The following is a 57,475-nucleotide window of genomic DNA, read 5'->3' as shown; positions in this document are numbered from 1 at the left end:
CCCATTTTACAGATGAGGGAACTGAGGCAGATGGGGTGAAGTGATTTATCCAGGGTCACACAGCTAATAAGTATCTGAGTCTGACTCCAGGTCCAATATGCTAGTACTACCTAACTGCCTCAACATACAAAGGGCTTTGCAAACTTTAAGGTGCTATATAAATTCTGGTTCTGGTTATCATTATTACAAATTGTGACACACAAATGTAATGAAATATTTCTGTGCTCTAAGAAGCAATGAATATGATGAGTTCTAAAAAAAAATTAAAAGAATTTTATTAACTAAAACAGAAAGAACTAAGCAGAACCAGGAAAACAATATACACAATAATGACTATGCAAATATAAGAAACAACAACACAAATTGAACCACTTTGTAATGATAATATCATCATCTACTCCAAAGAAGAGTTGAAAATGCAACCTCTTTCACCTCTTTACTGGGGGTTAGGAGGCAGGGAACGAGGATAGTGGAATATTGTATGTACTGTCAAATACAGTTGATTTCTGCTTGGTTTTGTCTAACTGCTTTTCTTCTGTTTCTTTTAAAATCTTTGATACAAGGGAAGGTTGGCTGGGGAGGGGGAGGGTAAGGAAGAGGAGAGCTATATTTATGAATGAAGCTGATGGAAAAAATAAAAGATCTCAATAAATGTAAGATTGAAAAAGAATAATTTTCATTTTAAAGCCAATTATTTCTAGCTAAATTAGTGAAGCCTTGCTGGCCTTGGAAGTGGGACTCTGTCTTCTTAGAGTCAAAGAAAGAAGCATATCTCCTAGCAAAATTATTTTATAGGAATATAGCTATAGCCTTCTAATTGACCTCCCTGCCTTAAGTCTCTCTCTAATGTATTCTCCATTTAGCTGCTCAAGCGATATTGCTGGGGCAGCTAGGTGGCACAGTAGATAGAGCACAGGCCCTGGAGTCAGGAGGACCTGAGTTCAAATCAGACCTCAGACTCTTACTAGCCCTTGTGACCCTAGGCAAGTCACTTAACCCTCATTGCCTCCAAAAAGTACATAAAATGATATTGCTGAAGTGCAGGTCCAGCCATGTCACAATCTCAATAAGTTCCAGTGTTTCCCTGCTGTCTCTAGAATCAAATGCAAATGTCTCTGTTGGTATTTAAAGCCATTCATAGCATGGTTCTGAGCTGCCTTTCCAGGCATATATATTATTGTCCTTCTCACACTCACAGTTCCAGCCAAACTGACCTTCTTTCTGTCCCCCACATATCATACTTCATCTCTTGTCTTCATGCTTTTGTGCAGACTGTCCTCTCAAGCCCAAAATGCACATTTTCCTTATCTCAACTTCTTAAAATCTCTAGTTTTCCTCAAAGTCTAGTTCAAGGCCACTCTTCCAGGACACCTTTATTTATTCCCTACTCCCCCCTGCCAACTGCTAAAACACTCCAGGACCCCATCACCCTCTACAGAGCTTCTGTTTATCTTTTATTCACTTTGTCTGTATTTCATTTCTATTTACATCTATACTTTCTGTTTTCCCAGATAGAATTTAAGTTCCTGGACTTCAGGCACTAATTTTGTTTTTTACTTTTTATTCCCAGTGCCTAGCACATGGTGAGCATTTAATGCATGTTTGTAGATAGACTGATTTTAGAAGGAAGGCAGCAGGGGCAGCTAGGTGACAAAGTGGATAGAGCACTGGCCCTGGACTCTTAATAACTGTGTGACTCTGGGCAAGTCACTTAACCCCAATTTCCTCTAAAGGAAGGAAGGAAGGAAGGGAGAGAGAAGGGGGGAGGGAGGGAGAGGGAAAGAGAGAGAGAGAGAGAGAGAGAGAGAGAGAGAGAGAGAGAGAGAGAGAGAGGAAGGAAGGAAGGAAGGAAGGAAGGAAGGAAGGAAGGAAGGAAGGAAGGAAGGAGGGAGGGAAGGAAGGAAAGAAGGAAGGAGGGAAGGAAGGAAGCAAGCAAGAAAGAAGAAAGGTGGCCCATGGAGTCGTGGAGTCAGTCAGGCGACCCTGGTTCTAATTCCAACTCTTGACACTTACTGCGTGACCTTTGGAAAACTAAGTTCTCTGGGCTTGTTCCCTCCTCTGTAAAATTAGGTTGTTCAATCCAGAAGACTTGTGAGATTCTTCTCATTTCATCATCCAATGAGCTCCTATGAACAATATGGGCCGGCTTAGCCCATATGTGTTTGTATTCCATACTTGTATTCTTTATCTCAGAGGGATGCTGGAGGAAAAGTACTCTAGAAAAATTTGAAGTAATATAGAATGCATGAGAGACAGCATGGCACAGTGGAAAGCATGATAATATTCATAATAGCAATAATAGTAGCATTTATATAGCAATTTAAGTTTTATGAAGCAATTTACATATATTGTTTTGTTTGATCTTCACAATAACCCTATGGTGTAGGTGCTATTATTAGTCAGATTTTATAGATGAGTAAACCGTGATGGAGAAAAGATTAAATGAATTGGCCAAGATCATACATCTGGTAAGTGCCTGAGGCTAAATGTTTGTTCTTTCTGACCCCTAAGATCAGTATTTTATCCACTGCAACATCTAGCCATAGAACCCGGAATTAGGGGAGACCAAAGGCTGCCTCAGGTATTCTTGTGGTTCTGGGCAATTCACTCAACCTCTAAGACCTCAGTTTCCCTATCTATAAAATGAAGGATTTGGATTTGATGGTTTCTAAATTTATCATTCTCATTAACTTCATGGGAAGCATGGGCTTATTGTGTGGAAAGAAGGGGACATGCCAAGCTAGCTTGAGGGGAAGAAAGCCTGCTCAGATAGAAACCTGAGAATCCTTGAGTTGGCAAAATTACCTCCTATGAAAGAAGCAAAGTTTAAAGCACAACTGATAACAAGTCAATTAATGCCCGTTTCCAAAGACATTTCTTATATTTGCTATACAAGACGTTCCATTCTATCTCTTGCCTCTTACTTCATACATACCTCAATATCTAGCAGGTTCTGCCTCTTGGAAACCCTTGTTTTCCTGTAAGAGTAACTCAAGGGCTGCCTGTTCTACAAAAGGGCTTTCCTGATTCACCTAGTTGTTATTACTACTTTCTTACCATTACTTCAAAATGGCTTTGTCTTTATTTTTTGTATAGTACTCTCTCCAGGCTACTTCTCCAACTTGTATCTGTGTTCAAAAGTTGGGTCTCCTCTGGGCATCTTGCTACTACTACTACTACTAACCTCTAGGGGTTGCCCTGTGGGTCCCTGCTCCTCTTACTATAGCCCACAAGCCCACACCCACAGTGTTTCCTATTAACAATCATTCAGTAGACACAATAGCTTTTATTTTTATAATACAATTATAAGATTTTATTTTTTCCAATTTCACATAAAGACAATTTTTAACATTCATTTTTTTTAAAGCAATTGGGGTTAAGTAACTTGCAAGGTTACATGGACAGTTATTTCTGGGTGTGGTGCTGAGTATCTGAGCCTGGATTTGATCCAGGTCATCCCAACACTGGAGCCAGTGCTCTTACTCCCTAAGCCACCTGGCCGCCCCTAAGCAATTGGGTTAAGTAACTTGCTCAAGGTTACACAGCCAGCTATTTCTGGGTGTGGTGCTGAGTATCTGAGCCCGGATTTGATCCAGGTCATCCCGACACTGGAGCCGGTACTCTTACTTGCTGTGCTACCTGGCTGCCCCCTAACATTCATTTTAAAAAATTTTTGAGTTCTAAATTCTCTCCTCCCCTTTTCACTCCCTGAGACAGTAAGCAGTTTGATATAGGTTATAGTTGTGCAATCATGCAAAATACATTTCAATATTAAAGATATTTATTAAAATGGCATATTAAGAACAGTAGCTATCAAAGCACTATAAAACTGTGCATACCATTTGACACAGCAATACCACTACTAGGTCTGTATCCCAAAGGGATCAAAGGAAAAGGGAAAAGGACCTACATGTTACAAAAATATTTACAGCGGCTCTTTCTGTAGTGGCAAAGAATTGGATATTAAGGGAATGTCCATCAATTGAGGAATGGCCAAAGAAGTTCTGGTATACGATTGTAATGGAATACTACTGTGCTTTAAGAAATTTCAAGCAGGCTGATTTCAAAAAAACCTGAAAAGGCTTACATGAACTGATACAAAGTGAAATGAGCAGAACCAGAACATTGTATACAGTAATAGTAATATTGTACAATAATCAACTGTGCATTACTTAGTTATTCTCAGCAATACAATGATCCAAGACAATCCCAAAGAACTCATGATGAAAAATGCTATTCACCTCCAGAGAAAGAATAGATTCTGAATGCAAATTGAAGCATATTATTTTTCACTTTCTTTTCTCTTTTTTTTTTGGAGGGGGGAAGGCAGGGCAGTTGGGGTTAAGTGACTTGCCCAAGGTCACACAGCTAGTAAGTGTTAAGTGTCTGAGGCCAGATTTGAACTCCAGTCCTCCTGACTCCAAGACCAGTGCTCTATTCACTGTGCCACTTAGCTGCCCCTATTTTTCACTTCCTTTATTTTTCTCTTGATCTGTGGCTTTTTTTTCATATGACTAATATAGAAATGTATTTTACATGATTGCACATGTATAACCTATATAAAATTGCTTACTAACTCAGGGAAGGGATAAAAAAGAGGGAAGGAGGTAGAGAATTTGGAAAAAAATTCTAATGAATATTTAAAATTAATTTTACATGCAATTGATAATAAAAATATTAATTAAAAAAAGAATAGTGGCTATAAAGCATTCCCCTATAAATTCAGAGTCCAATTTCCCAATAATACATATACTATTCATAGGAAGAGCAGTCACAGTCTTAGAGTACAGTAATAATGAGACACCTATGTAAGGAGCATGTGGTCAAAGCTACCCATACTCTAGACAGGGATGGGAAACCTGTATCTTTGAGGCCACATGTAGCCCTATGGTAGGTGCTCAATTGCAGCCCTTTGACTGAATCCAAACTTCACGGAACAAATCCCCTTAATTAAAGGATTTGTTCTGTAAAACTTGAACTCGGTCAAAACACCTCACCCAAGGACCTAGAAGATCACAAAGTGTGGCCTCAAAGACACAAGCTCCCCACCCCTGCTCCTATCTCTTCAGAGCTGGAAAGTTTCTCTCCTAGTGAAGTCCTCACAAGCCTTCCACGTAGGTGTGGGATCTCTGTTGGACAGGTTGATTAGCTATCTTAAGTTGAACCTCCAGCTACTGGATGAGGTGTTGTTTCTTTTTTTTTTTTTTTTCTTGCCTTTTGGAGGGCAATTGGGGTTAAGTAACTTGCCCAAGGGTACACGCCAGTATTTTTGTGTGGGTGTTAATTGTCTCAGGAACCGAACTTGGGTCCTCCCTACTCCAGGGCCTGCGCTTTACTCACTGCGCCACCTAGCCAACCCGAGGTGTCGTTTCTTTCTGGGTGAGTAGCTTTGCTGTTATAGAATGACCAATGGCAGGTTCTGATTCCTTTAGGAAAGATGTTCATACTTCATAAAGAGAGTACTGAATGTGAACACATGATTAATCTCCTAACAACTCATTACTTCTTTTTTAAATAATATTTTATTGCTTCCTTTTGTCTCTGATCTTTGCGAATGGCGCCATGGGTCACCAGCAGCTCTACTGGAGCCACCCTCGCAAATTCAGCCAGGAGTCTCGGTCATGCCGCGTCTGTGTTCCAACCGGCACGGCTTGATGCGGAAGTACTGCCTGAACATGTGCCTCCAGTGCTTCCGGCAGTATGCAAAAGACATTGGCTTCATCAAGTTGGACTAAGTTGTATTTATGGATCTTGCTTCAGTGATTACACTGATCATCAGTACTACCATTTTATTGGATTCTGGACAACTATTTGATCTACCCACCTAAAGATCTGATCCTGTTGTACATGCTATGTTAATTTGCAAATATAATTTTTAAAAAGGTCATCCTCAGTTATTAAAAAATAAATAAATAAATTATATTTTATTTTTCCCCTAATTACATGTCAAAACAATTTTAACATTAATTTTTGAAAATTTTGAGTTCCAAATTATCTCCCTCCCTTCCCTACCTCCTTTTCAAGATGGTAAGCAAATAAATATAAGTTATACATGTGCAATCATGAAAAATATATTTCCCTATTGGACATGCCATGAAAAAAAACACAGACTCAACACACACACACACACATGCACAAATACACAAAGTGAAAAATAGTGTGCTTTAATCTGCATTTTCATCATAGGTTTAGGATTGTCTTGGATCATTGTATTTCTGGGAATAGCTAAGTTATTCACAGATTATCATTGTACAATATTGCTCTTACTCTGTACAATGTTCTCCTGGTTCTTCTCACTCTACTCTGCATCAGTCCATATAAATCTTTCCAGGTTTTTCTGAAATCATTCTGCTCATCATTTTTTATAACACAACAGTATTCCATTACAACCACATACCACAACTTATTTAGCCATTTCCCAACTGCCACACATCCCCTCAAATTCCAATTCTTTGCCACCACAAAAGAAGCTGCCATAAATATATTTTTTTATAAATAGATCCTTTTCCTTTTTAAAAAAATCTCTTTTGGACACATAGTGTTAATGGTATTGCTGGGTCAACATGTATGCACTTTTATAGCCCTTTGGGCATAGTTCCACATTGCTCTCCAAAATTGTTGGATCAGTTCACAAATCCACCAACAATGCATTCATGTTTCAATTTTCCCACATCTTCTCCACTATTTATCATTTTCTGTCATATCAGTAAATCTGATAGGTGTGAGGTGGTACCCACATCTCATTACTTCTGTTATCTCCTCTTTGCTTTCTATGACCACATCAGTTATGAAGGGGAAGGTAGAATCAAATTCCCACTCCAATATGTAAAAACTTTTTATCTACTTATTTATATACATGTTGATTCTTCCCAGGAGAATATTTTTTTTTCATCTTTCTGAATCCCCAATGTCTAGCACAGTGCCTGGCACATATTTAAATCTGGCTTGGACTTTCCATTCCAGATAGTGAAACTAGGTCCCATTCCTCCCCCATGGATGCTGGTGCCTGTTAAGCCTCATGCTCTAACAGCCTGAAGGCTCTCTGAGGGCTATCGGACTCCTAGAACAATGGAGTCACCTTCGGTGAAAGTGTGCTTCAATTTTTGTCTGAGTTTTCTATAAGCTTCTTAACTTGTCCCTCATAGTCTGTCTTGACAACTGTCATATCCATGCTAGATAAAGTATGAAATTGGGGCAGCAAAATTTAGATCATATTTGAAAAGCACTTTGCAAACCTTAAAGTGCTAGACATATGCTAGCTCTTATTCTTTTTTTTTTAGCTATTATTATCTTCAAAAATATTTTCAACTTTAGTTTTGCAAGCTGCAGGGTTGAGAAAGATAGTTGCCCTCTTCACTTGTGCATTGGAAGGAAGGAGCTGATTTCCAAATGCCTGAGCTTCTTGGAAGACTGTTTTCCTAAGCAGGTGATCACTGTTTCCCACGGCTGTGGAGTCAAAAGATCAAAGTTCAATTCTTGCTTCTCACACTATCTATGTTCTATGTGGTAAGCTACTTATCCTGCCTGGCCTCAGTTTTCTCATCTGTAGAATGAAGGAGTCATCTAGATCAAATGAGACAATATATGTAAAGGGTTTCTTTTTGCACATTTTAAGGTACTCTATTTGTCTGGTCATTTCAGTTTTGTCCAACTCTTTGTGACTTCAGTTAGGGCTTTCATGGCAAAGACATTGGAATGGTCTTCCATTTCCTTCTCCAGCTCATTTTACAGATGAGGAAACTGAGGCAAACAGGGCTAAGTGACTCGCCTAAGGTTACACAGCTGGTAAGTGTCTAAGGCCAGATGAACTCAGAAAGTGGAATCTTCTTGACTCCAGGTCTGGCATTCTATCCACTTTGCCACCTAGTTGTCCTCAAGGAACTCTATACATATTGGCTATTTATTGTATTGCTTCTGTTCAGCTGCAGTTCTAGATATAAGATCCTATGGCTAGGAAAATGTTTCTGCAAAACAAAGACTTTCCTGGGTGAGAAATTCCAGCTTCCTATTTCTTCAACTCCCTGTGCATCAGAGATTCTTATTTTTTTATGCATCATGGACCCCTTTGGTCGTCTGGACCTCTTCTCAGAATAATGCTTTTAAATGCAGAAAATACATAGGATTGAAAAGAAAACCAATGGTTATTGAACATAGAGATGTAATTTTTTCACATCCAAGTTCATAGACCCTTCTGAAATCTATCCAGGAACTCCTAGCACTGAGCTGTTGCCCCTAGGGAACAGGGTGATCACTTGTACCTTCTAGGAGCAACCCCTAGAGGGCAGTATCACACAACAATTAGCTTCCCTTGTCCATTTTCTGAATTCAATTTCTTTTCTCTGCCCAATGATCTTCTTTAGTCAAATCTGGGACTCTGACCTGCTACTGGCGAAAGAGACAGGGCAATGCATGAGTGTCAGCAGGAGTCAGGGTGTATCTGCAAACCAACATCTGCTTAGCTAAATGGGATCCATCAGTGTCTGTCTCTGCTGGTTAGTTCAGCTGAATAAAACTCATGAGACCACAGTTGTAGGTTCAATACCTGTGTAGAGTCCCTTGCATATAGTAGGTGCTTAATAAATGTCCTTTATTAGATTGGATTGGGTTGCCCTAATAAATCACTCCCTGATTGGCATCTTGCTTGGTGAGATGAGAATGTATGGCTTAGTACAACCCATTGTAGATAATGAGAAGACAGGTCCAATTCAATGCCCCCTCCTCCAGGGAGCATTCCCTGATCGATAATGACATTTCCCCTCCTCAGATCTTACTTTAATTTGTCTCTCTCTAGTGCATGCATCATGCAATTCTTCAAACTATATATTATACATCAACATTGTACATGTTAGCATCTTATCTCCCTGTTGATTGATAAATCAATAAGCCTGGGATTGGACTAGATGATAAGGATACAAAGAGAAAAAAAATGAAACAATCTCTACTCAATAAGTTTGTCTATTAAGGGGAAATAATACAGAATACAAATATTCAGAGTATAAATAATATAGCAGAAATATGCAAAATAAATACCAAACATAAATATTCAGAATAGAAATATACAGAATATAGAATTACAGAATATGAACAGAGTATAAATAATATAATAGAAATTTAGATGATTTATGCAAAATAAATACAAGATAGTTGAAAAATAGGGAATGGGGTGGGGCATTGCAGTTGGGGAGGGTCAGAAAAGGCTTCCTATAGAAGGAAGTACTTGAGCTTTGTAATAGTAATGGAATTTAAAGATCCCCCTGTATTGGTTTGGTTTTGGGGTTGAGTGTTAAAACCCAGAGCTTATGAATCCCACTTGTGGGATAGACTTGTTGACATGAAAAGAGAGGGCTGAACTGGGACAAGCTTGTGCTGTGGATTTGGAGAGGCACCAGCAGAGGAAAAGAGGCAGAAGAATTTTTGGAAGCAGCATTGTGGAGGCAGAGAGAGAGAGAAGATTGCTGAGGGCCAGTTCAAGCTGCCCAGGACTTTTGAGAGCTGCCAAGGACTGAGGAGACATGACTGTGATGCTGGTACTTTGTCTGTCTGTTTTGATGTTTTGCCAGATTCGTCTGCTGGTGAATGACAGTGCTGTTGTTGCAGAGGTCCTGGAACCTTGCTATTGGTTCAGAAGCCCTAAAGAAGGACTTTCTTGTATATTTACAGAAATCCTGGAAGAGGGTGCTGATGTGTTCAGGGGTCCTCGGACTGTTCTGCAGGCAGAGAATGAATTAATGAGGACACTGGCAATGTATCTTGTGGTCTTGTTAAGCTTTGTCTCCACAGGAACAGAGATTGCTGAGAACTTGCCTCAGGTCAAGATGAAGAAAAGACCTTTCTTTGGATATTAAATTCTATGATGATATCTTAACCTTGTAACTCAGGGATAGATGGCCTTCGTGCTCTCTACTGCCCCTTTTGAGAAGGTGCTTGGCATTAACTGATGATAATTGTAATTCAGTTGTGATCCAGGTGTGGGAAACTTTTGACTTTTTTGTTCTCTATGACTGCCCAAATGAATGTACTTTGTTTATGATTGGGAACTAATCTCCATTTGGAAGAGGGACTTTGTGATTGACTAAATGGATGTACTTTCCAAGGGGTGGAGTAGTACTTGGAAATTATTGAATTATACTTGGTGAATGCTGTATTTTGAATTATGCTGTATTTTCATTTTCTCTGTTCTTAATTTGTCACTGAATAAAATGGAGAGTGGCTATGCTGGTATTTTGAACCTTGGGAAGTTGTCTTTGCTTGGCATTACAAGCTTTGTCTTGAAGGAAGAGATATACTCTCTGAGGAGGAACTGAGGAGTCCAATTCAGGTAGGGAAAATAGCACAGAGGGGAGGGATGGAGTGTAACATGAAAGGAAGAATACCATTTTGACTGGGAGTGTTGGAGGGGGGATTATATAATGAAGTTGAAAAGATAAGTTGAGACCTGGTAGGGAAGGACTTTAAATGCTTAAGTTTTATCCTTACCAAGTAGGGTAGAGACATGGTCACATCTTCATTTGGGGCATATCTGTATCATCAGCAATGCCATATTCACAATGCCTATAGAGATTACAAATATGCTGATATAATTATCCATTAGAAAATACGTCATGTTTGCCATATGAGGAAATAAACTAGAAAATTTATTAAGATACCAAAAGACTGAGTCCCAAAACCAGAAAGTGAAAGCCATCAGAGTAGTTATGACATTGGCACAGGTAGATAAAGTAGAAAGCACCCACATTTTCAAGCCTTTAAAACAGAACAGGCTACCTCAGGCAAAGGTCCTCCTCTCCCCACGCACAGCAACCACCCAGCGTCCTGGAAGCGCGCTCCCAGCAGCTCCGGCCCCTGGCAGTCCTCAGCAGGAGTCCTTAGCAGAAAGTCCTTAGCAGTTCTAACTCAAAAAGGGCTTCGCGCTGCCACTGCCTCTGCTGCTGCCGCCGTCACCACCACCGCCAGCCACCGCAGGAACGCTAGCTTGGCTTCCGCTTCCTCTTGCTCCGCCCCTTCCTGCTACGTCAGCAAGTCCAACGGGGCATGGAAGATCTTTAAATCCCATAACCCTTACAATATCCCATTAGTAGTTTATGGAAGATGGAGTGGAGTGGGAAGAGACTTGAGAAAAGAATATTACTGCAATAGGTGAAAGATGATAAGGTGACTGTGACATTTAAAAAGTTTGAGACAGTTTCTGGGTAATCAATCATTTTATAATAATGCTAGTATTTTATTAGTAAAAAACAATGGTCATCTTCTGGCAGTCTCTCTAGGACCAAAGAGAGTCATGGCAGTGGACTTGTGGCTTATATACTCTTCGAAAAGTGGGTGCTCCAGAGGGTGGCAATCAACTCTGATTGGTTATCAATTAATGATAGGTGGACTTCATAAAGAGAAATGGGCTCACTCCAATGAGGGGCTGGGAGAGTGACATCTTGTCATTCTTGGACAAAGAGACTAGCTCTACACCCAGACTACCCACAGCCTTGGGCAACCTACACAGAGGATCTACCTCCCCCAAATGAGGTTGGGTGAAACACAGTGGGCAGGAATTCATTTCAGTTTAGAAGTCTGATCTAGTTGGGTGGAGTAGCAATACCCAGAATGAGGAGAATATTAATCCTATCTTCCATCAGCCCTACCTTCCTTGAAAGACTGGACTTTGGACAAGGAAATAAGACAGGGAGAAAAAGCTTGGGTCTCCCCAATTTTAATAACTGGCTATTAATATGAGAGAGAAGAGCCTAACTTAAGATGGAAATGGATGTTGTACCAGTAAAGAAGGGGTCATACTTAAGAGATATTATGGGGAGCGGTTAGGTGGCACAATGAATAGAGTACCAGCCCTGGAGTCAGGAGGACCTGAGTTCAAATCCAGACTCAGACACTTAACTAGCCGTGTGACCTTGGGCAAGTCACTTAACCCCAATTGCCCTTGCCCTCCCCCTCCAAAAAAAAAAAAGCAAAACAGATATTGTGGAAGTAGAAGCATCAATATTTGGCAACTGATTAGGTATGTGGGGTGAAGTTAGAATGCGGTATTGGGGAGAATACCAAGCTTATGGATGTGATAAATTAGAAGAATGCTACTTGACTGATTGACAGAAATGGGTATGTTGGGAAAGGAGTAGGTTTTGGGGGAAAGATGCGTTCTGTTTTGGGCAGATTGATTTTGAGATGTCTCTGGGACATTGTTTGATATGTTGAATAGACAACTTGGTCATGCCGGACTGAAGCTAGGGAGTTGTGGAAATCATCAGTACAGAGATGATAATGAAGTCCATGAAAGCCAAGAGTAAATGGGGAGAGAGAAGATGGTCCAGGACAGGCCCTTGTGTACACCTGAAGTTAGAGGGCTGCTATGGATGATGAGTCAGCAACAGACACTAAGAAGACAGTCAGGTAGAAGATAACCAGTAGAGCGGTGTCATACAAAAGCAGGAGAAGACACTTTCCAGGAGGATTGATTGAGTTATTGAGTCATTTCACTCTTGTCTGAGTCTTTCTGGCCCCATTTGGGGTTTTTGAAGATGCTGGAGTGGTTTGCCATTTCCTTCTCCAGATCATTTTACAGATGAGGAAACTGAGGCAAACAGGGTTAAGTGACTTACTCAGGATCAAACAGCTAGTAAGTGAGTGGGTCACATTTGAACTCAGGTCTTCCTGACTCCAGGCCACTGTGACAACTAGATGGAGGATGGAGATAACATCAAAATTCAGCAGAGGGGTCAAAAGGGATGAGCACTGGGAAAACATGATCAGATTTATCAAATAAGAGACAACTAGAAACTTTGAAAAGAGAAGTTTCATTTGAGAAATGGGGTCAGGACCCAGGTTGCACTGGGTGAGGGAGGAGGTAGAGCTAATGAGGACTTTGGTTTGGGAAGGAGAGATAAGGACAATAGCTAATTGCTTCTGGACAGTAAATGCCCTGAGGGCAGGAATCATCTTATATAAACATCTCCAGTTCCTAGTCCTGTGATCTGCCTGCTGAAGACTCTTAATAAATATCTTTTGTATCAATTTGTATTGTACCTACTTCACTGGGCAGAGAGGAAGGCACCATGGAACTGTGAATTGTTGGTTTTGCTATGATTATTATTATTATTAAATTATTACTACTTACCTTAGAGGCCTGTTGTAAATCTCCTAGAAGACAATGTGCATAGTGTTTTCAGTGTGGTGTAGTGTAAAGAGAACTGGATTTAGAAACAAAGTAACTGACTTTAGCTGGTTTTGCTACTTGTTACCCTGGGTAAGGCTTTTCCCTTCTCTGGGCCTTTATGTGCTCTTCTGTAAAACAGATGGGTCCAATTAAATGATATCTAATCATCTTCCACCTCTGACATTCTGTGATCCTATAAAAACCACCATTATTATTATTATTATAAGTTTCATATATGTTATGATGTTCGGGACAGATGATGGGAGACTAATAGGTGTGCACTCAGGACAAGGGAGAATGTTCAAAGCTCACAGAAGTCTTCATTTTGAAAGTTCAATCAAGATCATCTTAGCTCTCCTCAGAAATAAAATGATCCAAGACAATTCCAAAAGACTTGTGATGGAAAATGCTATCCCTATCCAGAGAAAGAACTATGGAGTCTGAATGCAGATCAAAGCATACCATCTTCACTCTTTTTTTTTCCTTTCTCATGATTTTTCCCTTTTATTCTAATTCTTCTTTCACAAGATGAGTAATATGGAAATATATTTAACATGATTATATATGTTATATATTATATATATTATACATGTTATACATTATACATGTTAATGGCAGATTACTTGCTGTCTTGGGGAGCGGGGGGGGAGAAGAATTTGGAACTCAAAATCTTACAGAAATGAATGTTGAAAACTATCTTTACATGTAATTGGAAAAAAAAATACTATTAAGAAATGTTCATTCAAAAAGGGACATACAGAATATTCAACTGGTGTGACCTTGGTCAAAAGTTGACTTAAGAGTTGGCTAGGGGGGGCAGAGCCAAGCCAAGATGGCGGCTCCAGCTTCCACCTTACCCAATCCATGTAAAAAGGGGATTCTGAACCAAACTTTGGAGCTGCAGAACCCACAAAAGGACGCAGAGAAGCTAACCTCCTGCTGAGGACAGTCCAGCAGGCTGGAAGGAATCAGCCAGTGCAGCACTCTCTGAGCCCAGCACAGCCTCAGGCTGAGGCTTTAGCCCCAGGGTGGGCCAGACCAGCCACTGGCCAGAGGGACTCCAGATCAGCAGCAGCTGTGGCTATTTCCAGATTTATCAACATACAGATGTGAAGGACAAAGTGAGATGTCAATGCAGTCTGGACTTTGGGACCAGTAAGTGGGAGTACTTGGCTTTTACCCCCGGGGAGAGAAGCCGCTGAGATGCCGGCACAGCCAGCCAGTGTGCCACATGGCAGCTTCAGCTCCTGGCCTGCAGAGTGTAGGGGGACCAAGTACCAGTCTGAGGGGTAATCGCTCTTGCTTTAACCTGCTTGGATCTGGATTGCAGTCTAGGGTGGAGGTCCTGAGGTGTGTGTCCAGCTTGGCAGCACGTGTGCAGAACTCAGAGAGGGAACCCATCTAATACCTCCGGCAGCTGAGAAAACCCCAGCATTTGGGACGAAAGCTTCCCTGTCTGGTGGCACAGTCTTACTGTGGCAAAAAGCCCAAAAGTCAAGTAATTGAGTGGCAAAATGAGCAGGCAAAGGAAACAAAGCAGACAGAAGATTCCAACATTACACTCCTATTTTGTGGACAAAAAGGAGCAAAGCATAGAACAGGAAGAAAACAGTGAAGTCAGAATTCCTGCACCAAAAGCTTCAAAGGAAAATACAAGCTGGTTACAGGCCTTAGAGGACCTTAAGAAGCAGATAAGAGAAGTGGAGGAAAAATTGAGAAGAGAAATGAGAACAATGCAAGAAAATTATGAAATGAGAGTCAACAGCCTGACTGAGGAAAATAATACCTTAAAAAACAGACTGACTCAAATGGCAAAGGAGAATCAAAAAGGCAATGAGGAGAAGAATGCCTTAAAAAGTCAAATTTGCCAGATGGAAAAAGAATCACAAAAGCTCAATGAGGAGAATCATTGCTTCAGAATTAGATTGGAGCAAATGAAAGCTAATGACTTTATGAGAAATCAAGATGCTGTTAAACAGATCCAAACAAATGAAAGAATAGAAGGCAATGTGAAATACCTCATGGGAAAAACCACTGACCTGGAAAATAGATCCAGGAGAGATAATTTAAAAAGTATTGGAATACCTGAAAGCCATGACCAAAGTAAGAACCTAGAAATCATCCTCCAGGAAGTTCTCAAAGAAAACTGCCCTGATGTTTTAATACCAGAGGGCAAAATAGTGGTTGAAAGAATCTACTGATCACCTCCTGAAAAAGATCCCCAAAAGAAAACTCCTAGGAATATTATAGCCAGGTTCCGGAATTCCCAGATTAAGGAGAGAATATTACAAGCAGCCAGGAAGAAACAATTTGAATATTGTGGAAACACAATCAGGATAACCCAGGATCTGGCAGCTTCTACACTGAGGGATCGAAGGGCTTGGAATATGATATTCCGGAGGTCAAAGGAGCTGGGATTAAAACCAAGAGTCACCTACCCAGCAAAACTGAGTATCCTGTTTCAGGGGAAAATATGGTCATTCAGTGGAATAGAGGACTTTCAAGCATTCTTGCTGAAAAAACCAGAGTTGAATAGAAAAATTGACATTCAGATACAAGAAGCAAGAGAAGCATGAGAAGGTACACAGGGAAAAGAAATCATAAGGAACTTATCAAAGTTGAACTATTAACATTCCTACATGGTAAAACAATAATTGGGGATGACCAGGTGGCTCAGCGAGTAAGAGCACCAGCCCCAGTGCCGGGATGACCTGGGGATCATATCCAGACTAAGATACTTAGCACCACACCCAGAAATAACTGGCCGTGTAACCTTGAGCAAGTTACTTAACCCTGATTGCTTAAAAAAAAACAAACCCAATAACTGTAATTTATGAAACTTTTCTCAGTAGTTGAAGGGATTAGAAATATATATATATATATACATACATACATATATATATATATATGAGGGCATATGGGTATATGAATACATATGTGAATGTGTGTATATATGTTTATAGGTATACATAGATAGAGGGCCCAGGACCAATTTAACAGGAAGGGATGATACTTAAAAGGTGAAATTAAGAGGTGAGAGGAATATAATGAGAGGAGATGTGGAGAGACAGATTGGAGTAAACTATCTCATACAGAAGAGGCAAGGGAAAATGGTTACAATGGAGGGGAAGAATAGGAAGGCAAAAGGGAATGGGTCAACCTTATTCCCATTGAATCTGGCTTGAGGAGGGAGTGAAATACACACTAAATAGGGTATCTCACCCTCCAGGAGAGTAGGGGGGGTAGGGGATGAGAGGGGGGATGATGGAAGGGAGGGCAGGCTGGAGGGGAGGGAAGTTGGAAGCACCCACTTTTGAAAAGGGATGGGATCAAAGTAGAGAATAGAACAAGTGGGAGGTAGGATAGGAGGGAGGGAAATATAGTCAGCCTTTTACAATATATCTACTATGTTATTGTTTTGCCTTAGCCACACATGTACAACCTATACTGAACTGCTTATCTTCCCAGTAAGGGTGGGTGACAAGGAAGGAAGGGAATGAATCTGGAATTGAAAGTTTTAAAATCAAATATTCAAATATACATATGCATATATGTGTGTGTGTATGTATATATATATACTATGTATATATATACTATTATTAATACCATCTTATATGTAATTGGGAAATAAGATATACAGGCATTGAGGCATAGAGAGCCACTGGAAAAGTCAAAAGGGCTATGGGAGAAAATATGGGAGAGAGCAGATTGGAGGAGGGGATATCCTGTGGGTCTGCTATTTTGGGGCGGTGGGTAGGGGAAAAATGGGGAGAAAATTTGTAACTCAAAATCTGGCAGAAACGAATGATGTAAATCAGAAGTTAATAAAGCATTAAAATAAAGAAAAAAAAAGAGTTGGCTAGGGAGGCCTCTTGAGTTAGACAATGGTCAGAATCCTTGAGATCAGTTCCAATACTGATATCAAAACAAGAAGAAATGGGGGAAGGGAAGAATGTAGTAGGAGAATTGTAAGGAGAGACTTTGAAAAGGGAAAGTCTAGAGAGCAATGTGGAAAAGATTAAAGAGAAGCCATGTGACCAAAAAGATGGATGTCAGATTCTCTAAACCTCTATTCCCAAAACTGCCCCCCAGAGTCATTATGGGGCACATGTAGAGTAATTCAAACTAAATCTATAGAAAAATAACACATATAACATGAAGGAAAGTGATTCCATCATTATGAAAATGAAAATGATGAAAAAATCCTATGCACTGAGCACATGGAATAATAAGAGTAAACCCTAAAATGACTAAAAAGAGAAATAAAATCCACAACAGAAATTAGAAATAAATTTAGGTAAGAAATTAGAGTTCACAACATAGAATTGAAAAACAGAATTAGCAGCTTAGAAAAAATAAAATCTATGACACATAATCTCTCTAAAGAAGTAATAGAGAGGGGCGGCTAGGTGGCACAGTAAGAGTGCTGGTCCAGGAGTCAGGAGGACCCAGGATCAGTTCCAGCCTCAGATACTTAACACCCACACAAAATAACTGGCTGTGTAACCGTGGGCAAGTTACTTAACCCCAATTACTTAAAAAAAAAAAAGAAGTAATAGAGAGTTAAACATATTTGGAACACAAAAACACTTAAGTGGGGGATAATTTGTCAGAAAAGAAGTAAAAATCAACAATGTTAGAAAACACATGAATTCTATACAAACCAAAGCAATTGATCTTGAAGATACGACTACACAAAAATAACTGTGGATCAGAGATCTTCTAAAAGAAAATGACAAATCAAAAAACCTGAATACCATAATGCAAGAAATAACACAAGAAAATTGTCCAAGACTTCTAAATACACAGACAAGAAAGCATTAATTAAGAAAATCCATAATGACTGCCAGAAAAACAAGAATCAAAAGTCCTTGTATTTCAAACTTCAAGATATATAGTGATTAAATTTATTGATTTCAATGACAAACAACAATTTTGCAAGCAGTTAGGAATAAGAGCTTCAAATATGAAGGAAAGGAAATTTGAATAACACAGAATTATTTTTTAGACACAAGATATCACAGAAGGGAATGGAATTGTGTACCACCCCCTTCCCCCAAAAAGAGGTCAAGCCGCAACCCCAAATGACATATCCCATAGACTTGAGTGTAATTATCAATGATAAAAGGTGCAGTACAACAAAAGAGAGGAATTTAGAGCATAAGGTCATAAGATCATAGGTCTAAAACTGGAAGGAACATTAGAAGACTAGATAGTGCAACCTCTTTATTTGAAGTATGCCTCTCCTCTTAAACCCTAATAAAAAGTGAGAACTGAATATTCAACTTGTAAACATCCCAAACAGAAACATAAAAAAAGTAAATAAGTACAACTATAAAGAAAAAAAATTAAGAAACTAGGTTATTCTGCCTGGAAAAGGAAAGACTTAAGGAATATTATATAATATGTATTTGATCAGAAACTGGGTTTAACATGCATTGAAAGCATTGCAAAAACGTAAACAAAAACACCACTGTGATGCTGCCAAATTCTGATAAATTTCGACAATTTTGGTTCCAGAAAAGAGAGAAGACATACTTCCCTCCTCTCAGTAAGAGAGGTGGGGAATGTAGGGATAGGATAAGGTAGTACTGTCAGATGTGGCCACTTTGTCAGTTGGGATTTGGTACAAAATTTTCTTCATTACAAGTGTAGCCCCATCCCAAAGCCCATTGTTTTGATATTCCCTCCTTATGGGAGATGAACCAATGGACTTTAGCACAGGGAGGATCAAATGAGACATTGGGAAATAATTTGACATAAAAAAAGTGTATTGAGGGAAAAAAAAGATGAAGTGATTTCCCAATGGCAAAGAATGTGGGATCTTGGGACAAAATGTGGCATCTTTTGTGTCTCCAAAGAAGAAAGGTTTTCATCTATCTCAGAGGATGGGCCAGCTCTGCCCGGAGGGAGGAGGCTATATAGTTTGACCTTAAGAGATTTTCCTGGTGATTCTCTCTAAGTGAAGAGGTTCTGGACAGCATCCAGAACTCAGAGTTGATCTTAAACCATGGCTGCTTAAGATCCTGTCAGGTCTTGCCTGGACTTTATTGTGAGGAAATGGTGCACCATCACTTTCAAAGGTTTCTATTTATAACCCTCCTTGGGCCAGGGTAAGCGTCCCTATTTATAGGCAGGAACTGCCTAGCAATAACTGTTTCCCTTTCTTAGTCTGTAGAGAATATTGCTGAAGCTGTTACATGAAGGGAGAAGAAGATGAAAAGAGAGAAAGGGGACAAGGGAGGGAAGAAATAATAATTTCATTAATCCCTCTTCTATATTATACCCCAAATTTCATAGTGCCATTGTAAACTTTAATAGCTTAAAACTGGGACTTTTGGGACATATTGTATGATGTAATTAAAAAAGCATTTTCATCTATAGTATTTCCTCTAATTCACAAAGCAACCCTTTGAGGTAGGAAGTAAAAATATTAGTTTCTATTTTAGAGATAAAACTGACAAAAGGAACAGGTAATAGTAGCTAGGATTTATATAGTGCCTTGAGATTTGTGAAGTGTTTTATAAATATTATTGTATTCTAGTCTCATAATAATCCTGGAAGGGAGTTGCTATTATTATCCCCATTTTTCAGATGGAAAAACTAAGGCAGGAGGAAGTTAAGCAACTTGCCCAGGGTAACACAGCTAGTAAGTGTCTGAGGCTAGATTTGAACTCGGGTTCTCTGGATTCTAGGTTCAGAGTGTTTTCCCCTGTCACTTAGTTGCCAATCTAAGAAGCTTGCTCAGAAATAAGTGACTTGCTCCAAACCAACTTGAACCTGGGTATAGGAATCCTGGGCACAGGGAAGCTAGATGACACAGTGTATAGAGCACCAGGCTTGGAATTAAGAAGAGTCATCTCTCGGAGTTCAAATATGACCTCAGACATTTACTAGCTGTTTGACCCTAGGCCAGTCACTTTACCCTGTTTGCCTCAGTTTCCTCATCTGTAAAATGAGCTGGAGAAGGAAATGGAAAGCCAAGAGAAGCCTAAAAATGGGGTCATGAAGAGTTGGACATGACTGAACAATGTAGGAATCCAAAACAATTTTACCATGCCATTAACAGGTGTTTGAGGGAGATTGTGGGATATTTTTTCCCCTGAGGGTCTGTTGGTGTGGTTCAGCTGGGGGTTACAAAGACAGATGGCAGAAGAGACAAGCTTTTCCAGATTCTACCCTGTGCTGAATCTTCAAGGTTCTTATCATTACTTGGATCTCAGAATCAAGTCTATCCTGGACTGGATTCTAGAACTCAAAGACCAATTTTTGGGTGGAGTAAGAAAGTCCCAGATTTCCAGTAACTGCCAATTGGGTGGGAGAGGCAAAGTTGCTGTCCCTGGGGAGATTTCAAGTCTGCTGAGAGATTATATGAGGAAGCTCCCAGTCTTACTGGGAAAACTGTCTCTGCCCTCAACGAACCTTCAGTGTGATATGATAGCAGAGACATACATGAAATTAACAAAAATAGTCAGCTTAACTAATGCTAATGATGAGAGCTGGGGCCCAGATAACTTTAAAAAATTATTTTGGTTATGAGGTGTACTACATATTTTTTTTCTTTTTGCAATTTTGCTTAATTGTGCTTTGCTAATGATATTCAGATGATGTATATGCTCTTAGCATAACTAGTTTACGAGAAGGGTTTGAAAAAAAAGCCTTGAAGCATTTCCTGGCTAGTAGAAGAAAGTATTCCAGCGGTAAAGATCTGCCCCAAGTTAAGTAATCCACAAGCAAGTAATTACAGGACTGACTGTATAATTATAAAAGTGCATTGAGGAGAAAGGGAGAGGAGGATCTTTGATCATGCCAGCTGGTTGGAGATACTTTAATTCAACATGTATTTGAATGGCTACTATAAGCTCAGCATTGGGCTAGGAAGTGTGAATGAAGATTTCCCGGAAGTGGTGGCACCACAAGAAGGATGAATTGGAGTGATTAGTGGATGCCATCTAAGGAATAGCCTGGGGACAAAGGTTTGGGGATAGAAAAGGGAAAATGGCTGAGGGGAAGTCAAGGAGACATACTGGGGCATATTGATGAACTGGGCTGTGGAGCAGCAGGATTCAGGATATGAGGGTATGCTCATCTCCTCTAAGTAGACGTAGAGGACCCAGGAAGCAGGTGTTTAGCCTACCCCAGATTAGTTGGGTACACAATATTGACCCTGTAAAAAGGCGTCACTTGTTTGCATAAGCAGAATTAGTTGCTACAGCTTAGACTAGAGGGAGGAGCCAGAGTGCATGGGACTGATTCAACTCCTCCCTAAGCACCAGTTGGTTAAAATCTTTATTCTTAAACCATAGAGAACCCATTTAAAATCCTATTCTTGAACACTTGTTTTGCTGTGTCAGGACTGAAGGCAAATTAGGAATCAGGCAGAATTTAGGAGAAGTCCCAGGGACTTGAACTCCTTAAAAGGAGCATGAGAAAGGCAATTTTTTCTACCTAGGAAATCCTCACCCTTCCCTGTCAAAGTCTTCCTATGTACCTTTCCAAATAGTAACTTAAAATTCACTTTCACTAGGTTTTTATTTCCTGATTTGTGCTTAAATTTCTCAGCCAGGCTTCATTCTCTCAAGTGCCTATTGACTCCTTGCAATTTTTCCCAGTTTTGTCAATATTCTTAATTTCAGCGGTGTGTGATCTCCCTCTCTCTGTCCTGGATGGAACATTACCAGGGATGAAGACTCTGCCTCCCAAAGACTGGAACCTCTCTGACAGCAAGAGCTCCCAGGCAGTAGACAATGGATTACATCCCTGAGAACTGACTCTCCATCTGACTGAGAGGCTCTTTGAAGAATAAACCTATGTCTTTTTCCTTAGTTGCACAGGATTATAGATTTCACAGAAAAGGGTCCTTAGAGATCATGGTCAGAAACTCCAACTCCCTCATCGTATGGATGAAATTGAGGCTGAGTTTACATGGCTTGCCCATGGTCACACAATGTTAGAGGTGGGGTTTCCATTCAGGTCTTCCAGACTCGTAGTCTGCCTCATAGCCTATCTCCCAGGGCAGAGACCAAGCTATAAAACACTAAAAAAAAAAAAAAAAAATTCCCAATGCTCCTGCACACAGTGGGCATTCAATAAATGTGACAGTGTAGGCAAGAAGCCTTGCTCCCTCCTGGAGTCACATTTAGTTTCATTCTGCTGGGAGAAGGCAATAACATTAAGCACAGAAGGTCAGACTCCTTAAAATGATTATTTGAGATTTGTGGACCAGTGGGGGACCATCCCTCCAGCTTTATAAGTTACATCTATCTCCATGATGAGAGAAGAGAATGTTATAGAGACCACAGATACAGATGACCAAATGATCAGTAACTAGCTCTGGGATGGGCAGAGAATGATCTCCCCCCACCCCCAGAAGTAGCTGTGGGGTTCCCCTGCTCCCCAGTCTTGCCTCAGCTGTAGTAGTATGAGATGACCTAATGATGGAATTGGGGCGGGGGGTGGAGGCAGTGACGGCAATGTACTTTACAGGGCTAGACTGGCTAAGGGGGTTAGCATATAAGGATAGGATTATTAGATGTGAAGGACTTTGATTAATTTTAGGGTAGGTTGTCATCTTTGTTCATTTCTTTAAATGGACAAGCCACCCTTGCTCCTTCAGATCTCATGCCTGCTTTTAACAATGCTAGAGAAAGCTGTGACCCTAGATACTCTTAGGGCCTTCAGGTGAGAAACAAAAGTACAATTTAGCTCTCAACTTCCTACATGCTAATCATGTGCACCCTAATTTTAATTCCAGGCTTTCTCACTTGCACAACATATTTTAGGGTGGACCTCGTCCACTGTCCAGGTGACATACTCAGAAAATTAGCCTGAACAAAACTGAATTAGCAAGGTAAAGATTTTTTTTTAATCTTGTTTTTAGTTTTCAAGATTCATTTCTCTAGTTTTCAAGATTCATTTCTACATTAGTCATGTCATGAAAGAATTGGAACCACAGGAAAAATGAAACAAAAAAAGTGCTTCGATCTGCATTCGGACTCCACATAGTTCTTTCTCTGCATGTAGAAAGCATTTTCCATCATGAGCCTTTTGGAATTGTCTTAGATGCTGAGAAGTAAGTCTATCAATGCTGGTCATTACTCAATGTTGCTGTTACTGTATACAATGTTCCCTTGGTTCTGCTCACTTCACTCAACATCAGTTCATGTAAGTCTTTCTGGGTTTTTCAAGGTAAATGTTACGTCCAATCAAAGGGTCCAACTCTAGCCACTCTGTATGTTTATCTTGCACACGTCCAATTATTTAGGTTGCTTTGGTCATTACAATATAAGCTCTTTGAGAAATGTTTCTGCCATTCTTTTTATTCACGGTCCTTAGTATAGTGCCTGGCATGTAATAAGACTTAATGTGGGAGGTAGAAAACACTGGTAAATATAGAACACTGTGTTGACTAGCAAAAACCAATGAGTGGCAGTCTTTACTGAATGCAGACACGGAGAAGTGCAGGGACTAAACCAATTGCTAACTTGGATGACAGAACAAACCTTCCTTGTATAAGGGCTTCCTCTGAAGGAATACCACTGAATGCCCACCCTCTCTATTCTAGGTTTCCCTTTGAGAATGTCACCACCAAGTCTGGCTCCTTAATGAGATCAGAGGCTCATGTGAGTCCAACTAGCCTCTTCCTCAGTCTCTGGAGCAGGGGAAGTGCTGTGTTCAACTTCTTACCAAGGTATAAAATGAAAGGGAGTGTGGTAAACTGGCTGGACTCAGTCTGGAAGTCCTAAGTTTGAATCCTGCCTCTGACATGAATGGTAAGTTACAACCTGTTTCTGCATCTCTAAAACAGGAACCTGCAGTTCCTACTTTATGGTGATGCTGTAAAGCTCAAATGAGATTCAGTACTACCCCCTCCAAAAAGAAAAAAAAATAGGCAAGCATCCTGCTACAGCTCTTCTCCAAATACCCCTCAATGTGAACACTGTAGTCTCACTTGGAGAAGGGTCATCTAGATTACAGAGTATCTATCCAAGCTACTTGCAAGCTGCTTGTCTGCATTTAGACAACCCAAGTGGACCCATGTATTTTCAGTTGGGAACTCACATATCTTATAATTATATAAGAGTAAGAATGGTGTTTGGACAAGGGGACTTTGCAATGAGCTCACAAAACAAAGAGTACTCAAATTCTTAATTATGTTTCTGAAAATTGGAATATGACGTTATGAACAAGACTCGGGATTTCTTAAGCTATGCTTGATGCACTTCCCACTCCTATGGCATGTATCCCTTAAGCCCTCATTTGCCTCATAGTAGAATGAGGATAGGGGTAGAGTGGGGGTAGTTAAAAGGTTTCTCCCTCCCAGCCTCCTCTGGGGTCATCTTTCCATATCTGCCAGAGCAAAAGTCACAACTCAGTGTTCTTAAATCACCAAAGTCACAGAAACAGATGCAAATTTTATTAGTCTTCAGCAATCAAGAGATTAAAAGAATAAAGTATCCATTATTTTTGCTTATTCAAAATAATTTAAACCCACCTGCTGCTCAGGAAAATAATTCTAAACCACTGGTTTCTAATTAACTCACCATGAAAGGCCATTATAAGCAAGGACTGTATATTTGCATAGAAAAAGGCTGAAATCAGAAGTGACAGCCAGAAACTGGAGGTATCTCAAGAGAAAATTTCCTGTGCTTAATATCACAGTACTCCCCCTACCTGCTTCAAAAAGTTATTTCTATGAGCAAGGGGGAGGCTGGGGCAAGCTACTTCACATGGCTAGACTAAAGCCTGGATGTATCAGTTCTCTGCTTTGCTAAATGTGGCCCAGCAAAGCAAGTGGTGAATAGGAGGAAACTTTCAGTCATTCCCTTCATTGACTTCTAGATGCAGGGCTATATCAGGGAACAGTACAAATTCATTTGTACCAGCTGCATCTTGGTTTAACCAATTCAGCAGCTGTGAGGCAACAGAGAGGGCTAATCACTTCAGTGCCCAAGTCAGGCTCTGGTCTGCAAAGCCAGGACAGCCTCATTCTGGGGCAAACTCACTGAGTCTCTTTGTAGAAAAGTGAGGCCATAGGCTAGTAAAGCCTGAGCTGTTATCTGAGCTAACAGAGTGATCCAAAAGGATGAAGGTTAACAAGTATCTCAAAGATGGGTCATCAGGATGCCATCCCCAGAGAGAAGAAAGACTGAGTAGACTTAGTAGTTTCAGCTTTAGAACCAATCTTGATTCATTACTCTTAAGAGGAGCTTTCTGGCCGACTGTACCGGCAGCCAAGAGGTTGTGGTACTTTTTAAAAAGAGTGGCAGAACACATGGTCATCATACACCTGCCGCTCAATCTCTGAGAAGACCTTATGACAATATGGACAGTCCAGGAAATGGGTCTGCAGATGCTGCTCGAAGACGGTTTCCTCCACATCACCTGGGAAGACACCATTGCAGATGGGACACTTTCTGATTGAGGGCTATGAAGAGGGAGAGACAGAGATCAACAACCATTCAGCCATTCAAGGGGTGGAAGGTTTCTCGCTCAGAGGTGGAGTTACCCAAACAGAAGCATAGTTACAGGGTTTCAGACATGGAAGAAAGTATAAAAACTAAACCTATCTCCTGTCCCAGACCTCACTGCGCACTCCTTCCCTTTTAATAAACCATTCTGTCTCTCAATCAAGAGATGTTTAGGATTAGTGATTCATTGAAATGGCTTCCAGTTCAGAAGGCGCACTCTTTATTTCGATCTGAGCCACATATGCACAACTGCTCTGCTGTTCAGTCATGCCTGACTCTGTGACCCATTGGGGGTTTTTTGGGCAAAGATAATGTAGTGGTTGCTCATTTCCTTCTCCATTTTTTTTTTAAAGCAATTGGGGTTAAGTAACTTGCTCAAGGTTACATGGCCGGTTACTTTGTGTGGGTGTCAAGTATCCGAGGAACCGATCTCTGGTCTCCCAACTCTGGGGCCGGCGCTCTTACTGCGCCCCTCCATCTCATTTTTCAGATGAAAAAACCTGAGGCATACAGGGTTAAGTGACTTGCCCAGGGTCACATGGCTACTTAGTGTCTGAGGTCAGATCTAAACTCAGGAAGAGGAGCTTTTGTACCATCTAGTTGCCCTAACAACAATAAAGAGCAGAGCAGTTGTGCAAATGTGGCTCATTGAAATAAAGAGTGTGCCTTCCAAATTGGAAGCCATTTCAATGAATCACTCACCCCACCTCTAATTGTAACAAATTAATTCCCAGAGGTGAAGTGAAGCAGAAGAGAGAGTAGATTAGCTTTTGCAGAGGAGAGGGCTCAATTCTGGCCATAGACCAGATTGACCACTGACCCCTATAGGAATAATAACTATTTAATCAGTCCCTCCCTGGTCCTCAGGATCAGAATACTGGATTTAAGCAGGAAGGGATAATCTCTTTAAGATTTAATATAAGAAAGCCCAAAGATTAGATACTTACCAGCATGGGGACATGGATGTCTTGGGTAACTGGAAAAAAACGAAAAGGTTTCATTCATAGAAATTGTTTTTTCTTCTCTTCTCCATCTGTGACCTGCAGATGTTGTGTCCATGTTTTCCTTCCACCACCCCCACTCACATTCTACTTGTCTCCAGCTCCCTATGAACACTTTTATATATGACTAACTCTGAGGTGGGAGACCCTGAGTCAGTCATAAAGAGAAAGAAACAGAATGGGAGGAAACAAGAAGAATCAAAGAGACCCTAACAGTAACAAAAACACTTTAAACTGACATCAGACTATATAAGCTCTACAGATGTAAATATTTTATGCAAATCAGATGCAATTTTAAAAAATGAAAAACAGGCTTGTAATTGCCCCCATTTCACACATTTGAATGTGGCTAGAAAATAATCCCAATGGCATAGTCTCAGACTGCCCTTTGGGGCACTAAAGAAAGCTGAGCCAATAAACCAAAACCAAACTCCTTCCTCCCTTCAAGCATGTTTACCAAGGAATCCTGAAAGGCAGCTAAAATTTGACTCTACTCCCCCTCAGTTCTTCTATCTTCTCTGCATAGATAATGAACCCCATACCTCCCATTCCTTACCAAGATCTGTTTTGAGTGATTCTCCCCCCACTCCCAGGCCCACCCTTCCCCAGGTGCCTGTTACTGGACAGTACATCTCGTCTCTCCTTTTCACATTTCCCAACCTTAATTAGCTTCCCCAGCTTTGGTGCTTAGTGTATATCTTCTACCTAAAGACTTTTCTCTGATTTATACATTGGGTCTATAGCCATGGGACTCAATTTGTGTCTGCTGCCTCTGGGCGAAATGATCTGATTTGCGTCTCCCAGGTCCAGATTTATTCCTCAATTAACACCTTCTGCTATGCAATCTTTCTATTGGGTCCTCAGCTTCTGCCCAACAAGCAAATCCTCCCCATGTCTGTCCTGACATCAGGGATGCTATCTTAATGAACAGAAGGGAGAGGATTTAATGGGGAGCAGGGATGAAGGCAGAACATTTCTAACTAGAATGATGTGGCAGGGGGCTTTACCAGAATAAGGATTTCCAAAAATGAGTCCAGTGTTTTCTTCTAAGGCTCCTTGAACAGGAGTAGGGTTAGAGAGATTAGGATCAGGAACCTGACAAACATAATGCAGCAGCCTCTCATTTTCCTTCTGCAAGAGCTACAAAGAGAATATTTGGATGAAGTGACAGGTCAAAGTAATGAACTGATCAATGTTATCAGGAAGGGGTTATGCTAGTATTGGCTCTCAATTATCCATTGGCACAGGGGAATCCACAGGAATAAAGTCTTTAGGTAATCAACAATTCCCTAGGCTAGGCAATTGAAAAAAAAAACCCAGTTATATCTTGCTTATTCTATTCGGCTCATGAAAATGGAACAGTTTGCATATTAAATCTGCTAACAGTGGGAGAAAGTAGCCTAGGAACTTACTGGGACATGAATACTGAACTAGGCTAGGACTGAAAATGTGGGGTAGAGATTCCAGGATTGCATCAAACCTCTCCAATGCCTAACATTATCAATTTTGTGTACTTTGTACACACTGTAAACTGATTTCAATTCCCTTTTTCGCTTTTTTCCTCATCTTTAATTTAGCAATCACAGGAACAGGGATAGACCCAAGTGAAAAACAAGAAGAACTTGAGACATATCATCACCTCTTATTTATCACTTTTAACTATCAAATAATTAACTCAATTGCTATTATTTCTTAGGTTTCTATGTATATCATAGTTCCCCAAATGGTATATCCCATTAAGATTCACTTTGAATACAGCTTGATCTACTTGTGAGCAAACTCTTGGTACCTCTGTGCAACAGTGAAGACTGATGACCCCCAAGGTCAGGGGATCTGGGTTCAGGTCCCTCCTTTCAACTCTGATACCTCTTGTAACCTTGGGAAAGCTGCCTAACTTTCCTGGGCTTCAGTTTCACTATCTATAAAATGGGGAGGCTGGAATAGATAGATGACCTTTGATGTCCTTTCCAATCTAAGATCCACATGTCCTGCTTTTATCACTAGCTCCCTCAGCCAAGAAGCATCCATTCTAAACTACTCAGGAGCAGTTGTGGCAGACCAGTCAGTCTAAGCTAACAGAGAACAGAATAAAAGTTTTTTTCCTAAGTACTAGGGATGTGCTAGACCCAGATTTTCTGTGGGAGCACTTGTACTTCAAAATTTGCAATCTACCAATCAGGAGCTGGTTGTTTTTTTTTGTTGTTGTTGCTAGTCTAGACTTAAAAAGTTAATAATAGAGGTTAAACTGTATGTGCATACATTTTTCTTTTTGTTAAACACTGACCAGCTCTCTGCTGCATTGCTCTAGAAATTGCAGTAGAAAGCTCAGGAAACGAAGTCATCCCCAGACTGGAGACCTGGTGACTACAGGCCAGGGGAAGGGAATTGGTGACCTTTAGGACACATGTGGCCTTCTAGATCAAGTGCTGCCCTTTGACTTAATAAAAGGATTTTTTCTATAAAACTTTCAACTCAGTCAAAAAGCTGTACCCACCCAAGGACCTAGAGGGCCACATGTGGTCTTGAGGCTGCAGGTTCCCCACCCGTTACAGACCAATAATCCTAACAGGCATTTATATAGCATTTTAAGGCTTACAAAGTGCTTTCCCCCCTTTATCTCATCTGTGCCTCACAAAGCCCCTAACAACCACTGAAGCACAATGGTGTATCTGTGATTCAGGGGTCAACATGTTCCTACTCTCCTGGTACAGCCGAGAATCACAGCCTGTTACAACTGGAGAGAATCTCTGAGAGTATCTTACCCACTTATGGGGCCCAGAGAAATCAAGGGTTACAGAAACACTGGGTGCCCAGCTGTAAGGAGGAAGGTTCTAGAATAGCTCTTCAGGAGCCAGAACAGGAACACAGTGTTCACATGGACACATCCTATATTCCCTGGCCATGGACTGGCAGACGATAGCTGCCGACTTCTCTGTGCATAGCTTGGCAATGGAAACATTGAGCCAGGGGATTAGCTGTTGCTCACATGAAATTAGTGCCTGGGGACCAAACCCAACCCTTCATCCAACCTCCTCCCCTGCCATATAATGACAATGAACGGGATGAGAAGAAACCAGCAAAGCGTAAGTCTAAATATGACCAATGGTTTCAAATGAAACCACTTCTCTGCAATGTGCTGATCCATACGCTACAGGAAGCTACAGGTGTCACAAAGAACCAGAATGACCGCAGCCAGAAAGCCGCTCTGCTGCCCTCCCATTGTGAGCATCTAGTCTTTCATCCTTTTACATCCTTACATCTTTTTCTCCTTCTAATGTGGTCTTCTCCCTCTGTAGCTCCTGATAGAAAAACTTGCTGTCATGTAGCCTCTTCATCAGGCCACTGATTTGGTCCTGCCAAGAGAAATGAGATCATATTAAAAACACAGATTTCAGCTTGGAAGCTGGGCCCATGTGCAACATGAAGCAGCAACACAGCAAAAAACTCTAGCTCTCGTGAGGCGGGGGCATGGGAAAGAGTGAGTTGGCACCCAATACTGATCCTTTGGTCTGGCCAGGGATAAGAAGGAAAGGGCAAAGCGAGTGGTTGGGCAGAACCCCAAAACTGACCAAAGGGAAATCTGGGAGAGCTGTGAGTACAATAATCCTTGTGGTCAAAAGCAACCTCATTCCAAGGTTTCCACATTCTATAGTGAATCCTATCTTAGCCTACCCTACCACACAAAGTGATTCTAAGAAACTAGGGAGCATTGGAGGGGCCTTGTCTAAGGTCACAGATGAAAAGTCTTCTGCTTTTCAGCCTACAAGTGTCCCCTTCCTGGCTGAGGGCATAACAGACGAACTCAATAGTCACCAGTGTCTTAAGGGTTTCTCATTTATGCTTTCCCCACCTCCTCCTACATACACACACATGCACACACCTCAGAAAACACTAAAGTTAATTCTCCTTTTTATTACGGATTTTATTAGAATGCTGGTGCCCAAGCTGCTGTGTGATTTTGGCTGGCCCTGAGGTAGGAAGGGGAAGGGTCTACCCGATGGCAGGGGTGACTGCAGGCTCCTTGCTCCCCAGCCCCACAGGCTCCTGTTGGCTTTTCTTGTCCTTCTGTCTGTCCCCGTTCGCTTCCTCAAAAGGCAGAAATGAAAAAGTACCATCTAAGCCTGTGGAGGAACTTGCCCAATGATGACAGGAACCCTTTCTGAGATCGTTAGTGGGGATGGGGCCAGTAGGTCTCAGAGGACCTCAAGGCCACAAGTACATGCAGATTGTGTTCCTTTCTCCACCACCCCCCCAGCCCTTAAATTCCCTTCCACTCTGCACTTAAGAGGCCAGCCCCCAGGGCTCAGCTGTCTAAAGACCCCATGGCTTACTCCCCCTGCCTTCCCACCCCTGCCTTGGTCACCTACCAGTAGAGCAGCCTTCAGCTGCCTGATCTGTTTGTGGAGGCGCTGACACTCTTTGTACTTCTCTATGAAACAGGCTCTCCCAGCCTCTACCTTCGCCTTCAGCCGCTCCACCTCCTGCACTAACTGCTTCTCCACTGGCGCTTTCTTGTCCCTAGGTCTCTGAAGTACAAGATACATTGCCCCCAGGGTTAGCTGCCCCTTGGAGGGAGGGATATGGAGCTGAGAGGTGGGGGAGCTTGTGGGCCCCAAAATATATACTACAACAATGAAACCCAGGCCCTGTGAAGCATGCCATCATAAGACCTACCCCTCACAAAACAGTAGGCTCCAAATAATCTAACTCAATTTATTGTGCCATACACAGTAGAATCTTCCCTTATGGTCACGTTATTCTAATGTCTCACTGTGGCTGGGAGGTGCCTGGGTATACTCAAAGACTATTTCTGTAAAGCATAAGGTCTGGCAGGTCTTCACCAAGGTGATAAAGGTGATAAGGCTTAATTAAGAGGCTGTGAACGGTGTACCTGCCCACCTAGCTAAGCATGAAATGGCCCACTGCCTCAATGGTTAGGGCTCCTTATCACAGAGAAGATGCCATCTGGGTCAGCTGAAGGAGTAAATCAAATAAATGAAATCATACATCTTTCCAGATATAAGACATAGCATCACATCAGAGAAAATTACAGCTACCTCCACTCTTGATTTTACAAATCCAAGAAAAAGAGATCAGAGCTCAGGATCTCTCCAACACTTGCCAAACAATTTTGAAGAGTTCCTTTTTGACACTCATTGTATCTCCCATGACAGATAATGGTAATGTGATAAGAGTTCACATTTTTTTAAAGTGTTTTAATCTTAACAAAGCAATGCCTTCACAACTAACCTAGGTAGGTAGTACAAATGGATGCCAAATAAATGTTATACTACCATGCCAATTTAAGGCCAGGGAAAGCTGGAACATACAGCATTGTAGGATAATATGTATATACACAGAGACATGCAGGCACATATACATACACATTTGCATAGTTTTAGCCCAGACTTATGATTTCATTAGCATGGGGAATATGAGAAGAATTTCCCCCTAAACAATGCAGACTAGCAGTTGACTCATTCTTAGAGAGTTGCCTGGGATACTAAGAGATTAAGTGACTTATTCAGAGTCATAATGTCAAGTATATACAGAACTAAGACTTGAACCTACGTAGGGAATTTCTAGGAAGTGAGTCTAACTTCCTCTAACTATACAAATCAGAAACTCACAAGTTACTGTTGTCAGTTGCCCAGGGCACAGAGTGGTTCACTGCCTTGTCCAGGGTCACATGGCAGTATGAAACTTGCCTTTCCTAATTCCAAGGCTGGTTCTTTAGCCACTACATTATGTGGGCTCTCATTCATTCATACATATGTATACAGATACACACTTGTTATTATAAATCTCACGACCTGGAATACTACAACTCCATTCTCCTGAAGAGTAAAAGTTTCATATACAGTAATATTAAATGTGTCTGTCCTGATACCATCTCTGGGAGGAAGAAGTAAAGGATTATCATCAGCTTTTTCCTGGTAGAGCAGCTGAGGCCCTCAGAACTTAGGCGAGCTCACACAGTGCATGAACAAGGACCTGGAGAGCACTGGAACCCAGGATTCCTAACTCTTTGTTCAAGATGCACCAGGAGGTGACAACCAGCTTTCTAAATGTCTTCATCACTTACTTCCTACAGAAAAACTCTCACCCCCTTGATCATCTTCAACAGCCTCTCCTTCCCTACTTGCACAGAAACAGGATGCTCAGAAAGACACTGCTGTCCTCTACATGTCCCTAACACAATCTCCATCTTCTCTTCTCTCAGGCCCCTTCCCTCAGAACCACTCAGACGTGCCGTGAGCTCCTGCTGCGTCCGGATAAATGTGGTTTCCTTCTGCTTCATCTCCTCCACAATCCGTTCAAGCTTCTTCTTCTGCTCCCTCTGTACAAAAAAACAGACTTAAGCCAAGCATCATCGCTGGGGCAGGGGGAGGGGCTATGGGTGAACAGAACCCAAGGGGATCCCTCTTCCTAAGGTTCCAGGAGAAAAAAACCCCACTGAGACACCAACATTCCAGATGGGCTCCCTTTGCACCCCCCAGAATCACATCGAGGTAAAGAGGCTGATAATAGAGGGGCAACGTGCACAACGGCATTATCATTTAGAAAGGTCTAGACAGACTGCAGATTTCTATTCTTCCCCATGGCTCTACCTGGTTAGTCAGATTGAGAAGTAGCTCTTCATTTTCCTTTTTCAAATGCTCCAACTGCTCCATTTTATCCTGGTCTCCCTGAGTCAGTTTCTCCATTTCTTTCTCTTGAACTGAAATCTGTGCCTAGAACAAAAAGAAGCCAACAGGACAAAAACATAGAGGGACTAGCTTGAATGAGGACTGCTGTTTTGTAAAGCACATAAAGACAAAAGATATGTATTCTAAAAGCAGTTCCCAAACTTTCAAATAAAATACCCCTAGACAGTATTCCTTCTTATACATGACTTTATCTCCACACATTTATATGCTAAGTTGATGGCTCCCAAATGGATAGGATTGATTCCATAAGCCACCTTCAATGATAGCTCTTAAGGGACAGAGTCTAGCACAGCTACTGAACAAGGGATTCTGGCTGCAGTGCTTGGCCCTCCCTTCTGTGTAGGAATTGCCCTCAAGGTTAGATCACATTGAAAAGGTTGGGGGAGTGGGAGGGGGGGGTGGCTAGGTGGCACAGTGAATGGAGCACCAGTCCTGGAGTCTGGAGGACCTAAGTTCAAATCCAGCCTCAGACACTTAACACTTACTAGTCATGTGACCTTGGGCAAGTCACTTAACCCCAATTGCCCCTCCAAAAAAAGGGCAAAAAAAATTTGGGGTGGTTAGGTGGCACAGTGAATAGACCACTGGCCCTGGGGTTAGGAGGACATGAGTTCAAATGCAGGCTCAGACACTTGACACAAAAACTAGCTGTGTGACCTTGGGCAAGTCACTTAACCTCAAATGCCCTCTAAAAAGCAAAGAAAAGGTTGGAGGGGAGGGTTTGAAGCTATAGTCAATATCATGCATCTTAAATAGGAACTGAAATGAGCAAATATATAAATTACTTGTAGACTCTAGGATGGAAAGTTATGAGGTCAAGCTTTAAAAGAAATGAAGCAGGAGCAAATCAAAATTGTAATAAATGGAAAACAGAGGGGCGGCTAGGTGGCGCAGTGAAGAGAGCACCAGCCCTGGAGTCAGGAGGACTTGAGTTCAAATCTGGCCACAGACACTTAACACAAAACCTAGCCATGTGACCTTGGGCAAGTCACTTAACCCCAATTGCCCTCCAAAAAGCAAAAAAAAAAAAAAAAAAAAAGGAAAACACAAACCCAGGTTCTGGTCTAGTGCTTCTTAAGCCTAACAGTGTTTATTGTCCTGAGCTACATCATAATTAAGTCCCTAGGGAGGAGCAGAGAGGTTGGTGAGGAAGATATGCAAGATGATAGGGGCAACTGCCTCACTGCCTACCTGAAGCTGATCAAGGTGGTCAAGAGTGGTCTTCAGCCTGACACCTATTTTCTCATTTTCCGAGGCCACATTTTGGTTCTTTACTTTAAGTCTAGGAAATGAAGAGGTTGATTTTGGCATCTGCACCAGGCTTCATCCACTGAGTTTAGGGAAGTGAAATCAGTTCTATCCTCTTGATGTCTTGAATAGTTTAAACATGGGCAGCTTTGCCTTAGCACCATCTAGCACCATCCCCCAATCCCTTCTATAGCTCTGTTCTGACTGCCTGACACTAGCAAACTCTGTCATGCTGGTATCCCTGAAGCATATTCTCAAACTCCTAAGCTGTGATCCAGAATCCTGGAGCACCTCATTTGAAAGGAGACAAACATGCTCTTAAGAGAGGCAGTGTGGTAGAGTGGAAGGAGTTATGAAGTTGGGATAGGGTTTGAATCCAACCTCTCATATTTACTGGCTGTGTGACACTTCTTAGCATGTAAGACTCAGTTTACTCTTTTATAAAATAGGGATAAAACCTATAGCTCCTAGTTTACAGAGCTGTTGTAAGGACCAAATGAAACTGGGCATATTAAATGTTCTGTAAACCTCAAATAAATAAATGTCAGCTGTTCTGATTACTAAAAAGAGCATCAGCTCCCAGGATCCCATTCAGAATCACCAGGGAATTGTTAATATCTCAGAGACCCACAGAAGCAGACTCACTGAAGCAGTTCTGTCTCCCAACAGCCCTTCTCTACTTTCAAACCCTCATTCTCTTCCTTCAGGACAGTGACTCTCTGCTCCAATGTCTTATTGGCCTCTGTCAGAGACTCCAGTCTTTCCTGCAGATCCTGAGGGAGAAGACACACAAAAGCTTTGAGTAGAGCCACCTAATCCCAGGAATCTTTGCAGTGTTTAACATTCAGTCAGAGAACCCAGTACATCTCCTCATTCCTGCCCCCTTTCAGTCTCTCATCTTCAAAATGCATCAGACCTGAAATTTTCCCAAAATTCCACTTTGAGGAATGTAGCAATGGGGAACTTGGTGGTTCTGGGGAAGAGATGAGACCACAAGATGTGATCAGCTTTTCTCAAGTGTGTCCAAAGGGAACTTTGTTGAAGGTGGAACAATGAAAACGGAAGGAAAAAAGACAAAGAACCTCCAGTGAGGAAGGAGTGAAAAGGAATTCATGAAAGGAGGCACACAATTGAGAAATATGAAGAAGAAATCTTTTTAGCCCTTCAAATATAGCAACAGAGACAATTACAGGACCTCAATGGGGAAAATGAAATCAAAGACCACTATTTTTTTATTTCTTTCAGGAATTATATGGAATGGAAAAGGCCTAGAAAGATGAAGCAAAAATTGACAATAACCTGTTATAATTGTTCTACAAGAGGATGTGAACTGGGGGGTTTATGAAAAGGCCTGGAGACAGAAGATGGTTGAGGGGTGTAGCAGCAAGCACCCCAGCGTCAGCAGGGTGGCTGCTCACACAGGTTCTTGGATCTGCTTTGATAAAGGAAAGCAACTCAAAAGGGGTTAACAAGCTTACTTTAATCAGTCAGACATATATAGTTTACCTTGTTCAGGGGAAAAAGGTCAGCACCCCGAACTTCAAAGTATACAGGCAGAATTATCAAGACAGAAACAGATCAAGTAGACAGATTTCCAAACTGTCCAACCATTACATCCATACCCAGTCAACATCTGGGTTTCCACATCTGGGTTTTTCAAAGCCGGGGGGGCCCTGGACAATGGCTTCCCAGAATACAGATCAAATCACAGAACATTTCTCAAAGTGAGCCCCCCAAACAAGGCTACACATCAGGGCTTATATAGCCTTCTCCTGGCTCAGAGAATGTAACAACCTTATTGACTCACTGGCCAATCAAGAAGTATCTACTGAAAAACAAGCCTCCCACCCCAGGCTTCAGGTGCACTTCAGCCTAGGGGCAGGGAAGATCTTCCAAATTTTCATTCCCATTACAAGGGGTCAGTAGCAACAAAGCTCAATGAAGTAAAGATGTATAAAATTGGAAGAGAGGAAGACCCAGTGATACTAGGGTTTATCTTCTGTTTTATATCCTTCATTTCTTCCTCAGAGTTCCAACTTCCTACTCCTTGTCTTTTTTCTCTATATTTCCTCCCCTCCCAATTTCATAATTTTGTTCAGAAATTATCAATGTCTTATAGAATCTAAGCTAAATTTGTTATACACTCTTTATATAATGCAGTCTAGATTTCCACACTGATTTATATTCTATACCAATCCCTAAATTCCAATCAACCTGTCTACTCAGACTATCTGGGCCTTCAGCTGCCTGCCATACTCCATTCACTGTAAAATGATGGAGTTCAGCTAGATCTTCTGATGCAATACAAGTTGTTTTAGACATAGACCATGAAGAAAGGATAAATTCACAAGCCTGCAAGAAATGGAACTCAAAGTTGCTCTCATAGGAGCCACCATACCTGAGTTTTTTGGAGTTCAGCGTGCATGTCTGAGTTCTCTTTCTGGAGACTAACACAGTTTTCTTTCAACTCCTGGTTCTGTTGGCGAAGTTCCTTGTTGAGTTGCTCAATCTCTTCCACCTCTCCCTAGGAAAGAACAACTGCTCAGATCCAAAATGGAAAGTAACAGAACTCTAATTAGCAAGAGATGATGTGGATTACTCCTGGCTGAGATTCACTCTTCCTTCTCCACTACTGATCATACCTCAATGAAATGGAGAATTAAATCCAACAAAGCATTCTTATTTTCTGAGTATCATTCATACTCCAGGGGCTAGAAGATATTCTGGGTTGATAATTATTAACAGTCTTAGAGAGTATTATGTTCCCAGGCAGAGATATTTGCCAAAGCTATTTCCTATATACTTAAGTGCCCTTCCTTACTTTATCCACCAATCTGCCTCTCATCTTTCTCAAAATTCATCTCCCCTAAATAGCCTTCTAGAATTAATCTCACTTAATTCTGAATAATTTTATTTATCTCCTTAGTATTTATACTGTTTGTATAAAATATTTTGCACCAAGCAATATGCTAACAGCTAAGAGTTATATATGTAAATAGAATTAACCATTTCAGTCCTCAAAAGGACTCACAATCTAGTTGGGAACGTGAAGTGTACACATAGAGACATGAGCATTAGGCAGTAAATTAATTTCAGAGAAGGCAAGGATCAGTTATTATACATGTTGGTACCATTCTTAAAGTTATTTAAATTTGGGCTCCACAACTAGACTAGAAAGTCTCTGAGGTCTTTTGCATTTCCTCAGAATTATCTACTGAATACTCAAAAAATACATATGGACTCTGCCCCAGGATTTGGTAATAAATTAGATGTGAATGTCTATAGCCCAGAAAGATAATTTTTCCATCTCCTAATTCCACATTATAAGTGTTTTTCTTAACCTGAGCAGGAAAATCAGGGTGGGAGGGAGGGGGAAGGAGGGAAGCATGGAGAAAAGACAAACCTACACACCTGGGTGGTAACCACCAAGATATCCTCCTCACTTTCTGGACGGAACTGGAAAGGGACACTGGCCCCCCGTACAACACCATCCTGATCCACATAGCAGAACTGATAATACTCATCATCTTTGGGTAGGTAGTAAGCTGAAAAGACAAGCCATATATCTTAATTCAAAAGGGGAGCACTCTGCAGCCAGGAAATCCTGAACCCGGGAGAATTTTGTGTCCTCCATGGAAAATTAACATAGAAACTAGAATTAGAGGAAACAAAGTTAGCTATGGTTATAGCGTGGCTGACCTAGATGTCATCATGGTAAGAAAAGTACTTTCTAGGGCCACTCTGTAGGCCAGAACAGGGTAAGGGTCTCTCAAAAGGGGCAAGGCTGCTGACTCTTGGCACTCCTTCTTACCTTTAAAATGCACTTGTTGCTGCAAGGATGATTTACTGTTGAGCTCGGAGGGCAAAGAAGCCCACATAAAGGTGTAATATTCTCGGGTTGTCTTCCATCCTACCTGGAGTGACGAAGGAATGAAAAACAATTTAGCCAACATCTGCTTGCTAGGAACAGCACTGTGACAGAGGTTGAGAGGGTGACAAAGTTTAGATAAGACACAATACCTATCCTTATGGTAAAAGAAATAAGATAGGTGCATGGATAACTATAATAAAAATGTTGCATGATGACTTGATAAAACTCAGGATTATAAAACACTCAAGAAGGAACAATGATGATTCACTAACAATTACTGGGAAAATCAGAGATGGTGAAAAATAGGATTAGATCTGTTTCTCCTACTATATATGAACATAAATTCTAAGTAGATTCATGGTCTAAATAAAAAAATACATCACAAAGTGAACAGAACCAGGAGAACACTGTACACAGCAACAGCCACCTTATTCTATGACTAACTTTGTTAGACTTAGCTCTCTTCAGCAATGCAATGATCTAAGACAACTCCAAAAGACTCATGATGGAAAATGCTATCCACATCCAGAGAAAGAACTACAGGGTCTGTATGTAGATCAGTGCATATGATTCTCTTTTTCCTTTAGTACTAATTTTTCTTTCACAACATGATTAATGTGAAAATAAATTTAATATGATTATACCTGCATAGCCTAATTGCTTGCTGTCTTGGGGAGGAGGGAAGGGAGGGAGAAAAAAATGTGAAATTCCAAATCTTATAATAGTGAATGTTATAAACTAAAAAAAAATTTAAAAAGAAAATAATAAATATATATTGCTTTTTGGAGGGCAATCGGGGTTAAGTGACTTGCCCAAGGTCACAGGACTAGTTTTGTGGTAAGTGTCAAGGTAAGGGCCGGTGCTCTATTCACTGCGCCACCTAGCCGCTCCAAGAAAATAAATTTTTAAAAAAAAAGTATACCACTATAAAAAGTGAGAAGAAAAAAGAATGATACCTTTATCTCAACTCTAGAAAGACCAGAAATTCTAATTTATCACACAAATGTTAGAAATTACTGGCAAAGGGGCGGCTAGGTGGCGTGATGAACAGAGCACCAGCACTGGAGTCAGGAGGACCTGAGTTCAAATCCAGCCTCAGACACTTACCACAAAAACTAGTCGTGTGACCTTGGGCAAGTCACTTAACCCCAATTGCCCTCCCAAAAAAAAGAACTAAAAAAGATATGAACAAGCAGTTCATGAAGCTATATAAATGACTAATAATCACTTAAAATTAATCAAACTCTCTAAAGTAAGAGAACTCAAAATTAAATACCTCTGAGGTACCATTTTGCATTACAAATAGGTAAAAAGTTTAAAAATGAAAAAATTCACTATTGGTGGGATTGTGGGGAAAAAAAACACATATTACTGCATTATTAGTAAAACTGAACTGGTGCAATCATTTTAGAAATCAAGCAACCTAGTGATACAAAATAAAAGATATAAAACTGATCACTTTGACCCACAGAGACATCCTAATCATGTTAGAAAAGGGTAGAAGGTTAAACAAGCAACTTTATGTGTAACGGTAAAAAGCTGGAAAGAATATATGTCAAATAACAGAAGTTGTAGCAATATGATGTGCTTATATAAAAATAACAAATTAAAGAAGAGATATGAAATACCAGGGGTCCATGTGTATTGAAGACCCTAACACCACCAGAATTTTTTAGAGGATGTAATTACACATGGATAGAACACTGGGCCTAGAGGCAGGAAGATGTGGGTACTAATCTGACCTCAGACATTCACTAGCTTTGTAACCATTCAAGAAAACCTTCCAGGGCAGCTAGGTGGCACAGTGAATAGAGCAATGGCCCTGAAGTCAGGAGGACCCGAGTTCAAATCTGGCCTCAGACACTTGATACAAAAACTAACCATGTGACCTTGGGCAAGTCACTTCAACCCCAATTGCCCTCCAAATAGAAAATAAAAGAAAACCTTCCTCTTCCTTTTTCAAATGTTTATTAGAGATGCCCTTGGTATACACATTAACTCTTATTCTCCTAAAGATTTTGTGGCAATGAGAAAGTATGATTTGGTAGTTACTGATATTCTCTCAATTTCCCCTTTTTAGGAGTCTTGAGTGTGATTTTTCCCAATCACTCATTCTCTCCCCCTTTCAAAAATAAATTCAACTTCAGAATCAATTCCTCAGTGCTACCCAAACTGTGTTGCCGCCAGCAAAGCTGCCCTCCACATGGCTGTTCTCTTCTGTTCTTCTTGGCTTTGTTCTCTTTTAGTAACAGGTTTACTTTCTCATGTAAGTACACAGAAAACTGTGATGGGAGTTCCAATGTAGTGGTTCCACTGTCATGATTCTAATCTGTTCCCTGAAACAAAACTCCAATATTCTGCTGGTAAGACTTTCTGGCTTCACATTCTGGAATACCACAATCTCCAGGCAATGAAAATTACATATCATCCTAAAAGTAATGGCTAAAGACATTGTACCTGTAGGTAGATTACAGCATATTACAATAAAATGATGAACTAGTCTCAAAAAATAAAATAAAATAAAAAATTATCAGAGATATGTCTATAAAAGGATTGTAGATTTAGAGCTAGAAGGAACCTCAGAAATTATTTGGTCCAATTCCTTCATTTTACAGATGAGGAAACAGGCCCAAGAAGATAAAAGTGTCTTTTCCAAAGTGATGCATGTACTAAGTGTCAGAGTTGGGATTTGGCTGACTTTGTATTGAGCACTCTTTGGGCCAGGCAAGTATGAAGAACAAGGGATAACAGATGAACAACCATGGGCACTACAATGGTACCTTATGAATACCATGGGATCAAAAGGAAGGCTTTCCTGTACATTTGGTGGAATATCAAGAGGACAGAAATAATTTCCTGGGAAGAAGCTATGGTAGGGCCATAAGGGATGATAAGGCTGGCAAAAGTTAGAGGTCAATGTAATGGGAATGCAAATTTGGAAGATCTTCCCTGCCCCTAGGCTAAAGTGCACCTGAAGCCTGGGGTGGGAGGCTTGTTTTTCAGTAGATACTTCTTGATTGGCCAGTGAGTCAATAAGGTTGTTACATTCTCTGAGCCAGGAGAAGGCTATATAAGCCCTGATGTGTAGCCTTGTTTGGGGGGCTCACTTTGAGAAATGTTCTGTGATTTGATCTGTATTCTGGGAAGCCGTTGTCCAGGGCCCTCCCGGCTTTGAAAAACCCAGATGTGGAAACCCAGATGTTGACTGGGTATGGATGTAATGGTTGGACAGTTTGGAAATCTGTCTACTTGATCTGTTTCTGTCTTGATAATTCTGCCTGTATACTTTGAAGTTCGGGGTGCTGACCTTTTTCCCCTGAACAAGGTAAACTATATATGTCTGACTGATTAAAGTAAGCTTGTTAACCCCTTTTGAGTTGCTTTCCTTTATCAAAGCAGATCCAAGAACCTGTGTGAGCAGGCACCCTGGGGTGCTTGTCGCTACAGTCATGAATGGGTTTTAGCCTACTGTGATAGTAATGGCAATTAAAGATTCCCCTGTATTGGCTTGGTTTTCAAATTGATTGTGTTAAAACCCAGAGCTTGTTAATCCCACCTGTGGGATGGACTTGTTGATGTGAAAAGAAAGTCCTAAACTGGGAGGAGCTGGTAGATTTGGAGAGACAAGAGAGAGGCAGAAGAACTTTCTGGAAGCAGCACCTCCTGGAGGCAGAGAGAGAGACTGAGAAGGATTGCTGGGGGCCACTTTGAATTGCCCTGGACTTTTGAGACCTGCCCCCTGAGCTGCCAAGGACTGAGGAGACATGGCTGTTTTGCTGGTACTTTGTCTGTTTTGATGTTGTTTTGCCAGATTTGTCCACTGGTGAAAGACAGTCCTGTTGTTGAAGAAGTCCTGGAACCTGGCTTTTGGTTAAGAAGCCCGGAGACTGTCCTGTAGACAGAGAGTAAATACTGTCCACTGGTGAAGGACAGTGCTGTTGTTGCAGGGGTCTGGGAACCTTTCTGTTGGTTCAGAGCTACTGAGACTGTCCTGCAGACAGAGAGTGAATACTATCCACTGGTGAAGGACAGTGCTGTTGTTGCAGGGATTTGGGAACCTTTCTGTTGGTTCAGAAGCCCTGAAGAAGGATTTTCTTGTTGTATGTTTACAGAAATCCTGGGAGAGGGTTTTGCTAATGTTTTCAGGGGTTCTAGGACTGTTCTACAGACAGAGGATGAATTAATGGAGTGGCAATGTAATGTATCTTGTGGCCTTGCTAAACCTTGTCTCCTCAGGAACTAAGATTGCTGAGAACTTGCCTTGTGTCAAGATGAAGAAAAGACCTCCATTTGGGTATTAAGTGCTGTGCTTAAACTTGATGTAGCTCTGGGGTAGATTTAATTGTGATCCAGGGGTGGGGAACTTTTGACCTTTTTGTGCTCTGTGATTGAACAAATGAAGGTACTTTACTTATGTTTGGAAACTAATCTCCATTTGAGAAGAGGGGTTTTGTGGTGGACTAAATGAAGGTACAGCCTAGGGGTGGAGTAGTATTTAGAACAGGGACTTTGTAATTGATTGAATGATTGGAAGGTCCTGGGGTGGGGTAGTACTTGGAGATTATTTAATCACACTTAGTAAATGCTGTATTTTGGAATGATGTCATGTTGTGACCTTCTCTGTTCTTGGTTTGTCACTGAATAAAATGGAGAGCACCTATGCTGGTATTTTGAACCTTGGGAAGTTGCCTTTCCTTGGCATTACATTACACCTACACAACTGGAGAATAGAACACTCACCCTGAGGAGCGCATGGATCCATCATCATAAAAGTTTACCTTGTTTATTTCTGTCCATGCCAGTGTTTGTTGTGTGCCTTAGCCTGGGAGCTGCCAGACATCTAGATTTGCTTATTTTTCTTTGTATAGAGCCACATGTAATATACAGTTAATGAAGGTTTTTCTGGTGATAATCACTGATTCAATGACGATAAAGGGCCTTCCAAGACACTGATGGAATAAAATATCTCATGGCAGAAGACTCATTGGGTGGAAAAAGGAGAACTGAACAGGTGCTCAAAAGGTAAAAGACCTACCCACATCAGCTATGGAAGAAGAGCATGTCAGAGGATGAGGATTAACAGCACCTTCTGAGAATAGGAAAATAAAATCGGCCCATTTGCTATATTTTGAAACTGCCTGGGCCCAGTGAGGGGAAGAAGGACTAAAAATAAATTCAACTTTAGTTTATTAAAAAGTGAAAGTAGAGTTGAAAAGGCCACATTGAAAACTTAACAGAACACACTAGGGTATGTTTTAGTGTCTAATTAGCATACACCCCAGTTATTATAAGCAAGTAGAAGACATCACAACCTGAGGAGGTCCACAAAACCTGGGATTTTATAGAGTCTTCATTCATGTCCTGCAGCTTTTTAATGCCCTGTGTCCAAAATATCGTGTTGGGAGGCCTCGAAATTATAGCTGCCGCCAAACAGAAGGAATACTTTTATTTGTGTATGATTCCTATTCTTTGGTTTGTCAATGGGGCAGAGCTAGGAGGATCTCTGGCCTCTATGCTACCACTCTGTGACTCTTGGGGCCTTAGCCATTATCAAGTGGCTAAAAAAGGAGAACCCTAGTGGAATGAACATGGATTTCAAATGGGGAGATATGAGATCTAGGATCAGTTCAATTGCTGGCTTGTGGGGTTCTCTATTTGTAAAATGGCTCCTACAATAACAATTCTCACATCTTGCTTCAAAGAATGAAATGAATTCATACAGAGAAATACTTGGAAGCCAGAAATGAAGGAAAGAATTTTAAGGTACTCAAGTCTCAATTATCTATTTTGATTCCTATGATGCCCAACACATACAAGCTTCACCCACATGGATTAACATAAACAACACACTGCTTCAAACCAAAAATCCAACTGAGTCACATTTCTGTCTCTCACAGTGGCTCAGAGGAAAAATTTATGGTTAAGTGAGGCAAGAGCAGGAGATGAATCTATTATAAATTAAGTCATCTATCTGAATCAAACATTTTCACATTTTCATCTCTAGCAACTTTTAGGATAAAAAGTCCAACATCATGGAATCACAAAGCTAAAATGGACATGATAGATCATATGAACTTTCTTTGTAAAAACAGCTGAGAAAACTGAGGTGACAGAAATTATCTGACTTGTCCAAGTCAGTAAATTAGTCACTTGTCCTAGTCAGCTGATTAGCGATAAAGCTATAATTCAGCCTTCTCGATTCCAGTCTAAATATCATTTTTAATAATACCAATCTGTCACATAATTACTACTTTCTACATCAAGAATTTTCCTTCAGACTTTGAGAGCCCCAGTAATATTTTGTGAATATAGTGGATAAATCCATGTTTACCAAAGAGGAACATTCATAATTTAATACACTACAACTTCTCACATTTGTATAGTGCTTTATGGTGTGCCAAGCATATTTTTTATAACAATCCTGTGAGGTAATCACTGGAAATATTACTAACAGCCATTGGCCATTTTACAGATAAGGAAATTGAATCTCAGAGGAAATAAGGGGTTTGGCCTTGTATCAGAACCCAGAACTAGCTATCATCTTGCCTCTCAATAGGAAACTGCAAATGTCAAAACCTCAGTATGGCTATACTGCTGCAGTCCCCTTCAACTTTCTTTTTTTTTTAAAGCAATTAGGGTTAAGTAACTTGCTCAAGGTTACACGGCCAGTTATTTTGTGTGGGTGCCAAGTATCTGAGGCTGGAACCGATCCCGGGTCTCCTGACTCTGGGGCCGGCGCTCTTACTCACTGTGCCACCTGGCTGCCCCAGTCCCCTTCAACTTTCATCTTTCAAGACAAAGCTCATTGTCTTGTCTCAGTAATCTGTCCTCATATTGAAGCTATTCTATACCCCTGACCCACTTTCACTCTTCTTCCCTGAACTCTTTGTAGTGTTCTTATTTCTTCATTCCAACTACATGCAGGGGTGGCTAGGTGGAGCAACAAATAGAGCACCGGCCCTGGAGTCAGGAGGACCTGAGTTCAAATCAGGCCTCAGACACTTAACACATACTAGTTGTGTGACCTTGGGCAAGTCACTTAACCCCAATTGCCCTGCCTTCCCCACTATAAAAAAAACTACATGTAGCATCCCAGATGTAGAAACACTATGGTGGGAGTTTCTTTGGTTTATTGGGTTTTGGTTACTTTTTACAAAGGTAAGATTCCTGTGTTTCAAATATATTTTGCGATATTTTCACTATCAGTTGGTAGTAGTATGTGTTCAGGAAATACAACTATTTTCCATATTAGTCTGACCTGTAGCCTCAAGGCCACATGTGGCCCTGTAGGTCCTCAAGTGTGGCCTTCAGACTAAATACAAACTTCACAGAAAAAAGGGCCATAACTTGAGGACCTAGAGGGCCACAGGTTCCCCACCCTGGTCTAAGTAAATGGAAATTTCAAAATGTTTCTTGCTATAAATAAAATCACAAAATGCATTCAAATACTGATTAAGTAATTTTAAAAATTATCCTAGCTTGAATTATGGCACTATTACATAAAAGGATGAAAAATGGAGCAAAACCTTTACCCCCGCCCCTTGTGTTTGAGACAGCAAACATTTAGCTGAGGTCCTAAAAGACAGTCAAGGTTAGAAAATCCGTATTACTCTGAAGGCTCAAAACCCTTCAGCCTGAGAAGGCACCACTAAAGCTGGTAGTGATATTTTGGCTATATCCAACTAAAGGATACCAGTCTTACTGTGTCTGGTTGCATTTACTTCATCGATGATCTTAATATTCCAAATGACTAAAGGACTGAAGAAAAGAAGTTGAGTATTTTGTTTTGTTTTTTAAGGAGAGGGGCATGCATTTGTGTGCATATGTGTGTATGCTTGTGCTCAAAGAAGTAACAGTTCCTCCTCTTTCCCTGTGCAATCAGGAATGGTGTCTAGTTTCAGGAGGAGCAGTATCAGCTCAAAGGCATATAACATACAGATGTCAAATCAAAGGTCACTACTACTGGCAATTCTGCAGTATAAATAATACAGATTTGACCTTTATCGTTCATCTCTGAAAAATACAAATTTGCCAGGGATAGTACTGATGGGTGGCTGCCTGTCATAAAAAACTAAGTGCCTCTCCCTGATTGTCAGGGTCATTAAACATCAGGAAACATTGCCAAATGAAATCATGAATTCTCTGTCCTTGGAGATCTCTTTAAAAACAAAAAAGGAGTTAAGAGAATCTCTTGTTTTGGGTGATTTAGGCAAAGACTTGGGTAGTGGGACAAGGGCCTGTACCAGGTTACCTTCTCCTCCTTCTAGCTCTATGACACTATGAAATTTCAATACTAGGAGCTTTATTTCAGAAGTAATAAAGACAAAGGAATGATATTAAAGGAGCAATGTTATCTATATCAGTACTAACTGATACACTGAATTCTGTTAGGCTAGTATAGGAAAAGCAAGAAGACAGAGGGATAGAAGTGAGGAATAGAAAATTCAAAAGAGAAAATAATTTTTAAAAACATTTGAAAAGCATTGTGATAGTTTGGAACAACAAAATATATTGTATCAGTATGGCTCAGGCTAATAATGAAAATAAGTTTGTATTACAGACAGGAGGAATACAATCTAGGATTTTAAAAACTGGTTGCTGGAAGAGGAATAATCCACAAAGTAGGTAACACACAAGAATAATTAAGATTCAACTATAGTCCATGAGCTTAAAACTTTTAATCTCTTACCCTAAAGATGCCAACCCAGTCCTTCCTTCGGGGAATGAAATGCTGGGTGAGGGTGTAATGGCATATAATGTCTCCCCCAGGAATGTAAAACTTCTCCACGTTGTTAAAGATGATCTGAGAGAAATGGCAATGATCCAGCAGGACCGCTGATGTTGGGGGCTCCTCGCCTGTCCCTTCCATGGTGGGGGGTCCTGTCAAGGGAATGAGGGACATGGTAAGATATGAGGAAATGGCTGGCTGGAGAAATCTGGGCGCTCACCCAGGGAACATTCTGTACACATCTGAGATGAGTCCAGAAAGCACAACCTGACAATTGTGTGGAACACAACCATTTTCTTGTTTCAGTTTAAGTCATTTCACTCATGATTTCCATTGCCAAAGGAAGTATTTTCTTTCTTTTTAAAAAAAATTCTAGGGGCAGCTAGGTGGTGCAGTGAGTAAGAGCGCTGGCCCCAGGAGTACCTCAGCTACTTAACACCCACACACACACAAAAAAATCTGGCCGGTAACCTTGAACAAGTTACTTAACCCCAATTACTTGAAAAAAAAATTCTAAACTTAAAAAAGGAAAGAAAAGGAACATTTTCATATATAAAGGATTCTGTGTAAAACTGCTAATATCTACTGAGTGGTTGGCTTTAAAAAAAAAAAAAAGGAAGATGCTCCTTTCAAAGCTAGCCTGTTTATTTGTGTTTCCTTCTAAAGCTCCTATTATTTTCAGCCATCCTGACAAGGCCAACTCCCTTCTCCAAATGTACTGGGCCTCCTCCTCTGCTGGGATTCAGCTTGTAGACAACAGATGAGACAAGTGTTTTGTAAATAAATTATATAAAACATGAAGACTGAATGTACTATAATAAAGCCTCCCACACCTCAACCACTCACTTGACTTTCAACCAAGTTATACCCTGAAGTGAAAATCAAAATTCTTTACTGGGCAAGCACAGCACAATGACTCTTATCTAGGGCCTTCTTGGTATTCCAATAAAACTTTGTTGTGTTTTTGCTTTGGTAAGGAAAGGGTCAGGAAGAAGGAATTTCATATGATAAATTGTCTTCTGTTCTTCTGCTTGAGCAAACAGGGAATGATGGGACCTAGTATTTCTTCTGTGCTGAAGTTAAACCCACATCCTCAATTTTAATCTCAGATCTGCTTTTCTGTAAGGGAAAGCCACACTCAGGATGAGGTTAGAACTAGTTCCCTATGGATAAACCACAACCAATGTGATTATCTTCTCTCTATGGTATTATGAGAGTGAGGATGTTCTTATTATGCATTGATTCCTAAGGGCATCCCAGACTCATTAAGCCCTTTCTTCAGTTCTAGGAACAATCCAGCCAAGCACAGGGGACTGTCCAGTTCTTTACCTCACCTACTACAGCATAAAAAGCCAGTGTGGGCGGCCAGGTGGCTCAGCGAGTAAGAGCACCCACTCCAGTGTTGGGATGACCTGGATCAAATCTGGGCTCAGATACTCAGCACCACACCCAGAAATAACTGGCTGTGTAACCTTGAGCAAGTTACTTAACCCCAATTGCTTTAAAAAACAAACAAACAAACAAACAAACAAAAAAACCAACCAATGTGTATTACTTTTGTATGGTGGGCCTTAAACTAGAGAGGTTGTATGACTCAATACAATTCATTTGCCATCTTGGGAAAAAAAGCTCAGGGCTCATATCCAAATGAAAACATATCACTTGAGCATTCTACGAAATAAAGGACACTACCGGAAAAAAAAAAAAAGGAAGATATACTGTAACAAAAAAGGAGCCAAACAAGTCTCCTTTCCATTCATCTAAAAATCATCTGTCCTCTATGAAGACTCCATAGGGTGAAGTCTCATGTTTCAGATTTCACTAATGGACTCAGAAGACACCAAATGGAGCTCCATGTATTTGGAAGGAACTTAACCAGCCTTGAAATGAAGTATAGAAATGTAGAGCAAGCCAAGGAAGAAGCAGGTAGAATAATGGTCTAGAGATAGGTACAATGATAAACCAGTTGCTAGTTTCCTCCTATAGGATAAGACAGGGTCATTTTGTATGTGTAGAACATAATGGTACCCAGCCAAGGCAGTTGGAAGTACCCATTCTAGTTTCTCTCCCTGGAAGAATGATGTCTGCTAATTTTCAAGACAACTGGAATCAAACACTGGGTGTTGAAAATTTCTCCCCCAAATGTGTCGGAAATGAAAGAGTAAATGTGGAACAGAAAAAGAGAAACCACTGAGATTATTTGAGAATGAACTGCTTTTTTTAAAAAAACAGATTGTACCAAGGAATAGACTGACAATTACCACTACCAGTCTTAGAACTGATACAACACATTGCAAAAGAGAAACACAGCAGGAAAAGCAGAAAAGAATAAAAAAAATAATAAAAGTATATGAAGTTTTGGATTGATGGGATGAATTGGCCTAGTAAGGGTAACATTAGACCACATATTTCCAGATTAGTTCTTTGAATAGCTAGGCTCCCAATTTCTAAGAAAGCTTGACACAATTCCATCTACTAAGCTATCCAAAAGTAATGCACTGTCCTTATGAGAGTTCTATTAAGAACAAAAAAAGGTATAGATAAATAACCAGTCCTTCCATATGACCCTACAAACTCAGGTGATGCTTAGTTTCATCTATTTTTTAGTAATCAAAAAAGGAAAGGAAGGGTCCCATGGAATTAATTTGTAAAACCTCCCTTGAACTGCTTCCAACTCTACTTCACCCAAAAAGCAACCAAATCAACTACAATTTTCTTAAGATCTATCCTCATGCATGCTGAACCACCATCAAGGAATGATAGTTAAAAATAGCAGGGTTGGTTCTGCTAAGTGGTGCAGTGAATAGAGCACTGGCCCTGAAGTCAGGAGGACCTAAGTTCAAATGTGATCAGACACTTAAAACTTACTGCCTGTGTGACCTTTGGCAAGTCACTTAACTCCAATTGCCCTGCATTCCCCCCTCCAAAAAGCAAAAAAATTTAAATAAATAAAAATAGCAGGGTAAATAATGGCCTAAAGAACAGTCAGATAGCAAGAAAAGATCAATGTGTGCAAAAAATATCCACAGTATTATTTGTCATTTTTTTTAAGCTAAAAAACAAAAATGAAGCAGTACACACACACTGACTACAGCGATATAAATTAAGGCCAAACTAACTGGCAAAAAAATTCTAATCAAATGAACAATAATGAACATTAGTACCATACTGTCAAAGGGAAACAACATATCTTGATGTTAACTGCTTTGAATTAAATGAATTAACTGCTTTTGGGAATGTAATCAGTAATGTTAGTAGGAAAGGGTTTGCTGTATCAGAACAAATTATATCAATAATTTTTTTAAATGGTTAGAAAGAATTTTCACATTACCCTTTCACCCAGTGGGTGGGGCTATTTCAAGGGAAATGAAACTGCCATCTCAAGAAAAATGAAAATATTTGAAGCTCCTCAGGTTCAGTTCATAAAGTGAAACTAATGTTCAAGAAGTCGGAGAACAAATCAATCCTTAATTATTTTCACTAATTTGGACCAGTAAATGAATAACTAGAACTCCTAAATGACATATTTTTTTTAAAAAGCTATTTCATCCAATAGTATCGATATTCTGCCTGATATATTTTTTTTAGCTGTTAAGATAGATATGTTAGGAGGAAGTAACAAATATTATATAACAATATTGCAAATATTGTTCCTTTGTATGCAAGACAGTATGGATTATGAAAACTATAGTTGTTTTGATGTTTTCAGCTGTGGTCAAAAAGACCCAAGTCTGACTTGCTAATAAGAAAACAGCCATGAGACAGGGAGCATAAGCAAAGAATCTGTACTGGGACCTTCAAATTGGTGACCTGGCAAGACATTGGATAATGCAACTAAAAATATCATGGCTTACAACACAGAGTATATTTAATTACTGTGCTTTGAATTAACAGCTTTTTTGCAACAAAGAAATCTCAGGACTCCAAGAGGTAATTTCCCATTTTCCTGTAATTATGGATTTTTCCTTTAAAAGGCATGACTATTTTTCCTTTTAAATACATTTTTTCTATACCTTTTGTTTTTACATAGTCCAAAATCCCACTCCCCAGCCCCTCCAGAGTATTATTCCTTATAACAAATGTTTTGAAAAAATATGAGAAAAAAATTCAATAAAATCAACCAATTCAATAGAAAAAAATCTGTGGTTGTTTGCAGTGTTTCACACAACCCCAGCCCCTCCACTTCTGCAAAGGAACAAAGGGAGTTATCTTCTCTTGTAATCTGGAGCCAAGTTTGTTCCAAAAAATTTTCTCTGACATTCAGTTTTGTGGTTATTCTTTTCATTTACAGTGTTCTAGACCTTGTGAATATTGTTTTCCTGGCTCTGCTTACTTCCCTTTGCATTAGTTCATGTAAGTTTTTCCAGTCTTCTCTGTATTTATTTAGCATGCCTGTCATTCTTACAGCACAATAATATTCTACTACATCTCTGGGACGTGTTATGCAAGTACCACAATCTGATTAATCCCTTCCCTAATCAGTGAGGTCCACTTTTTCCCCAGTTGTTTGCTATCATAAAAACTGATATAACATTTTGGTATATATGGAGCCTTTCTTTTGTTACTGACCTCTCTGTATATGCCAAGCAGTGCAATCCCTCAGTCAAAAAAGACAGAAACATTTTAATCACTTTATTTGCCTTTCAAAGTGGTTGTACCATTAGACAAGTTCCATTAACAATGCACTGCCAGGGGCGGCCAGGTAGCACAGCAAGTAAGAGCACCGGCTCCAGTGTAGAGAAGACCTGGAGATCGAATCCCGGGCTCAGACACTCAGCACCACACCCAGAAATAACTGGCCGTGTAACCTTGAGCAAGTTACTTAACCCTGATTGCTTAAAATAAAAAAACAAAACAAACAAAAAAAACAATGCATTGCCTATTTTTTTTAAACATCTTTTGTCAATTTTCTGGCTATTAAGTAAAACCTGAGTTGTTTTGATTTGTATTTCTCTTATTAGTAATTTGAAGTATTCTTTCATAAGGCTGTTGATAATCAACAATTCCTCTTTTCAGAAGTGATGGTTCTTATCCTTTGACCACTTCTCTACTTATGGAAGGGTTATAGCTTCTAACTCCAAAGTGGCCCAGGTCATGAGAGTACTTAATATGAGTGAAATAGGAAGTTTATCTATTCAGGTCAAATGTGCATCATTTTCTCTGGGAAATGATTACTTCTGAATACTCACAGTCCTCTAAAGGCAAGTTTGTGGAGTCAGCATGATGTCAGGCTTTGCTGGAAAGATCTGGAACTGAGCCTTCTCAAACTTACCACTTGAGGTTTCATTGGTCAGTAAAGACCCCTATCAGTCGGACTGATTTGAGTTCCTTTTTAGTAGTGAGGATGGGTTGTGCTAGTTCATTTTCCCACTTTCCCAAATCTTTGTTCCCCAAGTGATTACAGATTACTCAAATATCAGGCATGAGTATTCTCTCTTCAATCCACAATTCCCACTGAATCCCAAGTAACCTTCCTTTTCCACTATTATTATACTTACAATACTTCATACTTAGTCTATTCAAAAATTTTCAGTAATTCCCTTATTGCCTATTAGGAAGCACTATTGCATGATGGAGGGATACAGGCAAATTAGTTAAACTATCCTTGTCTGTTTCAACTTTAATATGGTGATAACACTTGTACTATCTATCTCACAGAGTTGAGGAAAGAACTTTTTCTGCAAATCTTAAAAGAGCTACATAAATCTGAATTACTATTATTACAAAATGAAGAGCTGTGAAGAGGAAGAAGTGATGGATTTAGACTCAGATAGCATAATGGAGCATCTTTAGACTTTGTCTAAAGTGAAGGGTGTTGGAACTAGATGACCTGAAGTCTCTTCCAGCTTTCTACTTGTAATGGAAGTTATGTCCAGCCTTCTGTACCTGAGACTTATCCTCTCATGTATCTAAACTGGGGTTAATTGTCCTGATATCCCTCCCTTTTCCATACCTTTATGCACATTATTTCCCATGCCTGAAATAATTCCAAATACCTCAGGGGTAATGAACTCCCTCTCCACCAAGCAGAGCCTCCCAGCTCCCTCCCCAAACCATTCCTTGGCTTTTAGCTCACTCTCTTGCATCATAGTTAGGTGATCTACTGCAAACAGGAGCAATGGGCCTAGAGCCTCAGACACTATCTGTGTGACCCTATGCAAGTCACTTAATCTTTGTCTGTTTCCACTTTCCTCAGCTGTAAAATGGTCATAACACCAACTACCTGGGTTATTCTAAGGATCAAATGAAATAATATTTGTAAAGCACTTAGCACAGTGACTGGCACACAGTAATAAATGTGAGCTATTATTATTAGCTTACTGCTTCAATTATCTATGTATTATTCCCTCTATTCTCAAATTATAAGACATTTAAGAAGTCAGGCCAGTAGAAAACATTCAAATAAACAAATGTATATCGTTGTTGCAGGTCCTTCATTGGTAAAGAGGGCAATGTTTGCAAGTGAATTGGATTTGTGGGAAACAAAGGAATTGTTTCCACAGGATTAAAGCTCCTCCCAGCTTTGAGTGATAGCAGAATGTAAATCAGAGGTGACTGGTTCTAATCAGAGAGCAAAACCAGATTTTTGATCAGGTAAAAGCTCAGAAGCTTGTACTCATACTTAATGAGCTGTATTTGGGGAAAACTCTAACATGAAGTGGGGGGAGGGGAGGTTCAGGAGGTTGCATCTAGCAAGGAAGAGAAAGGGGGGGGAATTAAAATTGGGAAGAGCATAAAAAGTGTTGCATTTGGGAAGGACCCATTCACTAGGAATGTAGAATTGGTTAAAATAAAAGGAGAACTTTCCAGGCTTCACGAAGAATACTGTTCCTTGTTTAACAGAGGGAGCATGTTTCTCACAGATTTAAGTGAGGGAGCAATGTGCAAAGCCTCACTTTCTCCTCCAAACCACCTGGTGGCAAAATACAGACCAGGACAACTGAAAATGGCCCAGGATGCAGTGGGGGACTTTGTCCTTTTTAAAATATGGTGTTTTCAGTCTCAGTTCGCTGGAGGCAAAGTCCATTCAATGATTAAGGTTAAATAAGAAATAGGGTAGAGAATGGCCTCTTTACCAAGTCAAAAAAAATCAATCAGGAAAGAGAAAACCCCAAGGGTTTGTGATCTAATAGAAATAATTGCTATTTACATTCACTCTGAGCCAATCAGTTCCAAACAGTGACCAAGTAGGGCTTACCCTAGGTCTGGAAGTGGTTTAAGAAAGGGAGCAGAGATAACTGGTCCAAAATGTAACTGGGCTACCTATTCAACAGTGGTCAAGGTCAGAATAAGTATGTGGGGAGTGACAGCTCTCTAGTAAGACATTAAACTGTGACTAAGGCAAATAGCACGCATCAGCTGGATGGTGCGCTGGGGGCTTTCTCTTCTCTCTCCACATACCACTCACCTCCTGCCCAGTAACCCCAAAAGGGTTCACAAATGAATACCACTTCTGGGATCAGTGGACAGATGTTGTGGTATAGTGAGTTGAATCTGGGCTCTGCCATTTATTGTCTGACTTTGGCGAACTCACTTCGCCTCTGTATGCCTCAGTTTCCCCATCTGTAAAATGATGAGTTTGAACTATATGACACACAAAGTTTCATCCAGGTTTAAAAGCAAGGATTGTAGCTCAAATCTAAGATGGGGTTGCCTCTGAAAGCAGAGGCATCGCTTGTGAAGCATGAGGGGCTTCAGTTCCCCCTCCTTTCCAAGGCCCCGCCTCTTCGCAAAGAGAATCAAGACTACGGTAGAGCCAGATGCTAAGAAGGCAACAGGGGTTAAGGCCAACGGGTGGAGGGGGGGCGGGGTGGAGAGAGCGGAGGGGGTGATTGTCCAATCCTTAAGCAAGAGATCGTGACGTCCCTACCCTCCCTGCCCGATGGGACGCCATAGCGTAAACCCCAAGAGAAAAGGGGAGCGTACCCCTCCCATGCGCGCGCACCAGCCAGAACCTCGCTCTCTTCCGGAGAAGATCGTCCCCACAAACTTCCTTAAAACTGAGAGGGGCGCTACGGAGGCCATCTACTCCGGCCCCCTCTGGTGTGACCCCAGAGGAAGCGCAGCGAGCCACTGGCCCTCCCTTTCCGACCACGGGCTTCCTTCGCCTTCTCGGACACGAAGCGGGAAAGCAGCAATCCCCACTCCATCAACCATCTTCACCTTAGATACTCACCCAGAGCAGCAACAGCAACCAGCAGCTGCGTCGCAACTGCAACAGGGGAGGAGGCGGGGCCTGGCCAGGCAAAGGTCCCTGGCGAACTTCTGGGGGCCCGCCCCCGCCCAGGCGTCACAACGTTAACGCCACGCCCTCAGCGTCGCGCGCGTAGGGCCTCCTGGAACTGGTAGTTCTGTGTGGTCCAGGAGGAGGACGGACATGGAAGGAGTGTCTGGGATGTCTTGCTTGCCTCCAGCTCCTGCAGCCTTGGGGGCTCGCCACCATCGGTTCACCCCGTGGCCTCTGGAATCTGCCTCTTTCTCTTAGGTGGTGCTATTAACTTAGTTTTCTCCTTCTGGACCACAAAATCCCACCGAAAGGTCATTTCCTCCATTATCTAGGCTCCTCTGAGCATCCTCTCTGGGATCATAGAGTGACAGTGGTACAGTGTTCCATCTCCCGCTTCTGCACCTTTGCATGGGGGTTCCCCACCCTTGGAATGCCTTCTGTACTCACCTCCTCAGCCTTTTGGCTTTCAAAGCACTAAGTAGGTGTCATTTCTCACAGAGACTTTTTCTGATTTCCCCCAGTTATTTAGTGCTGATTCTGTCTTGAAATTATTTTGTAAAATATGGCAGTGGATAGAGCATGCCAAGTCTTGATCAACGAGATCTAAGCCCCAGTGCTTAAAGCATAATGCCTCATTAGGAGCACTTAATAAATTCTCAGTCTCTCTGCCTTTGCCTTTGTGTCTGTCTGTTTCTGTGTGTCTCTCCTCCTTCCTCCACACATAAACTCTATGACCTTGGATAAATCACTTAACTTCTCAGGCAGCTCTCTTAAGTTACCATCCTTCATTGGTTAAAGGGAGTTTCCTTATCCTGGAGTTCCTTATTCAAGTGAGTAGGATCCAATCCTTATTCCTACCTTAGTATTTACATGTTGCATCCTTGTTAGCTCCTCGAGGGTAGAGAACTGTTTCATTTTTGCCTTTGCATTCCCAGAGCTTAGCACAATATGTTGCACATAGTAGGCATCTGATAAATGCCTTGTTGAATTGAGCTGAAAGAGATCTCAGAGATTGAGTCTAACCCCTTAATTAAAAATATATATATATTGATGCCTTTTGTTTTACATCACAGCTATTCCCAAATATGCATACATCATATACACAGTCCCCTTAAATTGAACAAAAATAGGCAAGCGACCATCTCTGACAATGTATATGCAACATTCTGCTATCACCCGCCTGCCCCTCTGCTGTGAGGAGAAAGGTATGTTTCATTACAGAATCTCTAGGATTCAGCACCCTCGACCAAGAAGGAAATATCTTCAATAGATAATTAAGAACCTCTACTATATTAATTCTATCTTCCCCTTAAACAAAGGACCCCAAAACTCCCTAGGACATCATTTTCAGTGTCACACATCTGTGCTATAAGGAGTGGTCTTTGATTTTATACAGCAGGATATGCGGAATCATAGAATCATAATGCCATAGTTGGAAGGGAACTTGGAAACCCCATAAATCAATGCATAAATATTTATCAAGCCCCTGTTATGCATCAGGTACTTTTGGTCATCTGTAGAGGGGAAGTGACTTGGTCAAGTGGTGGAATTAGAATCTGGTTCTTCTGGCTTCAAGCCTAGGGCTCTTCCCACTGTGCTAGGATTCCTTACATCTAATGTAAATATTTCCTGAAGCAGCATGAACTAATTTCCTTTTGATATTGTTCTAATAAGTCATCACTGGAATCATTCAGTTCTGTTTATCCTGCTTCCTTTCTTAGTAGGTTCACTACTTGGAAAAGGTTTTCCACATTAGTTCTAGGCTCTTTATACTTCTTCCATTTACTTCTGATTTCATTTTTAATCTTTTTCTTCATTTCTTCCAGACACTCTTAAAAGTCCTGGTGGTGTAATAGGAATGTAAATTTTAAAGATCTCCCCTGCCCCTAGGCTAAAGTAACCTGGAGCCTGGGGTGGGAGGCTTGTTTTTCAGTAGATACTTCTTGATTGGCCAGTGAGTCAATAAGGTTGTTACATTCTCTGAGCCAGGAGAAGGCTATATAAGCCCTGATCTGTGGCTTTGTTTTGGGGGCTCACTTTGAGAAGTGTTCTGTGATTTGATCT

At 40.8% G+C, this 57,475-nt stretch overlaps 1 protein-coding gene and 1 pseudogene across 2 annotated transcripts; one reads left to right on the top strand and one right to left on the bottom strand.

The window, feature by feature from the left end:
• The first annotated feature begins 5,562 nt into the window (after nucleotides 1–5,562).
• On the top strand, nucleotides 5,563–5,999 carry LOC138143082 (small ribosomal subunit protein uS14-like; annotated as a pseudogene).
• Nucleotides 6,000–24,550: 18,551 nt separating this feature from the next.
• Nucleotides 24,551–55,510, bottom strand: CALCOCO2 (calcium binding and coiled-coil domain 2). Of its 2 annotated transcripts, none has more exons than XM_069064348.1 (13): nucleotides 55,361–55,510; nucleotides 47,146–47,336; nucleotides 38,397–38,499; nucleotides 37,997–38,130; nucleotides 36,984–37,109; nucleotides 35,231–35,358; nucleotides 34,529–34,619; nucleotides 33,239–33,361; nucleotides 32,881–32,967; nucleotides 29,885–29,980; nucleotides 27,635–27,767; nucleotides 26,574–26,602; nucleotides 24,551–25,583 (listed from the first exon to the last, which is right to left on the bottom strand). In XM_069064348.1, the coding sequence occupies exons 2-13, from the start codon at nucleotides 47,323–47,325 to the stop codon at nucleotides 25,410–25,412; spliced, it is 1,404 nt and encodes a 467-aa protein (XP_068920449.1). In that variant the 5' UTR covers nucleotides 47,326–47,336; nucleotides 55,361–55,510; the 3' UTR covers nucleotides 24,551–25,409. The 2 variants fall into 2 exon arrangements, with proteins under 2 accessions (XP_068920449.1, XP_068920450.1); XM_069064349.1 differs by lacking the exon at nucleotides 55,361–55,510 and adding an exon at nucleotides 55,111–55,130.
• Nucleotides 55,511–57,475: the final 1,965 nt, after the last annotated feature.

The sequence above is a fragment of the Petaurus breviceps genome, unplaced genomic scaffold (assembly GCF_028583685.1).
Source record: "Petaurus breviceps papuanus isolate PSGF00001 unplaced genomic scaffold, PetGlider_PUasm1.0 90630, whole genome shotgun sequence".
NCBI lineage: Eukaryota > Metazoa > Chordata > Mammalia > Diprotodontia > Petauridae > Petaurus > Petaurus breviceps.
Note: the sequence above shows the minus strand (reverse complement) of the source record. Positions and strands in the feature narration are given on the sequence as shown.

Coding starts and splice junctions, on each gene's coding strand:
- CALCOCO2 (XM_069064348.1), bottom strand. CDS start 47,325: ATGGAAGGGACAGGCGAGGAGCCCCCAACATCAGCGGTCCTGCTGGAT. Junction 35,359..36,983: donor CTGAACTCCAAAAAACTCAG/GTATGGTGGCTC, acceptor CTTCTCCCTCAG/GATCTGCAGGAAAGACTGGA. Junction 32,968..33,238: donor TTCTCAATCTGACTAACCAG/GTAGAGCCATGG, acceptor TTTTTTGTACAG/AGGGAGCAGAAGAAGAAGCT.